This window comes from Lissotriton vulgaris, unplaced genomic scaffold (assembly GCF_964263255.1).
Source record: "Lissotriton vulgaris unplaced genomic scaffold, aLisVul1.2 SCAFFOLD_1285, whole genome shotgun sequence".
Lineage (NCBI taxonomy): Eukaryota > Metazoa > Chordata > Amphibia > Caudata > Salamandridae > Lissotriton > Lissotriton vulgaris.
This window is the reverse complement of record NW_028248729.1, coordinates 1,609-73,697: the sequence shown is the minus strand read 5'-3', so window position 1 is coordinate 73,697 and position 72,089 is coordinate 1,609. Positions and strand designations below refer to the sequence as shown.

Sequence of the window (72,089 nt, the reverse complement as noted above, 5' to 3'; positions counted from 1 at the left end):
AGGAGGAACAGCTGGATTACTGATAAAGAGCACATGCAGCAACATATAGACTTCTGAGATAGACCACACCAATAGAGATAATGTTCTCACAGATTCGAGTTCTCTTAAGAAGTTCAACATCACTTAAGACTTTGTGGCACTCATTTCACAGCGATAGCTATAAAAGTCAAGTGTGTACACTTAGATATGACTTTACAATATGGAGTTTGGCAGATTTCAGTTCTAGTAGTAAATCCTGCTGACACTGTCTCCTTTTCTAGAGTTGGAATAATGTCCCTGCAGTGACTTCGGGTCAAGAGCTGGTGTAAATAATGGCAGCAATGAAATATTTCCATTATTGTGTCATTTGAGGTGTTGAGACATTTGGTGAGAGTTGGAATACTGAGACTTCTGGAAATGATCAAAAAACCTGCGTGTTTGGAGAACAGTCGAACTCTGGACACCAACAGCCGCATGAAAAGTATAACGGAGCCAGTGAGCCTGGAGCCTTGAAAAGTTACAAACTACAAAAAAGGTCTGGTAAGGACAGTAGAAGAAGTGCGACGAGACAAGAGCTTATAGCATGGCAAGAAAGGCCGGTCCTGTGACCGGCTGGAATCAGAGAGCTCATCTTTGTGAAAATAAACTTGCAAAGGAACCAAGTGAAGTGCAATGAACAGGAATGGGAAGAAGTCCTGAGCAGGAAAACATACTGAGCAGAACAGCTGAACACACCCAGCAGACCACTCCACCTGAGTACTCTAAGGCAGGAGCTATCAGGTGCAGGAGATGGAGAAGCATTTTCTTGGGGTCTCGTGATCAGTCTGTGGTGCCGTGGCAGTATTTCAGGCAGGCACAGTGCTTTCAGGGACACCAAGGCTACAGCACTTCAACTAAATAAGCAGGTTACTTTCTGTGAGTAATTGAATCTCGAAGTAGTAAGGTCAAGCAGTCAAGGAATGCTCTGGCACAGGCTAGAAATCATACACTAAATACAACAAAAAGGGAGAGGAGAGATATAGTGGATTTGGTCTCCCCAGGTACAATTACTTAAACAAAGAAAATCCACACATGGATGTTGCTGGAGTGGTCCCTACAATGGTGGGGAGCACGCAGTGTTCTTTAAATACCCCTCACACACCGCAAGGACCCCTGGTGTCATGCTTCATCATTGGGGTCTTCGCACCCATATGTGGGATGCGGCGTGCTACTAACCGACGAAATACGTGGGAGCACTAAGGTTTTGACTATGTGTGGTGTGAGGAGGGGTTATGTCATTAAGGGAGTGGTGGGTTCAAAAAAGTAAAAATTAAAAAGGGCCTGGCACGTGAGGTCTAATAAATTTTAATGGCCTCCTTGCTGGCACTATTAAAAGGGGGATGTCGAGGTGTATTTGTATGTTAATGTACAAAACCTCATGAGTGCGTCGACATGTTTCGAAGCTAGGCTTCTTCTTCAGGACAGGGTTGCACAGATCCCCACCTTACTCACATCAAGATGTCCCTTAACATCACTGTTAAACTTAATTAAGTTTAATTCGGCTTTCCGAGGCTAATATGTGCCTAAATTTGTATTTCATAGATATATGCAATGTATACTTGCTGCCAAACAAATTGTTAGCACCATGAGCCTCCAAGACAGTAGGGGTGTGTGGTGCTTAAATAGCAACAAACAGCAGGAGAATCCCTGTCCTTGACTGCCGGAGCAGTCAAGGACAGTCAAGGACAGGGATTCTCCTGCTGTGTGGATTCTCTTTGTTTAAGTAATAGAAATCATACACGTAGGAGAGACACGAGTGAAGAGTAAGAACACTGAAGTACCATTAGATGCCAGAAATCCAAAACAAAGTTTACTACATACTACCTAGAGGAACACCACACAGTAAATGACCTATCCTGGACGGTTCAGGACTAACCCAGAATCAGACCACCTACAGGAGATAAATAGCGATGACTCCTGATGAGGGAACAGAAGTGGGTGTACAGACTAAAAAGCCATGTGGTGGGATTGAATGATGATATCCCATGGAACACCCTGAATATATAAAGTTGACCACTATATAGACTTCAGTTTTGATTAGTGGCCCACTTGTCCCTTGAGCATCTATCTGTGAATAAAACTAAATAAAATATGCGAAATACAAACAACTGAACATGCTAGGCGGCCATAGAAAAAACTTGATGAAGGAAAACATAGTAGAGATGCCTGTTAATGCGAACCTTTTTTTTTTTTAATTTTTTTTTTGGTGTAAGACATTTATTGTGAACAAATGAGATAGAAGATGCACACTGCGTCACGCCAACAACCCGGAGGCAGGCCGCTATCAGGTATGGAATGCACAAAGATCAGGAAAACAGAATAGGGGCCGTCATCCGGCCGGTTCCAACATTCCTAGGCAGACAGTTAACACAATAACATCTTAAACGTACGCAGTGCAACTTCAGCGAGTAAACGGTCTTACTTTTCTCTCAGTGCTTTTGACATTTAAAGGCATCAGGAATCAATTAAGCCGCCCCCGGGCAAACAGCGGTCAACAACCAGCTGCAGCGGCATGTGGAAAGGATGCGTCTAACAGCACCGTTTTTCTCCCAACATGTCCCACCAACAAACAAAAACCAAAAACATCAATCATAGGTGCAAGTACGTAGAAAAAACAGCCATATAACACCTCAGTCATCAATAAGGTCTCATGGACCCGCGCCGGATCGTCCCGAAGGAGGGCGAGCCACAGTTAGGGCGGGTGTGTGGCGACATCTGTTCTGTGCACGTATAGGCTAGGGGGCGGGGGGGGGAGGGGTGGTAGGGGCAGGAATGAGGCCGCGAGAGGGCCAGTGGGAGAGGGGGGCCAGTGTCATACCCGGGGGCTGTGGGGGCCGCAAGCGCAGAGCGTGTGTCAGTGCAGGGCCAGTCCGCGCCAGCGCAGGTCCATGGGACGACAATCACTCAGCCACGCAGTGTACACATTCAGCCCATATCATCTGAAACACTCGTATCAGGTGATGTACCCGGGGTGTCCGAGCTTGTGCGTTCTCTAGTCCACTGTATAAATGGGTCCCATATATCAGTAGGTCTGGAAGCGGTGGGCATAGTCTCCCAGTAGTGCGTCAGTTGAGTATGGCCGTATGTCACATCCCTAATCCAGCCCTCGAAAGAGGGGAGAGCCGACCTGCCCCAATGCAGTGCGATCTGTCGTTTGGCGTATAAAAGGGGTAATGCATGCAGTTTCCTGTCGCAGGGCTCAGTGTCTTTAACGTATCCTAGCAGACCTAGTAGTGGGGTCGGCGTGTCATTCCTATGTGGGATTTGATAGATGGCCGTGAAGACCTCCGACCAGTATGTCCCCAGCCTGGGGCAACTCCAAGCCACATGGATAAAGGACGCACCCTTCCCTCCACATTTCCAGCAAGATGCGTCCGCACGGACACCCATACAGTGTAATAGTGTCGGCGTGCGATAATACCGGTGCAGGAATTTGAAGTGGATGAGCCGCAGCCGATAGTTCGGAGATAGGGCCGTGAGTTGCTTACAGCAGTACTCCCATGTTTCGTCCGACAACTGGTCTCCCAGGTCCGCAGCCCAAGCCTGCTTGGCTGTGGCCACCGTCAGTGGGGCCTGTTCCTGTATGCAGTTATACAGTCTAGATACCCCAGGCTCTCATCCTCCTAGACCTCTCGGCCGCATTCGACACGGTTGACCACAACATCCTGCTTAACCGTGTCGAACAGGCTGGCATCCACGACTCTGCTCTCAGCTGGATCCGTTCCTTCTTGACTGACAGATCCCAAGCTGTCCGCCTGGGCCCCTATTCTGCACCTATGACCCCCACAACCTGTGGAGTCCCTCAGGGCTCCTCTCTATCACCCCTGCTGTTCAACTTATACCTCTGTCCCCTACTCCACTCACTTCGCAAGTGGGACATTACAGTTTTTAACTATGCAGATGATCTGCAGATCATCTTTCCACTCAACTCCCCCGATGCAATAGACAACTTCCACTCTGCTATGCGCCACATACTAGAGTGGATGAATTCCAACCAACTGAAGCTGAACCCCGGGAAAACTGAGCTCCTCCTCCCAGGCGCCAGTCTCTCTGCCTGGGGCACTCACTTCTGGCCGTCCGAATTGGGCCCCCCGCCCACCTCTGTCAAAAGCCTCGGCGTTATAATTGACGCCGAGCTCTCCCTCCGACCCCACATTAGTTCCGTGATCTCATCCTGTTCCTTTCAGCTTAGGAAGATCCGGAAGGTCTGCCATCTCCTTCCCACGCCGGCCCTGACACAGGTCATCATTTCTCTTGTGCTCTCCCGTTTGGACTTCTCCAATAGCATCTACCATGGACTCCCCAAAACTCTCCTCCACCGTCTCCAAGTGGTTCAAAATCAGGCAGCCCGGATCATCTTCAAACTTCCCAAATGGCAATCTGCCAGACCCATGATACACAAACTGCACTGGCTACCCATCGAACAAAGGGTGGCCTTTAAGCTGGGCTGTCTCACGTACAAAGCCCTCAATTGCCCCAGTCCTGCCTTCCTGGTTTCTCTGATCACCCCCTACTGTCCAAATCGCAACCTCTGCTCTACCCATCTCAAATCACTCAGTATACCTAAAACCAGAACCAATAAGTTCGGCGGACGAAGGTTCGCATTCTTGGCCCCAAAATTCTGGAACTCCCTTCCCCTGTGCATCAAATCTAGCAGCTCCCTCCTCCATTTTAGGAAGCTGCTAAAAACTTTTCTCTTCCCCCCACCCTGCTAACCCTGCACTAACCCTCAGTTCTGGAATTTGATGTCTCACAGCGCCAGGAAACCCACGGTGTCAGTGCGCTTTATAAATCCCATTTAATAATAATAATAATAATAGATACCAGCTTTTTGGGGGAAGGTCGTGAAAGCAAGTTTTGGAGGGCGGACAGTATGCACGGCTCCTCTGGGAATCGTGGACCTAACTTCTTGCAGGACTCCCTAAGGGAATGATACAGGAACATGTCTGCAAAAGAGTCGGGCTGGTCGTCCCCGCTTGCGGCCATCTCGAAAAAAGTGCCGTCAGGATATAGGTCAGCAAAGGTGAGAAGTCGGTTTCCACGGATCGTGAGGACGTCGCCTCTGGCTGTCAGACAAGGTAGCATCGGGTTACCCCTCAGGGGGATAGCTGGCGCGTAAAGTAAGGAGAGCCCGGCTCTTTTCTGAAGCTCGCGCCAGGCACAGCGGACCATTTCCACTGTGTCCACCTCTCGCGACGGGCATGTAACTTTCCCGTACAGTGCCACTCGTAGTGGCAAGGGGGTGACCACCGCTAGTTCCACCGCCGCATGCGGCTGGTAGGGAGTGGGGTAGGCCCAGAAATGTAGGAACTGAGCTTGCGCACAGAGGGAGTAGAGCTTCAAGTCAGGGGCACCCAGGCCCCCCTGTCGGAGCGGAAGTGTGAGTAGGTCCCAGGAGACTCTGGCTTGCCCACCGGCCCACACCAACTTCAGCAGCAGCGAGCGGACGCGAGCGTGGAAGTGTGTTGTCATTGGCAGTGGTATGTTTACGAACAAATACAAGAATTTGGGGAGAACCACCATTTTCGCCAGTGCAATCCTTGCAACCAGGGATAGAGGTAATTTGTTCCAGACCTCGATCTTCCCTTCCAGCCAGTCCACCGCCCTCCCGAAATTCAGCGACCACAACTCCTGCACATCCCGGCTGATCCAGACACCCAAATACTTGACCGCATCCGTCTCCCACCTAAGGGGGTAGTCCGGAGCGGGGCGAACAGTGCTCTCGGTCAGGGGGAAGGCTACCGACTTTGACCAGTTGATGGACACCCCCGCCAGGCCCTCAAATCTCACAAATTCTCGGAGTAGCGGCCTCATGTTGTCTTTGGGATTTATGACGTATAAGGCAACATCATCCGCGTATAGCAAAATTAGCAAGCTCCTAGCGCTGAATCCAATGCCCCTGGCAGTATGGTGTTGCCTTATTCGAGCCGCAAGCGGCTCCATCGCAATTGCAAAAAGGAGTGGGGACAGAGGACATCCCTGTCTGGTACCCCTTGAGACACTAAATGGCTTGGAAACGAGCCCGTTGACACTCACCCTGGCTCTAGGTTCCGTGTATAGGAGCTTGATCAGGGTCATGAAGTTTTGACTGAAGCCCATCCGCCCCAGAACACTAAAAAGGTAAGGCCACTCTAAGGAGTCGAAGGCCTTGGTGGCGTCCAGAAACACCACCGCCGCCTGTACTGATGGGTGCAAGTAGTGAAGGGCAGAAAAAATAGTTCTGAGATTATGTGATGTCGCGCGGCCAGGGATGAATCCCGATTGATCTGGGAGCGCAATCATAGGCAACATCGGTTGTAATCTATCTGCAATTACCTTCGCGTAAATTTTTGCATCCACGTTTATAAGTGAAAGGGGCCTGTAGGAGTCCAGTTGTTGTTCATCCTTATCCAGCTTGAGTGGTGTGATAATTAGGGCCTCACGCATGGAGTGCGGAAGGGAATTTAATTCAAGAGCCTCGACAAATACGGAGTGTAGTCTCGGCGCCAGTTCATCGACATAAGTTTTATAGAAGGACGTAGTTAGGCCATCAGGGCCAGGGGCTTTGTTGGCCGGCATGCTTTTAATCACCTGAGCGATATCTTGTATTGTGACAGTGAGGTCCATGTATTGTCTGTGGTTGTTGTTAAACCATATGAGGGCGATTGAGTCAAGAAAGTCCCGCAGTGATGCCGGTGTCGTGGGTTGTTTTGAGGTGTAAAGGGTGGCATAAAAATCCGCGAACGCACCTAACACAGCCTCTTGGCCCATCACTAGGTTTCCGGATCTATCATAAATGGTGTGGATATAGTTGGATTGTGCGCGAGGAGCTATCAGCCTAGCAAGGGTCCTGCTCGGCCTGTCCCCCTCCCCGTATCTGCGCGCCTCAGCCTGTTTCCCCAGATATCGCACCTCCCGCTCCGCTTCCTCATTAAAGGCCAGCAGCTTGGTTTTCAGATTACCAGCAATTTCCAACGACGGGTCAGAGCTAAAAGCGATATCAAGGTCTCTCAGTTCCCCCTCCAGTTTAGCTAACGTGTCCCTGATGGTGCGTAGGACCCCTGCTTTCCGTGCTATACATTGGCCTCTGATCACAGCTTTAAAGGCATCCCATACAATGGCCTCAGAGGAGACAGACCCAGCATTTTCAGTGAAGTATTTAATGATGTCTTCCCTAATCCCCTCTACAAACACCGGGTCTGTGAGCGCGTGTGGGGGAAGGCGCCACTGAAACGCCCTGTTTATAGTGTCGGGGGGGCCCAGCTCCAACAAACACGGAGCATGGTCCGACAGTGATCTAGCCAAGATATCAACATTCGACACCCATGTCGCCACTTCAGGAGACACCAGCCAGAAGTCTAATCTGGACCAGGCGGCTATATGACAAGTGTAGCAGGTTCCCACTTTGACCCCTGGATTCCTGGCTCTCCACACATCAGAAAGCATACCCTCACTCATGACATCCAAGATCGCCTGGCGCGCTTTAGCATGCTGTGGTCTGCTCACACCTCTACGATCCATGTCATCATTCAGTACAATGTTGAAATCACCCCCCATTACAACCGTCTGGCAGTCCAGCAGCGCAATCTCCGCCCAAACACTTCTGAAAAAGTCAGGATCGTCTACATTGGGACCATAGATTGCAGCCAGCACAATGGGTCGCCCTTGCAAAGAACCATGCAGCAAGACATACCTCCCTTCTGCATCACGCACTTGAGAGTGCTCTCGCCAATCCAACCCTCTGCGAATGAGTATGGCTACGCCTCTCGCATAGTTGGAGTAAATGGAAGAGTAAACGTGAGCCCATCGGGAATTCTTCAAACGGGGTGAGGGGGTCACGTGGAGATGTGTTTCTTGTAGGAAGCAAATGTCTACACTGTGTCTAGATAATATACCATGCATCAAACGGGCTTTCTTGAAGTCCCCAAGGCCTCTAATGTTCCAAGTCCAGAGCTTAATACCCCCCATCTAGAATGTTTGATAGTGTCGAAACCCTCCCCCGTACCCCCATCCCCAAAAGCCAGAAGGCCGCCCAGACGCCATGGCTACAAGCACAGTGCGTAAACAGATAGGCATGTGTAGCAGTACATTGCACCAGTTCAAAACTAAAACTCGCAACTTGTGAAACCCCCCCCACCACCCCCCTCCCTCAGCAACCCCCCAATCAGGTCGTGACATATCCCAGAAGCAGGCACGCATAGCGTGGAAAAACCCCAACATCAATAACAAAGGGAGGCACCCCATGAGGCGTGGTGTGCCCAGCAAACACCCCCGTATGCACGGGGTGGCTACAGTCAAACTTTAAAGTTCCTGGGCTCTAACAGTGCCCCCATCCCGAGGTCCACAAAGTCCGTAAGTAACCAAAGTCTCAAATAAAGCGCGGAGGCAGCAGCTACAGTTTGTCGCGCAAGAGCGCCTTAGCGACTTACCCTCAGTGAGTCAGTTCGGAAGTAACAGACCTGTGTCCAAGGCTGACTCGGGTTCCCAACTGTGAGTCAAAGAGGCAAATTTGCAGCCGTACAGGGTGAAAGCCGTAGTCTCCTCAGTCATTGTCGCTGAGGTTGTCCGAAGCTTCCTCGAGTCGTGGCGATTTCCTTCTGGCACCAGCACAGATGTGTTTAGCGAATTTGAGTGCAGACTTGGCGTCAGTGAAGAAATGTGAGGTGTTTTCGTGTTGAATCTTCAATTTCGCCGGGTAAAGGAGAGAATAGGGCACACCAGCCTGCAGCAAAATTCTCTTCGCCGGCAGGAATTCTTTACGGGCTGCTTGCACTAGTGGGGTGAAGTCCGGGTAAAAGGAGATGTGGTTTCCTTGGTGTGTGATCTTACCCTTCTCTCTCGCCAAACGCAGGATGATGTCTCTATCTTGGTAGTTGAGCAATTTAGCCAGGATGGGACGCGGAGGGGCGCCTGGCGGAGGTTTTTTCCCATGGGACCTGTGCGCTCTTTCCACCGTGAAAACCGGGGACAGATCTGGGTCGAACAGTTCATGTAGGAGGTCCGATACAAACGATTCCATCTTGCCTATGTTTGTAGTCTCCGGAATGCCTGTAATGCGGATGTTGGATCTCCTGGAACGTGCTTCTAAATCGTCCGACTTGGCGCGCGGATTGTCGATTTCCCGCTCCAGCGACGTGATATGTTGCTTGGCCTGCTGCTGGAACTCGCAACATTCAGTTTGCCTATTTTCAAGGCAATCCAGTCTCGTCTCGTGGGCGTCCACCTTAGTTTTCACGGATTCGAGTTGTGTGGCCTTTTCTATACGGGCACCTCAGATGTGGAATTCACTCCCCCTAGAGATCAAGTCCCTGCCTTCCCTCGACCTCTTTAGGAAGTCACTGAAAACTTGGCTTTTTATTAAAGCATACCAGTAAGCTCTGTTTCTGTCTGCTAACAGCCTGTTATTTGATTTAGGCGCCTTGACGCCCACTGGGCATAGTTGCGCAATACAAATGCCTTTTCATTCATTCATTCATTATCAAGCTTAGCGTCAATGCTCTTTAAGCTGGTCCTCACCTCCATAATGAGGGCCCCAAAGTCAATGTCCGGAGTTGTACCTTGCGACGACGATGCGCCACTATCCGACTCCGTCGCCGGGTTTTTCTGGGGTCTCCTGTTGTCAAAGCTTATCTTAGACTGCTTGGCTTCGTTCTTCCCATCTCTGCAGTCGGATGGATTCCGCGGATTGCGCAAAGGGGCAGCGCCTATCTAGCGCCTTGTTCAGCAAGTGCGCAGCCCACGTGCAACTGTCCAAGTGGCGCCAGGGCGCGCCAGGCGTAGCTATGAGACTTCGGTGCACAGTCCAGCCGTGTGTAAGATAGGCGCAGGTGCCCAGTGGCTCCCCTGAGCTGCAGCGCACAGAGCGAGTCTCGACAGGGTTCAAAATGGCGGGCGCCCGTATTGCAATGTCGAGCCCACTCTACAGGCGGGAAATCCGCAGCACCGGAGATCCCGGGGACCGGAGCCGCAAGGCGCGCAGTTATATGAGCGGAGGTCCGCTCCGCACAGTGAGTGGCAGACGGTAGGTCCAGGCGTGGTGGCGAAGCGGGTGGAACTCCAATCCGCCCCCGCCTCGCCGCAGCTTCACTGCACACCCTCTCCGGCCCCCGCAGCAATGCAGGCAGTGTTGGCGCGACCCCCCTGTCCGCCACCGGGGCTCCCCACAATCCAGCGCTACCTCGGGTGAACATCGGATCTCCTCGTGGCGTCCCAGTCAGCGCCGCTAAGCTGCGCCGGCCTCCGCAAGTGTCACACAGCTTCTCACCCGCTCAATCCCTCTTCGGCTGCCACCGGGACTCACCGGTATGACATATGCGGCAGCTCTCCGGTAGGCGATGTTCCTCCGCGAAGTCTGCCAGGTCAGCAGAGGCCTCCACAGCCGCGGCCCACAGTGCCTCGCGACGCCCAGTGAGAGGCACTTCCGGTGAGGGGCAGGGCGGACGCGCAGGTCGGTGAATGTTCAGGCCGTCGCCGCTTCTAAGGGGTGTCGCCTCCGCGCCCCAAACTCAGGTTGAAGGATCACCTGGGTGGTCTGAGCCGAACTCGGGAAGAACGGGGGTCTGCAGGCACCAGGAGCAGGATAAGTGGAGGATTAATTAGTGTAGCCGGCGGAGCTCACTCAGAGAGCGGCCATCTCGCTGCTCGGCTAGCCACGCCCCCTTAATGCGAACCTTAGGTGTAAGGTTCCCTACATGTAACATTATCTATATATTGTATTGGTTTAAACATGAATAGGAAATATCTCCTTGTTAGTTTGACTAATAGACTTAATTACACACCAGGTACTGTTCTTATAATTTATAACACTACGATGGGTCACCCCCAGCCAGAAACAACATTCCTCCCGAAGGGAATCTGTATATTACATGCACGCTTCCAGCTGATCATAATTTATGGACAATGAGCTGGGGTGCATATATGTTTATATATCGCCATGCAACCTTGAGGAATAGATAAGAATTCAATAAAGTTATCTTTCAAATAACCTGTAAAAAAAAATAATCACAGTATAGATCTGAAGATCGGATGCATGACGCCATATACGTTGAGATCATGTGACGCCTACGTCCCACACGTGACTGGAACTTCTCCCGTCTTAGGGTAGGAGGAGGACAGAAACTCGCCACCTACATGGCAAGAGTTGGAGAATTTCCTGGAAGTGTACCCACCTTGACGAAGTAAGGAGCTAGGGGTGGGGTTCTGTGGGATGGAACATCTACAGTATGTTCACAAATTAACGGTACTGGGTGTGCAGATACCCAGACAAAGTAAATACGTGATCGCTTACTTTAATTATGACTATATGTGGTGGTATACGCATGTATATCGTGAACTGGAGCATTTCCAATGTAATCTAGGTATTTTTTCAGCGTCATGACCCTTACGACTGTGTGAAATTACACTATGAGTTGCTTCCGAATTGATTTATTTTCCACATTTATACCGGGTGTGCAGTTATACCGACAAAGTTTACAAGTGATCGCTTACTTTTATTTTGACTATGTGTACATTTATATTGTAAACTGGAGCAGTTCCACTCTAATTTAGGCATTTTTTCCTGAGTCATGACCCTTAGAACTGTGTCAAATGGCACTACGAGTTGCTTCCAGATTTATTGATTTCCCCCATTTAAACATATCAAATAATCATGCCTATTTATAACACCATTATTTATATGTTTTATCTCCTTATAGAGTTTGACTATAGAGGGTCCCTCCCAACCCCTCGCTAATTCTAGCGATTCACTTGGTGAAACTCAGTGAGTGAGATTTCCTTGCTCAGCATTAGTGGGTGCATTTGATTGAAATGGATTTTGGTGATGGTAAAAGTGTTTCCTGAGTGTTATGTGGTGTGGACACTGTTCCATGATGAATGTTTAGACCGATTTGGACGCGATGCTTGAAATATTATTCCAGTAGGGTACTGTGAGCTTTGAGGTGGTGCGTGGATGTGGTGCAAAGAGGGAAGAAGCACCCGGGGGGTTGGATTTTCCACTCCCTGATACTTTGCGGAGGATCAAATGAAATCTAGTAATAATTCCCTCCCCTCCGTGTGCTTTTCCCACAGATTACGAAGTGTGTGTGAAATAGGGAACCCCATGTTGGAAGTAATGCATTGAATAGATACCTAAGCCTGGATCAGAGGGTACTACGTTTTGGGATCCGGAGAGTCCTGATGAATGCCGGGGTGACCTGACAGTGTGGGCACGATTTAAATGCCAGAACATGTTGATGCTTTGGCAGTAAGGAGGGGTGAAGGAATCTTAATCTTTTCCTGTCATCACCATATTTCATGTTTTAAAAACAAGCCAGACGACCCAGGAATACAGTTTCGAGTGTGTACACATCCAAGCTAGTTTTAACCTTCGCTAGCTGCTCTTTTCTTCAGTGTTCCCAAATTTGTATTGTTTGTTTTGTTTTCCTCTCCCCTTTGCTCTACCCCAGGCGTTGGTCTGCGCAGGGGTGTTAGTAAGCAAGCCCAATGATGAACCATGTCACAATTTTGTGAGTGAGGGCAGTTTTTTCTCACTGAGCACGTGCCACCTTTTATTATCCACTTTCCCTCTCCTTTGTGTGTGTTGCAGTCATAAATTGGGGAGGTCGGAGTAGGGATGTCACCTCTCCCCCTTCCGGTTGTGTTAAAGTGAGTGCTGTCACCATCAGGGTGTGTACAGTGGCTCATGACCATGAATCATGCAGGGTGGTGTTGGCTGCACCACAGGCCCGGGAGTCCACGGCGAGTTGTTGCAGGCTGGCCATGCATAGGGTCCGTCTGTTGCAGCAGCGCCAGTGTTTCGTTGTAGAAGTAAGTACCTGAGAGCCAGCATTCATCCGTCTTCATATAACCTTGTGCCATATCTGTTATTTACTTTTAAAAGACTATCCATACACATCTACCAAGGTTTCAGGTTGCTATGTGTGACATTTTCATAATATCAGTGTAATTATAAGAGACATTTCAATGACTACGAGTGACACTATCTCTTTCACCACTGACCAGAGTCACCCGACGTCACTGGCACGGCCAAAGACACTTCTGATGCAGACAGATAAAAAATTAGCATTTGAACGTGGCATTTCTTGAGACCAGTTGTGAATAGCCCCGTAGCTTGTCTGTAAAAATGTCGTAATCAAGGTGTGTGAATAAAAGTAGTCTTTATTGGATAACAAGCAGGTACATCTTCTCCATGTCAGAGACGTCACAGTTCGGAGATGGAGTTGGGTTCACGGCGTTCTCAGCGCGGAGCCCAGCAAGAGAACACTCGCTCCATTTAAAGAATGCACCAAGTAAACGAACACTGTACAGGTACAGTTGCAAATGACCCGTTGGATCCTTATCTCGATCACCAGGTTTTAATTAAAGCAGCATCCACTTCATTTACCATGCTCCAAGATTCATTCAAGGATGTTAAAAGTGACACTTTAAATTAAATACTGCACACTATTCCGGATATATCGGAAGAAATGAAAAGAACCACTTAATCCTTTTTCATATGGTTCGTAATGAAGCACCAACCAGCTCTTTTTGCTCTCCACGTTTCAGTCAGGAATGGTCAACAGATTATTGCTCAAATATCCGACTTATCCACAGAAATTTCCGTTTAAAAATCAAAAGCTACACGAGGTTCACTGTATATTATGTCAGATATATTCATTAAAAATCAGACGCAATCCAAATTCCATGCGCTTCTCATATTAAACGCTTCGCTTGTAAGTCTGTTATGTTTTAAGCACTCCCACGCACAATTTAAACGTTCCTACTTACTTGAGGAAATCAATGCTAGGAGTTCTGACTTCAACGCGGTTTAAAATTTGAAGAGAAGGTTTCTTAAATTCCTTGACTAGAGAAGACGAATGAACGAATGAAGGTAAATGTGTCCATGTAAAATAATTATGATTAAAAATTGCCAGTCCACGTGGGTTCTTAATTCATCTGCTTGTTATCTTCGTATCCCATCCTAAGTCGCCAAAATGTAAAGATGTCGTAATCAAGGTGTATGAATAAAAGTAGTCTTTATTGGATAACAAGCAGTTACATCTTCTCCATGTCAGTTTCTCCCTTCAACTAACTTCCAACCACCGATTCTAGAATCTCGCAGCATTGCATCATCCCGTACCATGGAACCAGGCAACTAGAAGGATGCATTACGCAAGACACCACATTGTCCCATTTATCCTCAGTGAAATGTTTGCTCTATGTTTCCTCCCATGTTCTACATTTGTATCACCTGGTATAATTCAGTCACAGCCTTCCATCCAGTGACGAACCTATAGGTGGGCTTACTGGTGGGCTTTTAGTAGGGTATTTGTGACACATAAAATAAAGGCATTTTTTACTTAGAAAAATCATGAGTATCCCACCAGAATCAGGTCTGTTGATATGTATGTTTCTGTTCATTGGTCAGCGCATTCTGTCATGTTGACTTCCGTTAATTTCGACCTTCCTTGAAGCATGCCATGGTACTTGTGTGTCCTTCCACTGTTTGGGTTGTGGGATCTACTTTTCCCTGCTACCTTGATGTCTGCTTATAAACACTTTTAGCCTCACAGGGATACTCGGTGTGAATGTATTTCGTTAGCAGAGGCTTTTTTTTCTCTTTTTAAAACTTCATTTAATAGTTTTCTTTTAATGACATTCACATATATATTTTAAACTTGCCTTGTAACTATGCCCTTAACAGATGCACATCCAGACCACATTCTTTAAATACTTTTCTCAACATGCTTTGTTTATTTCTTAATTTCAATCACACTTACACTATAAACTCTCCCTGTGACTGTATGTCACTAACAGATGCACATCCTGGACGCATACAGTTCTGTCAACCATTTAAAAACAATTTTCATATAATATATTTTTATAGACTTGAATTGCAACAGATTTTTACTTTTAAATATATATACATACACAGCTAACTAGACTTATAAAGATACATCTTACCCCCACACCCATACTACCAACCTGACGTAAGAAAATAAAGAGCTATAACGCAGCCAGTGCTTGACACGTCAGAGCTCTTTTTTCCTAACTGTACTATTTGGTTTAGTTTTTCGTGAAATCGGTTGATGTTTGCACACTTTCGAGACAACAGTGTTGCGTAACAAAAGTGGTTTTCATAAACTGATATATGGTTTCATTGTCTGCTATACGATAACTTACGTTTGTTTGACGGACTCAATATATTTTCAAAAGCTCACAAAGTATTGCAATATGTTCTTTCATTATCTTTTCCTTTCATCATTTTAAGTGACCTTACTGTTGCAAAGAACCTGAAATATAAGTAAAAGCATTAGTTAGAGGCTCCTACGGTGAGCGGGCCTGAGCCATCTTTATGAAACTGAAAAGAACTCAACTAGTTGTGGAGACAGTCCGTGACTGCTGCGCTCTGAGCTGTGTCACTTTCACAATTGCTTTAGGAGCTCCCAGCTGTGAAGTTACTTTGTGCAGCTGGGTGCATACAGGGAAATGCAGAGCAGCCTCTCAGCTAAACTAACAGTTACGGGCTGAATGAAGACGTGCGTTTGGCGTCCTGTGCTGCAGGAGCCAGTACTGGTTACATAGCACGTTGAAGATGCAGTCCCTCCTCCTCCCTCAGCAGACAACAGGTCTCCTGGGATTTGTAGTCCCTTTACCAGGCAGCTGCAGTGGTGTGGCGTCCAGGACTGCATTTGTAAGTCTTGCACTATATAGCGTGTAGAAGATGTGGCCCCTCCTCCTCCATCAGCAGACAAATAGTTCTCCTGGGACTAATAGTCCCTTTAGCAGGCAGTCTGTTGATTGACAATTAATGGTTGCCACAATGGGGTGCTCTCCAGACCAGGCCGAATGGGGCTTTACGGGTGGTCAGTCATAGCTCCGAACCTGTGCTTTCCTGTCTCCTCTGAGTCCGTACTCTTGCATGGAGACGTACTGACTGAGTTGTTACTACTTTGGCCTTTTACCATAGGAGAGCAGAGCCACAGAAAGCACAGTCCTTAGAGACTGCCCTTCCTTAGGGGCGAAAGCCAAGCTAAGGTGTCAAGCACAGGAAATACATGCCTACTAAGAAACACTTGGTTTCGGGTCCAAGAGTTCCTTTGCTATCAGTCCACTCTCTCAAACTCAGTTGCCTTTTGCAGCACCTTTAGTACTACAGCTGCTTCCAGGCCTCCTCCCTGTCACGCTGGTTTTCTCTCTTCCTACAATGTAGGATACAGAGTTGGTATACATAATACCCTACCAAGTGTCTTTTCAGACACTGAAAGCCTCAACCTTATTAAATACAGCATTACTCCTCCACCCCTGTCATTTATAGTCATAATGCGGTCCTTGTTGTTCAGAAATAAAGACTTGATAATAATTATGTGTTTGTCGGAAGACCGAGGACGTTATCCTGACAATATATGTGTACATTAATTAAAGGTATACTTATCTACACTAATCGTAGGTTGAGACATTTTGCAATGATTAATGATACACAATCTTACATTGATTCAGCACAAGTATTGTCAATTAAATTAACCTATAAGAAACAGGTATAGAAAATATCCCCTTGTTAGGATTTCTCTTTTAGCAGAGTTAATATTTTTTTACTAGAAGTTAGGAGAAGGAAACCATTTTTAAGATTCAAAGACCTCTTTTTTTAATGAGATAAATTAACAAAAGGAAACTGTTCCGTTTAATAGAACTAGTATCTCTATTCTAAAGAGTTAGTGGATGTTTAGGGATCGAGCAAAATATATTATTGTTTAAGTCAATTGCTTTATGGAGAAATATTAAATATGAATGGTTATTTATTTACCAGAGACAAATCCTGTGAAATAACCTTTAGTGTCATATTGTACTGAGAAAATAATTAAATAAAATGTGCACAGGTTTAAAAGAATATCATTTAAGTGATCAATATAATCGTGTGGAAATGTACTATGAATGTATACTATATATTTGCGATGTTATTCTCATTAACAATTGTTTTGATATCTTGAATGGTTTTCATGTTCTCTTTTTGAGTGATAATTGACATCTTAATTATAAAATGTTATGTGAAGCAAAGTAAAACATATGATAACTGTCCGTCTATCTGTCTTTTTTTGGATAGAAAATATTGTTTATGATAACCCAATAATCATGTAAATAATATTGTTGTGTTGCATAAACTAGGGCTCTGGCCAAGCTGAATAGGCTTTGGCTTTCCCACCCATGGGTGCCTGGCCGAAGTTCAGTGCTCCATTGCTTAAACTTAAACAGAATTTCAAGTTATTGAACCCCCATACAACCTCATTGGGCATACGTGCCGGTGTGGTGTCTGTGCTTTCTTGGTTACTAACAGTTCTGTGAAGAGTTCAGGGAGGCAGTGGTAATTCGAACCCAATTTTGTTCTTTAGCATAGCACTCACAAGTACTGTACTAAGAAAAGACACTATATATGTTTTAAAGTGTTTATTTCGACTGTCTAAGCCTGTTGCTTAGTACACGAGTAATAACCACACAGAATATAATTAGAACAGCACTCATGTATGTTACTAGCAGCATGAATAATATGAACATTTGTAACAAGAGTAGAATGTTCATAGGAGCTTAGCAACTGGAAGACTACTTCTATGTGCTACACTACGAGAGTTTGGCATAGCTAACTTGCCAGTAGAGTTTCTTGGGACTCAGCAAACTGCATACCTGCTCACATTGGAGAAGCTGTGACTATAAGACTGAAGTTGAGAAAGTGTTCCCTAGGAAGGAAAACACACATCAGCTGGGCTTAACTCTGCTCCTCTCTGATTGGCTCTCAGCATAGGACCGGAGGCTGCAGTCGTCTGGCAGGAGCTCTTGCCATAACCCGGGATGAAGATCTCTCTAATTCAGTGCTCAATTCATGAGTGTTAACCACTGAATTTTACTCTACATTGGGGGACTTCCCATTAATCCGAGACGTAACTGCTATGAACCAGCATGATAAAAATATGTAAAACAAGACAACATATATATTTTTCACATTCACTGTCAGACCTTGAAAGGCAGATATCATGGAGCTGGTAGCATACTTGTGTCGCCTTGTGTGGTAGCAAAGTTATTGTTTGGATACATTGAAACAGTCATGAGTTCCCCGAAAGATAATGACATGCCGCATACCGACCAAACACAGACAGGATAACGTGTTGGGAGTTTACAACAGTTGTGTGTCTAGTTATCTATTTGGAAAACTATTATTGTCTGTAATAACCATATAATCATGTAAACAATGTTTAGGTAATATATATATTTGTAGTTTTGTGATTGAAGATTGTTGTAATTAATATATATGTGCTTTCAGAATGTTATAGATTAAATGTTCTCTGAAAACTGGACCTTACATTGTGAAGCATGTAAATAAAACAAAATGCACTCCCGAAAAATACTTTATAACCTCTTTTAAGGCTCTAACAGTAGATGTATTACTGTTTGAAACAAGACGGTAGGGTCATACTGGCTGGGCTGGTTGAAGTACATGCAGGGTCACTGGCTCTCGCAGACTGTTTCTTTCATTTTCCTAAATAGCCTGTTTTAAGATTCAAATGTTAAAGACACAATACATTCGAGCAGCGGTTCTTAATCTTTTCAACTCTGAAGCCCCCCATGAATTCATTACTGTAATCCAGTAATTATTGGATGCCGGGACCTTCGGCCTAAGCTATTTTTTGACAATACTCAAAAATATAGACACAGGAATACATGAAACACGATCTCAAATATTGAAATCTTTTGTTTAATTCACAATCAAATATTGAAAAAGGTTCACAATTTTCAGTTTTGCTTCTTCATTCAAACCTACTTTATTAATTTGTATTCATTCATTTTAATAATATTTAATTTTGTAAAAACGTTTGCAGACCCACTGTGTAGGTCCCTAGGATCACAGGTTGTGAACCACTGCATCACAGAACTAATTAGTGAGGCACAATACATATAAAAGGGAGGCAAACCACTATCCACAAATTTAAAGATAGTCAACTGAGTGTATTTAGGGAATGTTACCATATCATAACATTTGATATTTCGGCAAAGGAGGTCTAATTTTTTAATAGGCAAATTACTAGATGCTCCTCCACAGTTTTCCCATCAACAAAGTGTGGTGTATACAATGGTTGATCTACGTGTGTTCACCATTCTGTACGACTTACAAGAAGACGCTAGGTAGCTTAATATATTTGCTACAATAGTGACAGCAGCCAGCAGAAAATAGATAGGATCCCAGGTGGCTCTGCAGTCGGCAGTAAACAGATAGGATCTCAGGTAGAAGGTGGACACTATAACACCGCAGCCAGCAGCAAACCAATAGGATCTCAGGTAGAAGGTGGTCACTATGATGCCGCAGTCGGCAGCAACCTTATAGTTTACATACGTCTTTATGCAGACGAAGAAGGCTGTACACTACTTCTACACATAATATGATTCAACAGCACAGCCACGGAGGATGGCACACTGCTTTTATACGCAAAAAACACAGTTGATGGACAGAATAAAGAACAATGTCATACATTCACCCCAGTACAAGGATCTAGGCATAAATCCATCGTTTTTTGCACTCCACACCACCCTGGGTTAGACACTGGCTATATGCCAATCAGCTCTGACCCTGTGCCTCATGGGAACAGTCCAGTCCGAACTACTAAGACATGTCTGCTTTTATACAACATTTAATGCAACAGTAGAGCCTTGGCGGACGGCACACTGGTTTTGCACATCGGACACAATGTTGCAAACTTCCAACAAAGTTGTCTAAGGAAGAATGAATTATAAAAATAAATTGGAGAATTTTGGAAGTTGGTTATTCCCCTCTGTTTGAATTGAGGTCAGAACCTCAGGAACCCTCACAACAATGACCGACATAGCTGGGGCCGTTGGTGTACGTACATTAGACCATTTGTCCTACTTATGGTAGACATTCTGACCTACTTGCTTCTCCTCAGGAACATTATGGCTGTCTGAAACAGAAAAAAAATAGGAAAAAATTACCCAGACTCCCTTGTAAAAGCTCTCAGTGTATCAAGTACAGAATTTATTGATTTTACAAAAAGCAAAAGCAAACTCTCACTTTAGGAGTAAAACAAAAACGTCTGCTGGGCACCCGTAATAAACATGGCAGTCACTCAGCAAACTTTAGGTGCTTTTATAATTTAGGGAATAAATCACATTTAAGATCTCCTATACAATCAGCAGGCTAATACCATGAATTCAAATACATTGTTGTTTTATTACATACATTTCATATTAATATGTAAAATCTAGTTATCATTGTGTACATTTCATAGCCTCATGATTGTTCTTGCTGTATCATAATTTCGTTCATGTTAATTTCAAAGTAAACTGAGTTTGATCCTGGTACACACGTCTGTAGTGTGGATTTTAAAGGCTTTTTGGATGTCCATACATAGGTGCTTTTTGAATGTTTGGTTATGTGTCATTAATACAGATTTCTAAAGTATTGGGTTTCAAATTTCTTATTCCACTAATGGCCATACAAACCACTTGTTCAGTTTAGAACGTGTTGCTGATAACGTGAAAGTAAAGTGTGTTTGGCCCTGGAGCAAACCCCTGTAGTGTGTTATGTATAAGGATGGGTGTGCTGAAGAGCAGTCTCGTTCCTGTTCCTGAGTGGCTGTGTGGTGATGATGATGATGGTCGGCAGCAGGAAGAGCATCCTAGACACTACCATTTGTTAAAATGAACTCAGTGGAAAGCACTTATTTCTACTATCTTTGGCTACTGGAGATGTATCCTCTCTTCTGATGTGCATATTATATCAGTGAACTCCTTCCTCTAAGCAAGGCTGGGCCATGAGAACACTGTTTATTTGGCAGCTCCAGCAACACAGAAGCACATTACAGATGATTCAGAACGCTACGGTCTATCTTATTTGTGGTCGGAGGACGTCCCAACTGCATCACAAAGTTTCACTGCTTGCGCACGAGGCACCACATACTTTTTATGTCCATTCATTCACTTGCAGTTTATATAACAAGAGTTTCTTTTTACTTGTAAAAACAAACCTGAATATCATTTGTGTCAAAAATCTGTATCTTTTGTGTTCCTTTACTTCTAAATCCATTTTTTGTTCCAGAGACAAGGTTCAAGAAATGTAAAGTAGGGAGTCGATAGTTCTGGACTGTAAGAGCTGGAATTCTTTACTGTTCAAGATTCTTTACTTAACTGTCAAGCTTTTAGAAACGTATTAAGAACTAAACTTTTCGTCAGCTCTCTCTGGGATCATTACTTTCGTCATCATGCACGGATTCTGTCCTTTGACCAGTTAGGAGTTGGTTGGTTGATTCTCTGTAAATATGAAAGGTCTAAAATATATTCATATCAAATGAATCTGGCCGTGAATCACTTACAGTCAGTGGTGAGCCAGCAAATTTCTCAAGGGTCCAGCTTGATTTTGGACATCTCTGGGGAAGTGCCACTATGGTGGGTGCATTAACAGATGCATGTGATGAGTGAAATTAGCATCATGTATCCCAACTCAGTGCTTCGGAGGTAAATGTTGTGCGCTGCAAGCATTAACTCTCAGAGTTACAGGTCACAATTTCCTACTTTGACTTCTTGTGCCCTTGGGCGTTGTTCTCTTGCACCTGTCATTGAACCAGTTATTGCACAAAATGTCCAAACACCAAAATCAGCTAGAAATATTCTCCAGTCTGTGCTTGGTAAACTTATTCATGTGTGTTGTGTTTATAGGTGTTATCACTAATCCCAGTAGTTAGCTGAAAACCCTTCCGTCAAACACTTCCACATCCACTACAATGGTATGGTTACTCTCCTGTTTGTGTTTGTGTAGTGCACTTGAATGGCATTTCCCCTAACTGGGTTCGCTGGAGATTTCCTAATGTTGAAGGGGCACTAAAACTACTTCCTCATTCACTGCAGTGGTAGAGTTTTCACCTGTGTGTGTATGCTGAGGGTTCCTTAATGCTGAGTAAAAACTAAAAATACTTCCACATTCACTGAAGTGGTAGGGGTTTATCACCTGTGTGTGTTTGTTGATGTCTTTGTATTTCTGATAATTGACTAAAGCACTTAACACACTCACTACACTTGAAAGTTTTTTCCCCAGTGAGTGTTCGCTGATTATTCTTAAATTTTGAGGAACGACTAAACTATTTCCACATTCATTACAATCAGATGGTTTATACCCTGTGTGTGTTCGCTGATGTCTCTGCAGAATTGATAACAGACTAATGCTCTTCATACATTCACGGCGCTGTAATGGCTTTTCCCCTGTCTGTGTTCGCTGATGACTTCTGAGATTTGAGGAATCACTAAAACTACTTCCACATTCATTGCAATGGTATGTTTTTTCCCCAGTGTGTGTTCGTTTATGTTTTTGTAGGCCAATAACTGACTGAAGCTCTTCACACATTTACTGCAATGCTATGTTACTTTTCCTGTGTGTTCGTTGATGTCTTCGAAGATTTGATACATCAATGAATCTCTTTACACATTTATTGCAATGGTATGGTTTTTCCCCAGTGTGTGTTCGCTGATGTGTTTGGAGTTCTGATAACCGACTGAAGCTCTTCACACATTCAGTGCAATGGTATGGTTTTTCCCCAGTATGTGTTCGCTGATGAATCCTGAGATTTGAGGAATCACTAAAACTACTTCCACATTCACTGCAATGGTATGGTTTTTCCCCAGTATGTGTTCGCTGATGTCTTTGTAGGTGTGATAACCGACAGAAGCTCTTCACACATTCAGTGCAATGGTATGGTTTTTCCCCAGTATGTGTTCGCTGATGGCTTTGTAGGTGTGATAACCGCCAGAAGCTCTTCACACATTCAGTGCAATGGTATGGTTTTTCCCCTGTGTGTGTTTGCTGATGACTTTGAAGAATTGATAACTGACTGAATATCTTCAGACATTCACAGCAATGGTATGGTTTTTCCCCAGTATGTGTTTGCTGATTGCTTTGTAGGTGTGATAACCGACAGAAGCTCTTCACACATTCATTGTAATGGTATGGTTTTTCCCCAGTGTGTGTTCGCTGATGAACTTGGAGTTGTGATAAATAACTGAAGCTCTTCACACATTCATTGCAATGGTATGGTTTTTCCCCAGTGTGTGTTCGCTGATGGCTTTGTAGGTGTGATAACCGACAGAAGTTCTTCACACATTCAGTACAATGGTATGGTTTTTCTCCTGAGTGTGTTTGCTGATGTCTTTGAAGATTTGATAACTGACTGAATGCCTTCCCACATTCATTGCAATGGTATGGTTTTTCCCCTGTGTGTGTTCGCTGATGAATCCTGAGATTTGAGGAATCACTAAAACTACTTCCACATTCATTGCAATGGTATGGTTTTTCCCCAGTGTGCGTTCGCTGATGTATGTTGAGGTGTGATAACCGACTGAAGCTCTTCACACATTCACTGCAATGGTATGATTTTTCCCCTGTGTGTGTTCGCTGATGAATCCTGAGATTTGAGGAATCACTAAAACTACTTCCACATTCATTGCAATGGTATGGTTTTTCCCCAGTGTGCGTTCGCTGATGTATGTTGAGGTGTGATAACCGACTGAAGCTCTTCACACATTCACTGCAATGGTATGGTTTTTCCCCTGTGTGAGTTCGCTGATTATCTTTTAGGAGTGTTAACTGATTAAAGTTCTTCACACATTCATTGCAATTGCACGTTGCTTTTCCTTTGTGAGTTTGCTGATGGTTCTTTAGTAGCGATGACAAACTAAAGCTCTTGCTGCTTTTGAATGATTTTTCTTTCTTGGTTAGTGTCTCTGGGTCAGGTTTATATTTGTCTGCATCCCATGACTGCGTTTCCTGAGGAGCTAACATGGCTGATAGAGCACTTGTGTTATTTTCACATTCCATGTATGTGTGTGGTATTTTGGATGGTTGATTTCAGATTTCACAATGAAATACAAGACTCTCTAACTATATATATTATAATTGTTGCAAGTAAAGCTTCTTTGTAGGTGGTTTATTTATTTCTTTATTTATCAAATGTCTTTAGATTGCGGAATGGTTTTGCATATTTATGAGTGAAGATCAGTCTTCCTTCTGGTCGAAGCAAATTGGGACAGTCTGTTGTAGATCAGAGAACCTCTCTTTCCTTTACCGTTCAGTTGTCAGGCTCCACTCCCTTGTGGTTTTCTCTTGTTCCAGTGGTTTGGCCAGAAAGAGTTTACAATACACCTAGCGTTCTGAATGGTGGTCTGCCATCATTACAGGAAGCAGAGCAATGCTGTATCTACCTCATACCGAACACCTATATCAAAGCTGGTGGTGGATGCTTGTTTATACAGGAATTGGTTTGTCATTGTTGTTGCCTTAATTTTCGAGAGGTCATTTCTTAGTCCTGTTGCGTGGAGGTGCACAGCTCAGACTCTTGCATCCACTGAACTGCTCTGGACAGCCTCTTCCAGGATATATCAGTTTATCTTCAGGTTCCTCAGTCTCTCTGCAGATCTTTTTCTAAATATTGGAGCTCATTATTTCTAACCATTTTTTTCAGATTTGAACGATTATTGACATTATTCACGATCATTTGTGCATTCAAGGCTGGTTTCCTGTTGGATGTAAAGAGATTTAAAATCACTAAATGGAAATGTCAGAGAATGTGAATACACAATATTTAACTAGTTGTAAAAGACATCTGGTCATTACCATTTATGAAAGTTACCAAGAGACATTTCACCATACACAGATATTTAACTAAATGTTCTATAGAACATGTCACATTTTACTTATTTCAGAAAAGGAGGTGATTTTCAGGTGTTCTCACAGTAACTTAGTACAGAAAGAGCACACAAGGAGTGCCCACTTACTAGAGGTACAGCTTTACAAGATGCACATGCTGATTTCATTTAAATAAGAAGGGATTGTGTAAGAAAAGATGGATCAGAATGTGTTGCTGTCACTTCAGTTTTAGAAATTGTATAACAGCAGCAACCCTTTCAAGACTATATGACAAAGAAAACTCTTCAGGAAGTATATAATGAAGGTAACGCTCCAGGAAGTATATATTAATGGCAAAGCTCCAGGAAGTATATAACAAATGTAGCTCCATTCACACTCTTCTTGACAGTACTCTCCAGTTCACACTGGAGCAGCTGAAGTTCTAACTCCTGTCTTTACTTTTCTGTTTGTTAAGTTATCTTTGCCACATTCCTAGGGATGGTTCAAGCATTTGTTGCAATATTGAAGCATTTATTGTAGAGATTCCATCACAACCAGTAATATACATGCAATATCTCTGCTGCCAATACGTGTCTGCTTTTTGTCTTTTTCTACCTTACCAGGGTATCGGAATTAATGTCTTCCGTTTGGTGCCAGCATGCTTCTCAGTCAGGGGATGGAGCATTGGCAGAGTGGGACAAGATGCCCATTGCTTTCAGGTGAGCGCAGCATTACACCGTTGGGAATTTCTTAAAATCAGCTTTACCATATCACTGTTCATCTCCTTCAATACTCCCTTATGTCTGTGTGCTCGCTCTGCAGGGTTCATTGACAGCTAAAGCAGGGGTGTGACTCGATAAACACATATGATAGACAAACCCCATAGTTGGCAGTAGAAGGATCAAAAGCGTCTTTAGAGAAGCTCGCCGGGACATAAAAACGGAGGAAGTGCACAGGTAGCTACAGAGGAGACAAACATGTAGATAGATGCTCCATTTCGGGTCTATTTCAGGCTTTTACTGGGCTGGGAATTGGTGTGCACTGTATCTTAATCCTGCAAAACACACAAGATGATGGACGGAATGTTGCAAAATGGCAAAACATTCACCCCCAGTCACAGATCTGGGTTTGATCCATCGTTATTTTGCTCACCAAGCCACCCCAGTACAGACATGGCCACATGCAAATCAGTCTTGACCCTGTGCCTCGTGGAAATAGTCCAGCCCGAACTACCAAGCCATGTCTTCCCTGGACCGGAATCAAGCATCCTAGGGCCGGTTTCTGGCTATCAGCAGTCTTCAGCCAGGATCGCTTGACTCCAGTGGCGTAGTGCGAATGGGACCCACGTCTGGGCATACCCTTCCCACATAGGGTTAACAGCAAAACACACAAGATGATGGACGGAATGTTGCACAATGGCAAAACATTCACCCCCTGTCACAGATCTGGGTTTAATCAATCGTTATTTTGCTCACCAAGCCACCCCAGTTCAGACATGGCCATCTGCAAATCAGTCTTGACCTTGTGCCTCATGGGAACAGTATGCTCAATAAGCCACTGGAGTCAAGCTATCCTGGCTGAAGACGGCTGATAGCCAGAAACTGGTCCTAGGATGCTTGATTCCATGTCTGAACTGGGGTGGCTTGGTGAGCAAAACAACAATGGATTAAACCCAGATCTGTGACTGGGGGTGAATGTTTTGCCATTGTGCAACATTCCGTCCATCACCTTGTGTGTTTTGCTGTTCACCCTATGTGGGAAGGGTATGTCCAGACGTGGGTTACATGCTCACTAAGCCACTGGAGTCAAGTTATCCTGGCTATAGACGGCTGATAGCCAGAAACCGGTCCTAGGATGCTTGATTCCGTCCAGGGAAGACTTGGCTCGGCAGTTCGGGCTGGACTGTTCCCGTGAGGCACAAGGTCAAGACTGATTTGCATATGGCCATGTCTGAACTGGGGTGGCTTGGTAAGCAAAATAACAATAGATTAAACCCAGATCTGTGAACGGTGGTGAATGTTTTGCCATTATGCAACATTCCGTCCATCATCTTGTGTGTTTTGCTGTATCTTAATCCTGCGGCTGATAAAGGCACTTGCTGCAAGGATGTTACCACTTTGACCCTTTACAAGAGGGAAGCAGAGCCTTAGAAAGCACAACACCTGAAGGCTGCCTGTCCTGAGGGGAAGGTGAGGGTCCAGATGTCAGACAATATCATCAAGGGACATAAAATGATCACTTGAAACACAGCGGCAGAGAGGCGAAATCGTCAACCCAGATGGAGAAGAGCCAGGTATTCCACTGTTTCTGGTTCAGTAAGTGGTATTGAACCTTTCTAAGGTTAGGAGGCATAGAATTCCATCGGGTCGGAGCTAAGACATGGAAGGAGAAACCTCCCGGTCTGGCTCTGCTGTGACATGGGATGTGGGCCAGGTTTAGATTGGTGGAGTGTAGTGTTCTGGAGGGCATGTAAAATCGCATCCCGGCAGCTAGGCTGAGACTGGGTACTCCTTGGATCTCTGTTTTTTATTAGTTAAGTCCTTAAACAGTTGTCGTGTATCCATTTGGCCAACGCCGATACACATTTTTTAGATTTGCCACAAAATCCAGTCGACTCTGCCGACAGGGAAATAATTAGCTGAGTGTCATCAGCATACAACACTATTGAGATATTCCAAAATGTTTCACTACCTCCGCCAGAGGTCTGATGTGAATATTAATAAGGGTAGAACTGAGCTCCGAACCCAGAGGGATGTCAGGAGTCAGTCCTCTTTGTGATGAGGCAAAAGGGGGGTATAACTTTACAAGACCACTCCTTTAAAAAGAAGGTAAACCAGGCCTGAACTTTGCCCTGTACCCCCAGGTCAGTGAAGCGAGTTAATATTATTGCATGAGAGACAGTGTCGAAGGCCGCACTTAAATCTAGGAGTATCAGAGCCTGGGATTTGCCAGCATCTGCAGTACTGCAAAGGGATTCAGTAACTGTTAAAAGAACAGTTTCGGTGCTGTATGATCTAAATCTATTTTGGGAATAATCTAATATTTTATATTGTTCAAATATTTTGGTTAGGAGGTTGTTCATATGTTTCTCCCCATCCTTGGACTGAAACGACAGAAGAGAAATGGGTTGATAGTTTTTGGCTAAGTGGCATTTAGCAAAGGCTTTTTTAGAAGACGGACAATTCTAGAAATATGGGTGTGACGCTCTCTTGAAATTCTAAAATATAATCAGGTTTAAATGGGTCATCCGGAGATCCAGATTTCACTTGAAGCATAAACGTGGAAATAGAATCTGTGTCAAGTAGAGCCAATTGGTCCAAGGGAGCCCATTGAGAGTGGTAGGTCCCTGTGTCAAGAGAGAAAAGTTTGACTGTTTTCTCACCCCTGTTAAAGTAAAGATAAAGATAACTGACCAATCTTGCTGCAGTGGCTGTTAGAAGCTTCCGCTAATCCAGGAGTTCACAATAGAGAAGATTTCCTTTGAAAGCTTGCTTCTGTTTTTGATTTGTCTGTAAATAATTCGACACAGGCTGTTTTATTCAGTGTCTGGTAGCATTTAATCGCTCTCAAGTATTGCATTCATACTGCAGCATCATAGGATTTGTGCCAAGCGCAATCTAGTTTTTTGAATTGTTTCTTTTATGAGCAATGCTTCATTGAACCAAACAACTGGGGGGCTGCTTCCTACTTTTATAGAGCTTGGCAGGAATAAAATGATCCAAGGCAGAACTGAGCCATGCTTTGGTGGAAGTCTCCGCCCGTTCTATATTGGAGTCTAATAAAGGGCACACTCCTTTCGATGAACCTTGAAAAGGTGAATGGTTCCAGTTTACGCCACTACTTTCTCATTGTGGGGTTACCAGTAATGTTTTTTTCAATGCTAGGTGTATCAATGGTCATTGCCACCAAATAATGGTTTGACCAGGCCACTGGAATCGGGGGAGCAGTTTGAAGGGTGGCCAGGTAGGAAAAAACAGGGTCCGGCAGATGGCCATCCTCACAGCTGAATGTTTTACTAACTGAGCTAATTGTAAAGTGGCCAGGTAATTAGTAAAGTCCTGCATTTCTTTATTGTTGATTAGATCAAGATGAAGATTCAAGTCTCCAATTATGCTCAAGTTGGACAATTGAAGTGAGTGCAAGGTAGAGCACTCTGTTAGAGATTCCCTGGGGAAGTATCGGAGAAGGGCCGGGGCACTGACTACAGTCCCCACGCTCCACAGTACATGCATCACTCTTCCCGCACCCTTTGAGGTACTTAAAGGCAGCAGTGAAGTCCCACTGTGGAGGACGCATCGGAGTAGAGCCTGGGCACTGACTACAGCCCCCAGGCTCCACTGCACAAAGCATCACTCTTCTGGCACCTGGAGATGCTTAAAGGCAGCAGCATGGTACCTCTGCACGAGACTCGCCCGGGCTAAGGGCGGGCTCAACCACGCCCGTCAGAGCCCAGAGGAGGCTGGGCCCTCACTCTTACTTCTATACTCCTGTGGAAAAAGGGTAGGGCTATGACTTTTTTCAAGATTTGCCCGGCGCTAACCGCCTTTGTACCATTCAAATTACCAAGCAATGAGGCAGGCGCCGGAGACCAGAAGGCAGGAAACAGAAGTTTTATTCCGACGGAGCAGAACACATCAAATCGGACAACAAGGTATCGTCTCGAGGTGCTCTAACAGCCTCTCGGAGGCCTGGCCTCTTATACACTGGTTTATGGCATGTGACCTTTCTTTATTACAATCAGAACATTGTGAAGTAAGGAAAAAGACATCCCCGTAATCCTCGTGTCAATCCCACCCCCATATACCTCCACAATAGAGGTCCTCAACCTGCTGATAAGAGGAGGGGGTCATCACGCAGCTGAGTATTCCGCCGAGTCTTAGGATGTGTGCGCCTGATCATATCCCAGGGGGTGGGGAGGTCTTGATCAATAGAGGGTCCTTTGAAGAAGATCGACTTCATACAATAAGGGGCAGTAAATGATATCTCCCGGCTTAGGCGATGACCTCGGACCTGTGTGGACAGCTGGACACGGGGGAAGGGGTCATCAAAGGAGTGGTATTCATGCCGCGTGGACAATCGGGCGCGGAGGGAAGGTTTATCAACAGAGGGGCATTCATGGGAGGAGAGGAGATGCTGGTCAGGCGCAGGCGTGACTCCCAAGGACAGGGTCATGCAGAAGGGTTATGCTCTTGAGGGGGAGGGAGGGGGAGCCAGGGTGCGCGGAGGATGCTTGCTGGGTGAGAGGGGCGCGCTGGCAATCGATCGTGGACAGGGAGACCATGATACCTAAAATGGTTATCGTGCACGTCGTACGTGGGTGACAAGCTGGCGCAGATGATGTTGAGCTCGCAAACTAAAATTCCACAGTCCTCCCTTTTAACATGTCTCGCCAACTTGTCAGTTCGGATTTATCCCCATAAGGCCACGTATTTCTACTTCGTAGAGGGGACTCATGTGCTCAGTTCGGAAGTCCAAAGTCTTTGGGCACATACAGTTAGAAACGAAGCTGCACAAGGAGGGTAGACATTGAATACCCAAGCAACACCCACATAATATCACAACAGGTATCAGTACGAAGGAAAACAACCTCCAACCCCAGTTTCTCAAAGTGTCCCAAAACCAGCTCCCAAGCGACCATCCTTCCTGCTCTTGGTGAACCTCTGAGGAAAGTCTGTGGAGGTCTTCAATGGCTTTGTAGACTGAAGGCGAGTTATCTGGCACGTAGGTGCAGCAGCTGGATCCGATGATGCGGCATGCTCCTCCTCGATCGGCTAGGACCACATCTAGAACAAGGCGGTTTTGAAGGGTCACAAGGCGGACCGCCTGAAGCTCCGCCGTGTTGTTAGCGAGGATGCCAGCCGTGATGTTGATCGTTGTTTCTACTGCCTGGGTCAGGTGTCGGATAGCGCGGCTGTTTGCCATTGGGCCCCACAGAGGAACAAGTCCCTTTGCTGCATCTAGAAACTGTGCTCCAGTGGAGTCGGCTTGTCCAATGTCATCTGCACGCCTCTGCCGGTGATGGTTGGCAGGGGCTACATACGTGGGGGGAAGAACGAAGGCAATGTAACAGATACCCTTCCAACCTTTCGGGAGCCAGGTGTAAGCTTTGGTGCCACACACGAAGTACATATTTGGAGAAGCAACAAAGGACGGGGGATCAACTGAGTCCAATGTTCTGGTGATTCGGCAGGAACTGTGACCCACCAGCTGCGTTCCCTGGCCTTCTAGACCAGTGACATTGATAACAGACAGAGCCACAGTCGGAGTGGCGGTGGTTTGTTTTTGCAGATGAGAGAAGGTGGATCTAGCTGGATTGTAGAGCACCTGTACTTCAACACGTTCTTTGGCTGGAATGTCTTTAAGGAAGGTGGCGCCTGTGAGCGCAGGACACAGGGGAGCAGAGGTCTTTCCGGTTTTGTTCAGCCAGAACCCAGAGTAGAAGTGCGACACTGTCTGGCTGGAAGTGGCGTTGTCCTTGTGGCTCTCTTGCATGAGGATCAACCAGGCGAGGCAGGAGCCGTGAACTGAGAAAGGAGAAGGGATGAAGGGGATGGAGTGTCCGGTGGCATGCGGGAGCAACCCGCAGATCCAGCAGTTCGTAGCATTTGCAGCAAGGTTGTGTTGGTGCAACAGTTGCACGAAGGAATTGTTCCAGAATTCCCTGCGCCTTTCTCGGAGCTGAGGCGACAGAGAGATTAGGTGATGCTCTTCCAGGGGTGTTGGTTGTGCAGTAGGTAGCAATGCCTCATGAGCCGGTGTGCTTTCCTCCAGAATCCAGAAGGAGGTCATGAGGAGGAGGCAGAAGAGGAAGACAATAAAGAGGGCGATTGTCTTTGATTTGTGCAAATTGTCAGTCTTTGGGTTTCTATAGTGGGTATTTCCTGTTGCTTCCATCATCTTCTTATCTGGCACTTCCATCATCTTCTTATCTGGCGCTTCCATCACCTTCAAGGGGCTCGGTAGCGGGCAGAACCACAGACTTCGTTAAACTTCTCTCCCGGCAACCCTTGGTTGTGATTAGGTCACCGTTCTGAGATTCAACTTAGTCCGTGGAAATTTCGTATTAGAACGAAATCTCCCGGTTGGATGTCGTGGCCGGGGCCCCTGGAAGCATCGGGGATGGCCTGCTGCACCTGTTGATGAATGACAGACAACGTTTTAGTTAACTTGCACAAATAATCAGATAGTAGGACGTCCGGGACGTCATGAATGGTGGTTGGCTTGGGAGCGGTCCAGAGGTTCATCGGTCGCCCGAATACAACCTCGTAGGGGGTCAAATGGTGTTTGGTGGGGGTAGAGCGCATCGATAGCAGGGCCAAAGGGAGAGCGTCTGGCCATTTAAGTCCGGTGGTTGCCACTATTTTTGACAATTTCAACTTCAGTGTGGCATTATGGCGTTCCACCAGGCCGGCGGATTGGGGGTGGAAGACTGCGTGAAATCTCTGTTTCACCCCCAATCCTTTTAGGATTAGTTGGATGACCTCAGCTATGAAGTGGGGGCCATTGTCGCTCCACAAAATTCGACAAAGGCCATAGCGAGGGAAGAATTCTTTCAGTAATACTTTGGCAGTTGTCATGGCAGTGTTGTCACGGGTTGGATAGGCCTCTACCCATTTGCTGAAGGCACATACGATGACTAGTACATACTTCAAGCTTCGGCATCTCTCTAGTTGGATGTAGTCCATCTGAAGGACCTCAAAGGGGTGATTGGGGGTCCCAAACCCTCCCCGGGGTACCACAGTTCCTTTCCCGGGGTTGTGTTGCAGACAGATAAGGCACTGCTGGACTAGGCGTCTGGCTGAGTCGGGGATTTTGTCGTTGTGCCAGACTTTGGAAATGAGTTCGATCATGGGTGCAGATCCTATGTGTGCGGGGGAATGTGCCATCGTCAGTATGGGGATCAGATATGAGTCAGGCAGCAACCATCTGTTGGCATCCTTCGTTCGCCAGCAGCCCTCATCATCCTTCAAACCCACCCCAGCCCATTTAATCAGTTCGTGAGGGGTGCTGGCCGACTGGATGTCTCTGATCATTTCCCTTGTGTCAGTCCATTTCTCTGCTTGTGACCTGGTCACATACATGCGTGTCACCGTCCTATTCTCAGCTGTGGATCGTGCAGTGATGTCGGCCAGTGCATTCCCTTGTCCGACTAAGTCTGTCACCCTTTTGTGTGCCTGACATTTGATCACCGCTAATCGTTTGGGGAGGAGAACTGCTTCAATCAGGGCGGAGACTAGATCTCCGTGGAGGATAGGGGTGCCGTGGGACGTCAGGAATCCCCTCTCCCTCCACAGGAGCCCAAAGTGGTGGACCACCCCGAAGGCATACTGGCTGTCTGTATATACGTTCGCGGTGGTCCCTGTGGCTATGATGCATGCTCGTGTGAGGGCTATCAGCTCCGCTGCCTGGGCAGATCGTTGTGTGATGCAGGCTGTTTCAACTACTGTTCGGGCTGTCGTTACTGCATAGGCAGCTGAAGTGGTGCCATCTGAGAGCTTGATGCATGAGCCGTCTACCCATAGCTCTCCATCGGGGTCAGTGAAAGCAGTGTCTCGGAGGTCAACTCTACTCCTAGTTTGTTCGTCCGTGAGGGTCACACAGTCGTGTATGGGAGGAACGTCGGGGTCATTTTCAGGCAGGGGCAGTAATGTGGCAGGGTTCAGAGTCGTGCATCGGTTTAGTGTGATGTGGGGTGCAAGTAGCGTCAATTCGTACCCTGTTAGTCGTGCGCTAGTCAAATGTAGAGTCTTGGTTTGGTTCAGAAGGGTGTCGACAGCATGGGGTACTAACACGGTGAGGGAGTTTGAAAGTACTATTCCTTCGCTCTGGCGGATAGAGACAGCAGCGGCAGCTACTGCTCGAAGGCAGGCAGGCAAAGCTCTGGCTACAGGATCAAGAGTGGCGGAGAAATAGGCACAAGGGCGCTGCTTAGGACCAATTGATTGACTTAGGACAGACAATGCACACCCCTCCCTTTCGTGGGTGAAGAGGGAGAAGGGTTTGGAGTAATCCGGGGTTCCTAGGACGGGTGCTGAACAGAGGGCATCTCGTAATTCCTTAAAGGATGCTTGACACTCAGGGGTCCAAGGGAGCGGGGAGGGGACATCTTTGGTCAACAGGGCAAGTAGGGGTTTCACAATGAGGCTGAAATTTGGTAACCACTGTCTGCAAAAAGAGGTTAGGCCAACCAAAGAGCGGACTTGCTTTTGTGTTTTTGGGACGGGGGTGTCTAGGATGGTTTGGATTCGGTCGGGTGTGAGTTTCCTCCCTTCTTTGGACAGGAGATGGCCTAGGTATGTCACTTGTGGCTGGCAGAACTGTAATTTCTTTTTGGAAACTTTATGGCCATTCTCTGCAAGAAAGTGTAGGAGTTGGACAGTGGCGGTGATTGCAAGTGGGGTGGTGTCGGCCGCCAAAAGGATATCATCGACATATTGGATCAACACCACTCCATCTGGTAGCTGGAAGGCATCCAGCTGTCTTTTGAGGGCCTGGCTGTAAATGCTGGGACTTTCAGTGTACCCCTGGGGAGCTCTACAAAATCGGTACGAGCGGGATTTTAAAGTGAAGCCGAAGAGATAACGGCTGTCTGGATGGATGGGGATAGAGAAAAACGCATTCTTAAGGTCGATAACAGTGAAGGTGGTGGCAGTGGACGGGATGAGGGTCAGAATGGTGGTGATATCGGAGACTACGGGGTATTGGGGTACCACCACTTTGTTAATTTCTCGCAGGTCGATGATGAAGCGGTATGCTTTCTCATCTCCTACGCCTTGCTTCTTAACAATAGGTAGGATTGGGCTGTTGCAGACGTTGCTAACCACTTCTTCAACCACTCCTGCATCTACCAGAGACTGAATGATCGCTACCAGTGCCTTCTCGCCCTCGGGGGATATCCGATATTGTGGGAGTTTCGGGAGCACAGCGTCCTGTCTTACAGTTATATGAATGGGGTCAATCATCATTCGTCCCACATCAGAGTCATTTTTGGCCCATAGGTACGGAGGCAGAGTATCAAGCAAGGACAGGTCAGCATCGGTTATGGGGCACATGTGTCGTGCAGGGCAAGATTTAGGCATGTCTGGGTTGTCGTACAGGATGACTCGGATCCCATCTGGGGAACACCTAATGGTAGCTCGGAAATGTTTCAGTAAGTCAATGCCCATGATGGCGTCAGGGGAGTTGGAGGAGAGCAGAAATGTCGCGTCAGTGGTCTTGTTTTCTAGGTCAAAGGTGATAGGTACGGACAGGGGGTTAGTGGAGGGCGTCCCATCGAAACCTATCGATGTAATGTGTGAGCCAGACAAGGGTTCCCTTGGAATCAGTCGTTTCGATAACACACTACGTGTTGCCCCAGTGTCTACCAAAAATGGAGACTCTGTAACCAGGACCTTAGCGGTGACATAAGGACCTTGCTGGTCAACACAGAGCTCGACTGGATCCCTCCCTTGCCCCTGGCAGTCCTATGCAAAATCAGGGGCATTCTCACCATCGGACAGTTGATATTGGTTCTGTCGGGGGCGGTCAAATGTGTTCAATCTCCCTGATCTGTCATTGTTGGTGTCGTTTGTGTGCCCTCGTCCTTGTACTCTATTTCTCGGACCACCTGCCACATCCCTGGGGTCCCTATTTCTATTCATCTCTAGCAGAACCGGACACTGGGATTTCCAATGGCCGAATCCTTTGCAGAAGGCGCATTGGTCATTGCTAATGTCTCTACGTCCAGTGTGGGGTGTTGGGGTGTGATCTTTAGGGGGTAGATTTCTGGGGGTGGTCGATTGGTAGTTCCCCCTTTGGTGTTCCCGTCCTACCGCTATACCTTGTATCTGGGCTATCATCACCCTTTCTTTTAAATCTTTCTTCTTTTTCTCGGACGCCCTATCATTCTCATTCTTTTGGTGCTCGTAATACTGAGCCATCTGAAGGATAGCTGCGGGTTTGGAGGCCCCCCAACTACTCTCACTCGTCTGCAGTTTTTGGGAGACTTCTTGTGATAGGCCCTTTACATAATTTTGTACGAACAGGTGCTGTCCGGTTGCGGTGGTCATGTCTTGGCCACTGTAGTCGGAGAACACTGTCTCGAATCGGGAGAAGTATTCTGACACATCTTCCTGGGGTTTCTGTCGACAGGCTGTGACTATCGACCAATCTACCTTTCTCTCTGGGATCAGTGTCTTTAACTTCTGAACTAGTTTGTCTGGGAGTTCTAGTATGTCCTTTACTGGTTTCCTTCCAGGCTCTCGCTGTTTATCTAGTTTACCGAGTTGGTCCCAGGTATGTCCAAACAGATCCGTGTGGTCAGCCTTCCGGATTTGCTTCCACACGTCAGCTGGCAGGCATAACCCGAAGAACAAGTCAATGTCCGCTAAAGTCATTATCGTCGAACCCAAGGCTGTGCCTAATTCGGTATAGAATGCTGTTGGGTTCTTTCTTAAATCGGGCAGAGTTTGTTTAAAGGTTAGGATATCTTGTCAGTCCCATGGTTGGTAAACCCAATTGTACACAACCCTCCCTTTTGCATCTGCATGATTAATATCATCGCTTGTTCCCTGGCCACGTGGCGGGATCCAGTAAGGGGCCGCCTCTCTGATGGGCATCATAGTATTGGCTACTTCTACTGAGGTCGTTTCAGGGACTGTAACCTTGGCTTCTGGTTTTTGTTCCGTGAGGTGGCGGAAGCCCTCAAGGATCTGCATGAAGAGCTCCGTCGCCTCACATTCAGTCCCATCTCCAACATCAATCTTCCTATACAGCATTGTTAGTTTAGCGGGGCCCTTACTTTGATACCTATCTTCATATGCGTTCAGGGTGTGGTAGCTGGATCGCAAAATGAAATGCCGTCTGTGGCTGTCGGCATGTGAATTATATATGTTCATTGTGTATTCTTCGCTCTCCCTTCGTTCGACTAATGTCTTTGCTATTTTGTCGATCCCATCCCGCTCATCTTTGCTCAACCTATTTGGTCTGGCTGGTGGTTGTTTGCTAGCCTCGGGGTCGTCTGACGATGTGGTTAATGTGGCTGGTGCGGAGGCCGTGAGGGCTGGTGCACTAGCACTAAGGTCACTTTCGCTCGCACTCGAGGCTTGCAAGCTTTGTTGGCAGGGGGCATATGGAGGGGGCATGTAGATGATCGGGGGACCTAGCAGTAACTCATCGTTCGCCCGTTGTTTGGAGGGCAATTCAGGGTAGAGCGCAGAGGGGGTCCTAACAGGACATTGACCTGTCGACCCTAATTCTTGGTTTCGTGCAGCTTCTTTTCTTTCTTCTATTTCTTCTTCTAGTTGCTTAGCGGCTAGGTGGGCTGCCTTTCGTAATTCTTTCCCTATTTTTGCTTCTTCCCTTTTCTTTCGTTGTTCCGTTTCTTTGCGCCACATGCCTATACTATCGAGCATAGTGGGCGTGGTCTTATTTTTCTGGAGCGCTATTTCCAATGTTTTTATTTTATTTTCATCAAAGGAACCTATCAGTGGCCACTGACTTTCAGGGTTCTTCTTTGTATATTAATGCCATAGCTTAGTATAAGCTATAGCGACTAGTCCATGCTTAGTGAACATGTCCTTATTAGGGGTGCCTTCCAGTGGAGCTGGATGGTTCATCTCTAATAAGCGGTCCGGGCTGTACAGGCTACCAATCAGTGGGGAGAAGATAGGCATGACGGGTTACAACGGGGACAAAGGTCTGCACTACCTATCTTATCACGGCGGACAAAGACTAGACAGAATATTTCTATTCTACGTTGTTTGTAGGCCGTGAATACCTCAAAGAACCAATACCGAACACTTAATGTGCGGTCAATCAAACAATCAATGGGGAGAATAAGTGGGTACAGCGTGTTAAAGTTTTGCGTTACCCACTCTTTCTCTACCTGCAAAGAGAGACCTTGTTCTTCCCTGTTTGCAGACAAAGAATCTCCAGACAACAATCCACGAACGACAGTTCGGGAAAACAGTGGGGGAGAAAGATAGGCACGACGGATTACAATGGGGACAAAAGTCTGCGTTACCTATCCTTCACTGCTTGACAAGAGAGAGCCTGTTGTTTTCTCCGTTTGCAGACGGTGAATCTCCAGAGGTATCAACAAAGCGTAATACTAGTATTATCCAAACCAAACAATCATTTCTCAGTTTGTCGTGTTTACACGACCTTACCCGGACCGCATGGACGGTTTCCTGTCTTCTGAATCCAGCGCCCGATCGTCCTCTCTTCTTCGTGATGTTCGTGGCACTCCTGATGGTTCCCAGTCAGGACCGTAGATCACTCGAGAGAGGTCTGTTCGGAACTAGTGAAGGTCGGTTGATCGGCTGTCAGACGAGGGTCTATCGGACACGAGCTCTCCCGATCGGTGCAGTCGTTCACTCTGTCGTCGGGACCTCTCCCACTGGATCCACGTGTCGCTGATGGGCCCCACGCTTTGGGACGCCAATTGTGGAAAAAGGGTAGGGCTATGACTTTTTTCAAGATTTGCCCGGCGCTAACCGCCTTTGTACCATTCAAATTACCAAGCAATGAGGCAGGCGCCGGAGACCAGAAGGCAGGAAACAGAAGTTTTATTCCGACAGAGCAGAACACATCAGATCGGACAACAAGGTATCGTCTCGAGGTGCTCTAACAGCCTCTCGGAGGCCTGGCCTCTTATACACTGGTTTATGGCATGTGACCTTTCTTTATTACAATCAGAACATTGTGAAGTAAGGAAAAAGACATCCCCGTAATCCTCGTGTCAATCCCACCCCCATATACCTCCACAATAGAGGTCCTCAACCTGCTGATAAGAGGAGGGGGTCATCACGCAGCTGAGTATTCCGCCGAGTCTTAGGATGTGTGCGCCTGATCATATCCCAGGGGGTGGGGAGGTCTTGATCAATAGAGGGTCCTTTGAAGAAGATCGACTTCATACAATAAGGGGCAGTAAATGATATCTCCCGGCTTAGGCGATGGCCTCGGACCTGTGTGGACAGCTGGACACGGGGGAAGGGGTCATCAAAGGAGTGGTATTCATGCCGCGTGGACAATCGGGCGCGGAGGGAAGGTTTATCAACAGAGGGGCATTCATGGGAGGAGAGGAGATGCTGGTCAGGCGCAGGCGTGACTCCCAAGGACAGGGTCATGCAGAAGGGTTATGCTCATGAGGGGGAGGGAGGGGGAGCCAGGGTGCGCGGAGGATGCTTGCTGGGTGAGAGGGGCGCGCTGGCGATCGATCGTGGACAGGGAGACCATGATACCTAAAATGGTTATCATGCACGTCGTACGTGGGTGACAAGCTGGCGCAGATGATGTTGAGCTCGCAAACTAAAATTCCACACTCCCCCGTTACATGCCCACCACGGGCAAGAAAAAGCTGAGAGCAACAGAGGAGGTTACTGTTACCTCTTTAGATACCTTTCTGGCCAAGGCAACGTCGGCATTAGAAAAATAAATCGCAGTTACAGAAAAAAGACTTTTGTAGGGGTCAGGGGCAGGGCAGTCATCTAATCTAGTTGTTTCTCCAAATAAGGGGGGTGTAACAAAACTATATGGGGCTTCTCTTCCAGAATTGCCGGCAGTCTCTGCACCAACCTCTGAACATTCACAGCCTGCCTCTGCATTTAGTGGGAAACCTACTGACGCTACATCTGTAAATGGTAAATGAAAAAGAGGTTATGAGATACTGCCCTCCAACTGACCTGCCAAGAAGATCAGAAAGGTCGCTATGCCAGCGAGTTCCACATGTATGAATGGCCACCAACATTCAGAGACTACATTTCCCTCATATTGGTATGATCTTCATGATAACTTTAAACAACTTTTGCAACCGATCTATGCCCGTTTAGATTCTTTAGATCGCACATAAGGTCACCCCCTCTGATGTCTGTAAAACTTTTAAAAACTATAACTGTGAAAGCCATAATTTGTGTTTTTATTGTGAAAACATGATCCTTGGTCATGAGTTAGTTAAATTGCCCTTAACTTCTATTGGTCATCCTTGTGTTGAAAACAGGGATCCTGTAGGTCCAGACCATGTAGATTTGGTCCCTAGGTGTTGCCCACCGCAGGTGCACATGCAAGATTCTATGGGTAAGGGGCAATCACGTGACTTATCAAGACCACAGGTTAAGGTAAATCCCTGTCTACTCGGGCCCACAGCAGACCAAATCAGCAATTCATGGACGTCCCTCCTGCAGCCTGTCACTATATTCAAATTTTAGTCAACGTGCCTTTATTAAATCTTATAAAATCTTCACTTCAGCTGATGGCCAAGGCTCGACACTAGATGACTCAAAACTCTAATAAAGGTCATCTCATCCAAAATCATTTGATAATGGCCAGAAGAATGCAGTGAATTGGGTCTGATGTAAAAACAACCAATAATGACTGGTTATTTTAAACTTTGATAATGAATGGCTAGTGAGAGACCTATCAGGGAGTTTACCTGTTGGCCCGTCACTCCATTCTCAGATTTATGGGCTTTTTTTTATAGGTCGCACCAGTATGTAGTTCCACCGTACTCACTCAGGTCCTTTCTTTAGTGAGAATTGGTCATAAGCCTGCCCAGGTGGATTTGATGCCCTTGCTCTATCAAATAGGTAGTCTTTGTTGGAAGATATGGAGGCATGTGATTGACTGATCACTCCACTAAATCATTTGCCTCCTCAGTCTGTTCTTTAAAATGATTATCAAATGGTTTCTGGTTTGGTACCCGTGGAGAGAGTTCAGTTGGTTGTTTTAAGTTCACTAAGCAGTATTACATCCTTACCAATTGACCCTACATCATCCTTCTCACCAGTACCGACAGCGATTCGGTCGCAGGAGTCGCTAAGTGATATAAAGTTTCTCTCTAGGACCATAGCGGATTATGAAAACAAAAAAGATAATCAAAATTAGCATAAAGAGTTTACGAATTCTGATATCTGCTTTCAGGAAAATTGGGCAGAGCAGTCTGTCTAAGTAAATGGCTACAGCTCCTTTGATACGCCAGCAGTTCCATCAGCAGCAGGTAGCTCTAAGGAGGGCGAACTCAGAATTATAGCAAACACGATCATCCTAGGTAAGGAGACCTTTATCAATTACTCGCCCCTTTTTCATGATGTCGTGGCTGAAGCTTCTGGGAAAATTGATGTGTTACAGATTAATTTTTATAATAAAAATTTTAAGAATCCTACACAGGTGACAGATGAGTTGGCGGGAATATTGGAATCTCTGTTAACATACCACACCCGTTACATTTTTTCTATTTGAGCTGGGGATTTTCATGTGTACTGTAGCCCAATTCGGGCCAATGTATTTGTGGGGTAACAGACACTAATGATTCATTGCTAGTCGATTTTATGCATCATAACTACGCAAACATTTCAAACAGTTTTTCATTAACTTAGGACCTAGTTGTAATAAACCTGTGTCACCCCATGACTGGTCAACCCCTCCCCACTTTTCAACATACTGGAGTTACCTCGACATCTGATTTTACAATTATTCAGACAAATTTGAAGAGATGTATTAAGTCCTCCATAGCCGAGTTGACAGAGTTCAGTGATCATACTTTCCTTCTTTTTTTGTTTGGTTTGGCCTCTTTCTGCTAAGTCAAGCTCTATATTTGCCCCAGAACCGATTAGGAGTAGGAAAAACGGATCTACTCTTAAATGGGAGAAAATTAAAACTATTTCCTTCCTCCCAAAGGTTGTAAAGGAGGTGTTACCAGACACTGAATCCTGCTTAGACACCAACACTGATAGCATTCAAGTAGTAATAGCATTTAGTAAAGTTTTAACATCAATAAATTCTAATCTTTTACATCCAACTACAAGAAACACTCCATTGACGATAAGGGGGTTTGAGACAAGTTGCTCAAAGGACTCCAAAGATCTTCACACTGCTCTTAAAAGAAGTTCCAGAAACAAAGATTTGATAAGGAAGCTACGAGCTGAATATAAGACAGCTAAGGCGGTGAGAAAAAAGGAGTTACGGAATGAAGCATGGCAGTGAGGCTTCGAAGGGTAAAGAATTTGCAAGGCATTTTGGAGGGTGGTAATTGCCCCTTTTCTGTAGGATCAGGGCGGCCCCTCTCTTGATATCTATATATAGATCAATCGACCTGGGTGTCTCACTTCCAGAGGATTTTGTATGTAGAGATGGATAGCGCTACAAAAAAAACTTAGGACTTGATGACTGCCCATCTGGGGATGGAATTCTCATTAGAGGAAATTGAGCTTGCACTCTCTCAATCGCCTGCCCTAAAGGCAGCAGGGTCAGATGGGGTTCCTCTGGATATCTCTTTGTACATAAAAATTCATGGGCCCCACTCTTGACCCAAGTTTTTGAATAATGTTTCCAAAGTGAGACCCCCGGTATATTGGAAACAATCCGTAATTATCCCCATATATAAGAAGGGGGATCCCTTGAATCCGGCAAATTACTGCCCAATCTCCCAGCTGAATAGCGCTGCCAAACTAATGGGGAGATTGCTCCCAAATAGACTGGAGGAGTGGGCATTTGTTAATAATATTTTAGCTGAGACACAACCACGGACCACGGACAAAATTCACCCTTACTTGCAGCAAAATATGTTTGTGCTAAAAAGGGCCAGTTTTATATGGCTTTTATGGACTTATCTGCGGCCTTCAACTGTGTAAACTACTCAAAATTGTGGGTTCTTTTGGAGTGGATGGGCGTGGACAACTCCATAATTCTTTTTATAAGGGAGACGTATAGAGAGGCAGGGGCAGCAGTCAGGTTTGGTAAACAGGGTGTGCCACAAGGGTGTGTCCTTGCCCTCTTTCTTTTTTCCTTGTACATCAATAAATGTAATGAAGTTTTGACCCCACAGTGCAGAGATGCTCAATCAGCAGGTGGCTTATCGCTGCTTGCTCTCTTCTATGCAGATGATAAAGTTTTGATGGCCAGGATACCCTGGCCCTACAGCTCTTGATTGGCTCTTATTCAACTTTCATAACTGAGCTGGGTCTGCTTGTTAACAAATCAAAAACCTTTGTTATGATAGTGGGACTGGGAAGGAAAAAGTATTTCTTTCTATCTAGATGGGTGTTCTCTGGAACGGCTAGAGTCCTTTATTAGGTCGATCCTGATCCAGCGTGCAGGCGCTGCTCTGCGGTGATCTGTGGTAGTTCCATACGGTTCGGAGAGAAGCTTCGCTCCCAACCCCGCCCTTATTTTTGATTGGCTTGTGTCTTTGTCCTTCGTAAATGCTGGCGTCTGATTCATTATGAGGCTTATTAGTCCCTCCTTAGTATGGGCATGTCGCCATTTGTATACTCCCATGGCTACTAGCACCTTTACTTGGTTGTTACATGGTGCTCTATTTTCTGTAATGAGTTTTTCTTAATGCAGGTAACATGACGTGCCCACCTGGGACAATGGCGCCGCCGATTTTCCAAGCACTGCACTTTAATTTTATTTGCAGCTTCAAAGCTGCATCTGCTCTCCTCCAGCCCCACCCACATCTTTATCAGCAACAAAAGCCTGTTCCGGCCATAGTGATCAGCCGCTGAGCTGGGCTCCGACTGACCCGCACCCCCTACTACCCTGCAACAGCTGACAAGCAGCCCATGTGACTGCCAGGAACCAGATGCCTGCGAGTACTGATTTTGTGAAATTTAAAATATCAGCTTGCTCACTTACTTACATAGACACGCAAATGGTACACTTATGCCGTCTACACTGCGTGTACATGTTAGTTCATCGAAATGCTCCCTACATGCTGAAGGTGTTACTATGGAACAGAGGATTAGGACATACGATTTTTTTTTTTACTAAAACGCTTTCAAGTTGGACATAAAAGCCTAATTAGAAGGCTACCGTTTTCAATAAAGGTTGTTGAAAACCAGCCACACCAGGGTCCGCTGTCAGCAGACTGGGGACAGCCACACCTCAGCCCTCTCTCAACACCTCGGGCTGTTACCTGCCTGTGTGCAGGTGGACACCTGGATTCTAGTATTTGTAGTTCCTTCAGATTGGACTAGTGATATGGGAGAAAAGGCGTAATATTTGTGGGTACATAGACGGGGTGCAAACAGAAGGGCATACAGAGAGGTCAGGGGAATAGAGAGACTGAAGAATAGATATAAAAGGGGTATGAAGCGCAATGAAGAAGGTGTACGGAAATCAAGACGGGAAGACGGACAAGTGCATGTATCTTCTATACTTTAACTGTATGATAATGCACACACCAGGACAGGTCTCATGGAATTTCTTTTTTTTTTTAAAGAGTTTTATATAGCGCAAACTTGATCCAAGGGTATCAGAGCTCTTAACACAAGCACAAGCAACGTTAAATGAGGTACATACATGTTTATTAGACACAGGGAGATTAAGCGATTTGCCCAAAATCACAGGATGTTGCGCGTCTTTGCAGAGATGTGTTAATTCCTGCTGTGTGTAATTCAGCGGGTGGTTACAATAATCAACATTCTGTAAACACGGCTCATTCTGTGAGCCTGAGGCTGCGGCAGAGCAGTCTGGATTTGTTGATTGCGCCAAGATGCACACATGAATGAACAGATGAGCCCATGGGTTGACAGTCACACTGCCGGCACAAGCTAGATCCTCAAAGAGATTAACACACACACAGATGAAGACAGGTAATCAGTGTGAAGGTGCGACTCACGAAAGCAGACACAATAAACAGACAATTTTCTAGACGTGAAAAGGAAATAAAGAGGCACATGGAGGCACGCACAACACATGGGCAAACAGCTATGTGTAAGTGTGAGTGACAGAGAAATGCCGCTGCAAATGGACCCAGAGACACAGAGATGTACATTGAGCACACAGCAGACAATACAAGTAAAAGCCAGTGCGCACTGACAGACAAATTTAAACAGACACAGTGACTAACAGCGATACGCACAGACACCAAGACTGGAGAAGCTTGACTACGGATGAGATTGTTTACGGGAGGTCTTTAATTAAAGTCGCTGTCCCTTGGGTTCGTTCTGCCTGTGATGCACACACACCACTTGTTACACACGAGGCGCAGCTTTACCAAGAGTGGAGGGTGAGGAGAAGGTGGTGTAATACAGCTGTAGCAGTGCCACATCAGCATGTACATGTGTGCAGAGAACCCCAAAGCTGTGTTTGTGCTTGGAGGGTGGGAGGAGGGCTCCTAACGTCAAGCGGAAAAGACAAAATTAAAAAGAAACAGCGACGGAAGGGAAATGTTGTGTTTGTACTATTTGTACTTGCAACTGTTATAAAAATTTTTTACATACGCTCCCTGATGCCCCTAGGCGATGTCTGTGCTGTAGGAGATTAGAGCCCACATCCACCAGTAAGCATCCCAGCGGGCGACTGAGCACCGTGAAAGTGATCTGAGGCGGCGTGGGTGCCCGGGCATTTTGCTGCCTAACTTGATGCACTCGGAAAGGATGGGGGGGCGTGGGGGTGGGGGTGGGGGGCGGGGGAGCGTTAGCCTTTGAAGTCAGAAGCATCAAAAACAGCGCTATGGGGGGGGACACATTGCAGTAAGCACGGAGAGACGGGGGAGCAAATGGGAGCGAGGCATTGCGCAGAGAGGCGGGGGAGAGCATTCCTTTGAAGTGTGAAGCTCTCGGCATTGCTGTGGCGGGTCTGATGCGATGATGCGAGGCGGCTCGGGGAGCAAATGGCAAGCACGTGCACGGGCACAGGCACTCTGCGTAATCCGCCTGCCAAAGCCTCTTGATCAGCTTTCCTGATCCACCTCTAAATGTCTCGACATCTGCAATGCGCAAGCTTTGTATTGGGACAAAGATAGTAATGACATTACGCAATACCACACTGCACACTCAAATCATGGAGAGGGCAAGAAATAGCCCCCTACTCTTCCTCCTGAGCCACAGAAGTGTAATCACAGAGCGAAAGGTGCTGGAGCGCCTTGTTAGTGTTTATAACTCGGATCATATGCAACTCTCACTTCACAATTCATGTCTGGGTAATTTACAATACTTACACATCTTCTTCACTGCACTATTTATCGCTACTTTGAAGATGTTGAAGGCCGGTCTCATCCTCCGATATTTACAATCTAACAAGCTGTTGAAAAGGCCCTATATTGCAATGCAATGGGTCTTGCATTTGGTAGAGCTTTAGCTATTTGTATTGTAAATGACAATGCCTTTTATTTCAGTTTTAAAATCCAAAACATAAATAAAAGGCATTGTCATTTTACAGTGCCAATAGCTCAGACTTGACTGAATGCAAAACCTTTTGCATTGCACATGCTTGTTTTTCTAGCCCTCTTTTTCGATTCTAAACTTAATCGGTCTGCTATGGTAGAAAACAGAATTAATTTGTTGCCAAGAAGCATAGCTGCTCTGTGGAAATTTGCCTCTGAACTGGGTAGAAAAACAATTAAAGAAATGGTAGAAGTTTAATTGGCAAAATCCATAGCTTCTTACGGAGCAGAAATATGGGGCACAGCTGAATTGGGTGCTCTGCAGAAAGTGGAGGATAAGTTCATTAAAAAACTGGCCCCACTCCTCTTATGGTTGTGTATTGGGAAAAGGGACTTGGGTATGTTGAATCAAGCAATAATAAAAGATATAATCAACCCAGACCAAGACATTAGTATTCCTTGACTAGCATTTGTTAAGAAGTCTTTCACAGATTTGGGCCTAGCTTTTCAGTACACATTACTCTCTAAATGCTTATCGTTCTCCAAAACTCATTTAAGAGAGGCTTTTGTTAATAATTGTGAGTTACAAAGATGGCAATGTAATCAAAATAAAGTCATGTTTATATTCTACCAGACACTGCCCAGGGTGCCCACACAACATGATTTATATCGCTCCTTTGTCTCTAACAACATGCATCAATATCTTTTAACAAGGATGAGATTGAATTTTAAGAACATTAACTCAATAATCTATTGCCATGTTCTTGTGATGGCTGGTCTACTCAAACAATGTCTCATATTTTATTCTTCTGTTGTTTTTTTATAAAAAAGGAAAGAAAATAAATCATTCTCGCAATGTTAACAAAACTGAGTCTATTTTCTTACTCTTCAGCCCTTACAGTAATTAATTCCCTGGAAAGCCCTTTCATCTGTTTTATGACTGCAAATTTGCTATACTCAGTCATTCGGACTAGGAGAAGTTCATTAGAGAGGGGGGTTGTTTTATTTGATCATTTTCATTAGCCTGTCGTCAATTGCCCAATTACTGATAATGAATTGTTGCATGGCTTTAAACATGTTAACTAGAATTCAACACAGGATTAGGAAGTGTTTACATACATGTGGCATCATTTTAAATTGCTTGTCGTAATAATGTGTTCTTCTTACTTGTATACATCCATAATGAATTGTTGTGAGTTTAAGTGGCGAGGATTCTTGTAAATATTTTTATTTTAAAAATAATTAATTAACTTCGGATTCTAAATGCTTTTCGATCAATTTGTATTGTGATATTTCTTTGTACTTTTATGCGTTCACCAAGTGCAAAAAAAGGTATTTGATTGATTGATTATTTGAGTACAATATAGGTTGCTCTATTAGAGATTCCCTGTACTGTTTAGAGGTGCCTGGTGGTCTATAAATGTGAAAGCCTGAACATGTAAACGTTTTGCTAAAATGCAGTTTAAATGGCATGTTTTCACCATCCTAAATATGGCCAAGGGACAGAATGCACTTAATATAGGTTCTGTGAATGATTGTGATACCAACTCCTCTGCCACAGGGTCTATCGCATCTTTGAATGAGATATCCTAGAGGGGGAGCCCCGACAGGCTCAACATATGTAGATTGAATGAGACATGTTTCGGTGAGGAATAAGATGCTGAGGTTGTGATCCAGGACATAGTCGTGGATATCAGAATAGTGGTGTGTCGGTGGCTGCAGATCATCAGGTGGGAACAGCTGAAAATGATGAACACCACTTAAACTTGCCTAAACGCAAAGAAGAAATGTGTACCATCTGCCTCATTGTGATGTAGCACCGGAATGTCTTGGACTTAATACCACAATGCAAGGGGGTGTATGCGCCAAGATAGGTACAGTGTGCTGCAACTTCATCCCCATGAAAGACCTGGACAATGACACACTGTCAATCCAGTGCTTAATTTGTAAAATATTAAGTGCCAGGGCTCTAACCTGAAGGCCACTGCAGCTTGGACCATCCATTGCCCTTGTCATCACTGCCTAAGCAACTACTAACCATCTCTCTCATATGTAAATGCCACAGCTCAGATTATTCCAGCTCCCCAAAGCTAAAGGAATTGTGGGAATGCAAGTATTAGCATTATTTTCATGTATATTGTATTCCCAAACAACTGTTGTTCTGTTCATCTCTAAATTTGATGAGCAATACCACCATGTGTTAGACAGTTCTAAGAATGGTGCTGACAATTAGGTGCCGGTGCCGAGCACCGGAAACCAATTAAGTGCCGGTGCTGAGCACCGGAAAGCACCGGCTCAAATTAAGCACTGTGTCAATCACCTTCCAACTACTGTACAACGTACAACAGATCATGATTAAAGAAGGTGCCCCAAACATAGCATGGTTTACAGGTTTGTTTACCTGGGTACCAAAGTAGATCGCAGGCCTATGCAAGGCCTTGTTACCAGTGGTTGCAATCTTGCTCTTGCTGTGCAGCACCATGCAACTAACATGAGCCTGCATGAAGAAGGCTACCCTGAAAATAGGGGGAATGCACCTGATTAGGACACACAATGCCAAAGGAAACACCACAAGCCAGAAACAGGAACCGTCCATGCTCAAGACACAGACACAAACAGCCAGGATAGTAGATAACTCAATTAGGGGGGGTGGGTGTTAGATTCGGATTAATTCATAGAAAGGGCCCACTCTTAGGAGTCCAGCACACCAGAGAACAACTGTTGTCTGCACTACCTAAATCACCATAAAACACTTGTTACGGTTACAGAGTGACCCTTTATCAAATCAACACAACACAGTTGTCCTTTGTTCATCCCTAGCACTTACCTGGATGGAAACACCAGACATGAAACAATCCTCAAACACACCAGGAAGATTGCTACAGAAAAATCACACGTGGTCCCAGGATCTAATACCTAAAGAAACAAGTCAGATGCATACACTCAAACTCAAATAAATGCACAGCTGAGAGCATGCACTCCGGCCAAGGACGATGTCAGAGCAGCCGGTCAGTTGCACTCATCAGATAAAGCCCAAACAATGCATAGCAGTAAGCGTTATCCTAGATAACACAGCTGGACCATCTCAGAATGTGACATCCAGTTGGTATTTATGGTCCTTTCTATAAGAGTGGGATAAAGTATCTAAACACAATATTTATGACCCACTGTACCAGAATTTCCTGCCCAAAGGGGGACAAGCTTCACCTTATTGCACCGGGCATACAGAGTAAAGCATGCCATGTACCGAATGCAAAGGGAATTCCAGGACGAAGCTGTAGGAGAAGTGGCTGCTATTCCAGGCCATTATTGTTTAATTAATTTAAACTGTTCCCGATTGCCAAGCCTCCCTGTTCTTCTTTTTGATACCCCACACCTGCTTCAACACAGCAACGGTTACAACATTCCACATTATCTGCAGTTAAGGAAAATATAATAGTTCCATTCTGATGACATGGATTTACAAGATTTCTTCTTGGGTCCTAGGTCAACACATTCTAACAGATTCATATACGCCACTTACAATGAACTGTGGAAAACTTCTCAGCAAGACGCTGCTGAACGCGTAAGACAAATTGATAGGATTCATTTGAAAATGCATTGGCTGTTGTGGACAATGGCATGACTGCATTGTCAAATCACATATATTCTTTGAAAAAGATTGTATCATATGCATTCTATGTTACACTTAATGACAAGTGTCTCAAAAGATGGATGCTAACCATTCTACACAGGCTGGCTTTGTGATACATGACAGTCAGGTATGGGAGTTTAGGCTATACCAAGGTATCTGGCAAAGGGTACTCTCACCATGCTCTCAATAGGATAGGTAGTGTTAGATATGAGTAGAATAATATAATCATATAACCACACAGTAATGTTATAATGGTTGAAGCTGTTGCACTGATTGCGCTGGTAAAGCAGAACTATGTGTTAGGATGATACAACGTCAGAGTGTAAGGACTGAACCTCTCTACAACGTCAGTACCTGTCGGCCCAATCCTGCTAGCTCACCTGAATGCCTAATCTTCCCAGAGTAATAGGTGATTTCAGTAACTTCAAACATGACCCTCTATCCCCAAGGGCACTGTGGAAACGGATCCCCCTTTTGTTATTCACTTACTCACTCATGCATGCCAATAGTGAACATAAGAAAGACACAAAGAAAGTTTACAATACATTTATTAAAACTATCGTAGTCTATTATGAAGCAAATGTGCTGCGATCATTAGGCAGATGCATCTAAACAAAGTAATTTGAATTTCTAACAGAATGCATAGGACAAACATCCCAACCATTGAAAATTATATATCTGTCTAGTTCTACCCTTATTTTGTGAGCACAGGGATATAATTGCGATTTCTGGAATTGGTCCAAGCCCCATTACGTGGTCGATGTAGTAAGGTGGTCGATATAATGAGTGTAAACTTAGTTAACACAGGGTTGCATGTAAGGCACTGCTGTCATTCCAGAACAGTCCTGTTTGCCGGAATTCTCCTCTCTGCATCCAACGGTACGGAACACCATTTTTAGGATAAAACTATTGTGCTGGATATGCCACCATGTTATGGCTAAATATTAGGTGCTGTTGCTAAACCAGCAAAAAAAACAGTATACCAAGTTATGTATTTTAGACGACCTTGAACAAAATGTGTAGATGTAATCCCACGAAGAGTCCCTGAATAACAAACATGTACAGCACATTCTCAAAATAATATCGCAAACGCAAATGTGTTTTTTGTGGCTATGCAGAGCGACCAGGGGCAGCCTAAAAAGTCTAAAACGCAAAACTAAGGGAGAGCCAAAGTGGGCACAAAAGGGAAATCACTACAAACTGTTTATTTTTATCACCATTCTTGTAATGCTGGTTACAGAGCTTTGGGTTTTTTGCTAAATAATTGCAGCACACTATTTCTATCCAAAATTACAATTGTTTCAATACATTTTTAAAAAGTCAATTTGTAACTTTCTTGTGTCTACCTTGGGCTTGCAAAAGTAAACAACAAAAGGTTGGTCTGTTTTCACAAGACTTATATAGTGTGCAGCTACTCCAGGGAGTGTCCCGGTGTGGCACAAGCTGAAGGCCAGAGAGAAAACAAGCTCAGTTTACCAAGAAGAACTAGCATTTAAGCTTCTTTTTAAACAGCCCCAGACTGACTTTAAAGTTTTAAGAGCGTTTAAAGAGATGCATTTGAAGGAGCTCAGTTTTGGGTTGCTTACAGATAACTTCATACTTGGAGTTTCTACATCAGTAGCCAGTATTCTGCCTACTACCAGGCTTGCCTGAATACTTTGAATGTGAAAAAACCTGCCCGTTCTTCACATCATTTACTCGAGGCCTCTTTGGAGTGAGTGCAGGCAGTCAGGGTCAAAAAACTCTTAACCATCTGGTATCCTAGTAAGTTTAGGGGGTTCAGATGGGGCACTGCGAGCTAGTTAGGAACCAGGCCAACAATTCCTGATGATGCATGTGAACCGAATTCCCATATTCTGACGTTTACGTTGTACAGAATACACAGTCCTACTTAATTCATAGAAACAGTAAAACATTCCCAGGGGTATGACACAGTCAAAGAAGGAACTGGATTTCAAGTCAGTACAAAAGGAAAGGAATATTCTTTCAAGCTAAAAGGGATAACTTGCCACAAGGCTCACACTGAGGGGGCATTCAGTAAAGAACTGTTAGGTGACAGACGTGTCTCAGCAGTACCCATTATAGTGAGTGTGTTGACTTGGGTAATGGGTCCCTGTTGGACTCAATATAGCAGCAATTCCCATTTTGGAAGGGGACACAGATGTCACTAGGTGCATCCATCCAAATTTCATGGGGTCTGTGTTGTGAGCTAGCCTCAAAGGGAGGAAATGTCCAAAATCTTGAAGTCGGAGTCCTGCAGCCACACCTTGTTAAGTTCTTTCACAAGTAGACTGGAAGATAAACATTCCGCTCACTGGTCTGGCTCCAAAGAGGAGATCAATCAAAGGGCTGTCCCTGGATAGATACAACAAAAATTATAATTGCAGCACGAGGGGGGTATTATAACCTCATCCATGACTCCCTCAAGGACCTACTGGTCGCTATGCTGCGGTGTAAGAATAAACTACCATCAAAGACCCACCCATAAACTAAAAAAAGTGTGGGAAGGAAAGAAAGCACCTCACGGTTGCAACACCAAGGGGGATGCTGACTGGTACTCGCCAGCAAACCCACTTATCATCATAGGTTGCTTTCTTTCCAGAGAAGAAATTTGTGAGCTCTTGAGAAATAGACCAAAACCCAATTAAAACAAACAGAATGGAAGAAACCTAAATGTGAATGTACTTCCAATACATGCTATAAAAATGCTAAAATTATGGACCCTGTGAGAATACACACAGATCATCCTCAACGTTAAAAAATTGGTAAAGATTACTTGCTTATGATAACTTTTATTCAGTGCTGTAAGCTTGGTTTGGTGGTTTTGTCGCTGGTGTAGCTGCAGGTGCGCGGGATGGCAAGAGAGGAAGCGGGGACTGCACGACTTCATATGATAGTTTCATTTACCTCTTGACCCGAAGGCTCATGGGGCATTGACTCCTTACGTTTCTAGCTTATTCTCAGAAAAACTGGCAGAGCTAAAACATATACTCGTACCACATAGGTATTGTATTTGAAATCACTTGTATATATTTCTCTTCACATATTGATAGCAAAATAGTGAGTGACAGAGGGATCTTACTCCGTCCTGACGAAGAAGCTCTTACAGCTTCGAAACATGTTGACACCCCCAGGAGAACCAGCACATTACTAGCATGGTCCCTCCGACACACCCCTTTTAACAGTACCAGCCTATGACCAATAACGTTTTTTGAATCCATAAGGCCAGGTATTTTTTAATATCACCTTTTCATTCACCCGTGACGCTACTTCACTCACAACAAATACACCTCACATAGCACTTACAAATTTAAAGTGCTCCAGCGTAGTCGCCAGTCGCAGCACGCCCCGTTCCGCAGCGGGGCGGGAAGACCGCGATGATGAAGCATGACACCAAGGGCCCTTTTGGTGTGTGAGGGGTATTTTAACAAATACTGTGTATGCCTTACACCTCTAGACATACAAAAAAAACTCTTACAGGTGAATCTTTTTGTTTTCTAAACACAAGTAGCTGTAGGTGCGGCAGGAGAAGGGTCCGTGGGTCGGTTTCGGGGCGGCCTGGAGGCAGGGAAGTACCGGGTTTTTAAGAACCCGGCGGTGCCAGGGAACAACACCCGAAGACTTCGAGTCCTTCCTGTTTCAGACTACAGAAACACAGAGTCTTCTAGGTGAAGTCAAAGATCGTATTTATTGGCTGCAGCCAGTAACAGGTATCCTAGAAGTACAACAGCATGTATGTTCTCAGGAGACTGCTCAATCTTACAAAACCAGTCTTCTCCTTTTATACAAAATATTATGCTTTAGGCAAACATTCCTTATTTTACAGTTTGACCATTCACATATTTTCACTACAAAGAAAAAGCAGAGTCATGATGACAAGCCCACATTTCAGTTTGTCCAACCCATAATCAATTACCCGGCAAGGCCCAGTATTTTCATCAGACATCGACGGACCCCTAATAAAATCGGGCACCTCCTCCTCGTAAAGCAAGCCATAAAGCAAGGAACAGGGACAGGTGTGTGTAAGATTAGGCATGGTTTGTGTGCGATGAAAGGTTTATGATATGTTGTGTCTTGATACTAATCTCGCTCGGCCACTGGGAAAGGACCTGGCCGAACAGGTTTGGCTTCAGGCAGTGTAGTCAGCTTGCCCGGGTCACAAAGGAGTCAGCGAAGGTGTACGTGTCTTTCAGAGTCGACTTCGGCCTTAGTCATTTAGCTATGTGAGGGCAATCACAAAATGGCTGCCGTTCACAAAATGGAACCCGAGGGTTCAGGACGGGAACTCCGATTTCAGGGTGATTTCGTCACTCGATTGTGACGAAAATGCTTACGCGCAGTATTCAAATCATTACCGGTTTGCCGATACCAAAATCGTCATGGTACGACGATGTTTATTAGCACGGGTCCAGATTTTTCAGTCCCACAGCAGGTGTGGTTTCGGGCGGCATTAAGTGAGTGGAGGCTGCTGGCGTTGTAGTGGAGTCTGGTGTTGTGGCGTTCGTGGGTTCCAGGAATTCTGGCGCTGGGCGCGGTCCAGGCACGGACAGGCGCAGACGGGCTTGCCTTAGGCACGCCTGCTGCAAGCATCCACTGTGCGGTCGTGCAGCTGCCTCCATTTGAAGGGTAACTGGGATGGCGGAGTAGCTGAGAGGCTGGAGGCAGGGGTTAAGCGAATGGGCTCGGGGGGTGGGGTCGGAGGGGCAGCAGCGGCGGAAAAGGGGGCTGTGGGCAGGGGGGGTGAGGAAAAATAAGGCACCTAGGAATGGACAGCAGGAATGTCTGAGGCAGGAGCGAGGGTCAGGCACAAAGGCTTGTGAAGCCTCAGCTGGGGTGGGGGTGGCGACCTACCAGGCAAGGTCGGGGGTCGCTCTCCTCACTGCGCGATGTCTCCAGATTAAAGGGAGCAGGAGGGGAGGAGTAGCTGGGAGGCGGTAGGCAGGTTTAAGTGAATGGGCGCGGGGGCGGGGCCGCTGGGGCAGCAGCCACGGGAAAGCAGACTGCGGGCAGGGGGCGGCGAGGGAAAAAACAGCGCCCAGGAATGGGCAGCAGAAATGTCTGAGGCAGGAACTAGGGTCAGGCACAAGGGCTGGTGCAGCTGCATCGGGGGGGTGACCTACAAGGCAAGGTCAGGGGTCGCTGCTTTAAGAAATCATCTATATCAAACACTATACTGCCAGTCTTCGGCATGCAGGAAATCCAGCTCAATAGCCTTTCCACTGGTCCCTCACGCCAATCCATTACGAGAAGCAGGACCTACCGTACCAAACACACCACTCGGTTCCATTCACTACCAGTGTATGTGGCGAAGACACGTACATGCCCTACCTCTTCCCGACACCGACCCCTGTCCCCAGGGAGTACTCAGATATAGTAAGAGAAATGCGCAACATTGGCAAGAAGCTTCCCTCCGTGGGTGGCACAACCAGTTCTGCAGGCCCACGAAGAAGGTGTTGAGTTACATGCCCTAGGTATATGTCTGACTTCTAGAAATGGACTTACAGAAAATTCAATTCAGCCAATCATCTCTACACTAATCACCAGTATGTATATGACAAGCACAGCATATTGGCACTCAATGGCAGTGTAAAAAGAGATCAAAGTCTTTTAGGCTAGCACATAGATCAGCGGAAAACCAGGAGGGGAAAAAAGCAGAAATGTTGTTGATTGAAAGAACACTAGAAAGGGACATTCCCAACAGCACTTACTGGGATTAATATGTATGCTACATAGGTAACACAGATCTGTGCCGTATGTGTATAAACCCACTTATCAAGGAGGGAAGTTGGAACCTGGGACCTCTTAACTATCTCACTAGAGCTGAAAGTGGTAACCCATAGGAAAATACATTGATCCCTCCATTTAGTTCAGATCCATAGCTCTAACGTTGGCTCAAATATTGGTACCACTAAACAGCACTTTACACCTATAACTCTTCAAGACTCACATTCACATCACACTTAAAACACATTTTTAGCTCAGAAAATAGAATTAAACTTTTGGCAAGTTATATATAATGTTCATTTCTTTTCCTGGCCATCTTTTAGAACTCTCGCTCCCTCCCCTACAAATTTCTTTCTTTCATATGTTTGACTAATCAGGTGGTGCCAGCTCCTGTTTCCCACCGGGGGTACTGCGACAGCCAGGGGCAGCATTTACAGCATTTACAGCATTTGCATTTTAAACCTTGATGACATTTGGTGCTGGAATCACGCTGACTGCTCTTGCATGATTTAGATGCAGGCGCTGAATATTTTTTAACCACTGTTACTTTGCACTTTGAAGCTTTGTTTTTTTTAAATCTATTCGGCTGTTGGTGCCGATTGTGTGGAGGGCGGGCGCCATTTTGGGTGTGTCCTGAAGCGCGGTTGGACCGAAGTTAGCGGTCCAGCTGCTCGGGGGTGCACACCATAAAATGTGCATGTGTCCTCGTGCGCGCAGCGGACGAGCGCAGCGGGCGCGCCTAGAGCGCGCAAATGTGCGCCTAGGTAAGCCTGTCTGCGCCCGTCCGCGACACGGCAGTGCACAGGGCCAGGAACGCTGGCCGTGACACGGCCAGGGGTGCGCCAGAAAGGATCTCCTATGACCGGGAGACATTACTAAGGCTAGACAATGTTTCCTGTTGCACTGCCAGTGAGTGGGAAGTCCTTAATGATAGGTCGAGGACCTGCCCCTCATGCCACTTTCACTTTCTCATGAACCAGCCTGATCGCCCCCCCACCACAGTATGGAAATCTAATATTCGTGCAGCTCTCATCAATGCACGGTCGATGACGGAACACGCCGCGGACGCGCATGAGCTGATTGTGGACGAACAATTGGATCTCCTTTTTATCACTGAGACCTGGTTGAATGATTCTTGCTCCCCAGTGATTGAATTAGCTATCCCTCGGGGGTATAAGATAGTAAGGGTTGACCATCAGTCAGGTAGAGGGGGTGGTGTTGTATTAGTGTTCAGAGAAACGTGGACGCTCAACAAAGAACTCACGGGGGAGATTATGGAGGGCGAAGCGCTGGAGTTCTCATTGAAGATAACTCCACACTTTACTTTGGGTGGTTTACTGGCCTACCGCCCCCCGGGCCCGCCGAGCACCTTTCTTAAATCTCTCAACGAGGTTATTGCCTCGCGAGTGCTCCGGTTCTCCAGGTTTCTATTGTTAGGAGACTTTAATATTCATCTGGAGAACCCGCTGGCCCGAGGGACGAGGGACCTGTGGGATCTATGTAATTTGACCCATATGACCCAGCGGGTCCTGGCTGCCACTCATAAATGCGGTCACTTATTAGATCCAGTATGCTCCAACTTCGAGCTTAATGTGTCAGCGCCCAGGCCCGTCACCTGGGCGGATCACTTTTTGGTTAGCTTTTCATGGAACATTGGCAGTTCTCATTTGCCGGCTGGCATGGCTTCTGGACAGTATCCTAAGAAGATTAACATCCCGGCCCTGTACAGAGCACTTTCCCTCACGTGCCTGGACGATGCTTCTAATCTTGATGGAGCGGTGGAAGGGTTTTTGAACTGGATTAGCCAGGCCATCAACTCTCTCCCTCGGTCCTCCTCGAGATGCCTTCCACAGAGCTCTCCCTCTGAGCCATGGTTCACCGATTCCCTTAAATCACTGAAACTAGGATGTAAAAAATTAGAGCAGGGATGGCGCCAGGAGTACTGCCCCCGTGCTAAGATGGCACTCCGTGCCGCCCAGAGGGAGTATTACGCTGCCATGATAGAAGCCTAAGGCAATTTTTTTGCTGATAGAATTTCTAAAGCCAAGAATAACAGCAAGGACATTTTTTCCATTGTTCACAGCTTCCTGTCACCTGCTGCTGAACTCGCCACCCCTCCTATCTCATCCAAATGGTGCGACGATCTATCTACTTTTTTTATTGCTAAGATACAGAAAATACAAGATAGCCTACGGACCACCCCCTTAGCGCAATACTCACCATCCATAACACTCGCCCCTTGCTCCTCCGCACCCAACCAGCTCTTCTCGCATTTTATCTCTGCAGATCAGAGACGTCTTTGCCATCCTAAAATCATTAAAATCTGGTTCTCCTGCAGACCCCTGCCCGGCTAGGGTCCTGAGTGGGGTGGCGGAGATAGTCTCTCCGTAGGTCATGCTGCTGGTTAATAACTCACTGCAATCTGAAAGAGTGCCCCTGCAATGGAAACATGCCAAACTCCTCCCTCTCCTTAAGAAACCGTCAGCTGATTCCACACTTCTCGCCAACTATCGACCCATCTCCCTTCTTCCAGCCTTAGCTAAGGTGTGTGAAAAAGTGGCCTTTAAACAACCTGAGAGATTTGTGGAATCCTCTGGAGCTCTCCACCCGGCGCAATCGGGGTTTAGGACATAATTTAGCACCGAGACAGCTCTAGTGGCGATTTCGGCGGCCATCAGGGAGTGCCTGGAGGCGGGCGGCAGGGGGGCTCTGATTTTACTCGACCTCTCTGCCGCCTTCGATACAGAACCCCACCTCCAGCTCCTTTCCATCTTGTCTGACATCGGCATTACAGGCATGGCTTGTGAATGGGTCAAGTCCTTCTTGGACAACCGCTCCCAACAGGTGTGGATGCCCCCCTTCTCCTCATCGGATAGTAGAGTGGACACCGGTGTTCCTCAGGGGTGCACATTGAGCCCTCTTTTGTTCAATGTTTACCTTACACCCCTGATCTACTTGGCGGAGAAGTTGGGTGCCAAAATTATGGCTTACGCCGATGACACCCAGCTTCTCTTCACGTGGAAGGGTGATGATCTTCATACTGAGGTGGCTCATCAGTGTTTGTCATCAGTATTTTCATGGTTAGCCCAGGCTAGCTTGAAGTGCAATGAAGAGAAATCTGAGGTGCTCTTCTATGGCCATTCCCCCCCCTGCTTTTAGAGAGTCTCTCTGGCCTCCTGGGTTTCCATGCCCTTTGGGAGACTGTGGAGTTGCCAAGAATGTGGGAATTTGGTTTGGGGGCGATCTAGGCTTTCATGAGCAGATCAAGAGACTGTCAGGGGTTTGCTTTGGCACACTCAAAGCCCTGAGAAGGTTTTTTCCGCTGCTACCCCGCTCTGCCAGGGAGGCGGTGGCCAGGGCGCTCATCTTGTCTCGCCTAGACTATCCCAATGCCCTCTACCTCGGCATCCCAGGGTATCTCCTGGGAAAGCTGCAGGTTATTCAGAATGCTACAGTTAGGCTGTTATTCAACATCCCGAGGTGCCTAAGCGTTCGCAAGCAGCTAAGCAACCTACACTGGCTGCCCGTTGCTCAGCGTGTGCAGTTTAAAGCTCTTACCATGACTCACAAGGCACTACACAGCTCAGGCACTACACAGCTCGGGCCCTGCTTATATAAGTGCCAGGTTTGCCTTCTATTTACCCAGCCGGCCCCTTCGCTCGGCCCTGCAAAGACGGCTGGTGATCCCCAGATTTCAGAGAGCATGTCTTGGGGGGCAGTCCTTTGCAGTTAAGGCTGCCACTCTGTGGAATGCTCTACCAGATGACCTTCGGCACACTAAGGAACTGCCCATCTTCAAAAAACGCCTAAAAACTCATCTGTTTAAACAATCCATCTAGCCCTTGCCGCCTACCATGTTACTGTTTCCCCACGCGCCAGGACACTCTTGAGTAGCAGTGGGGGATATAAATCCCTTAATAACATATAACAAAACATATTTTGGCTGATATCTATTAATTACTTTACTCCACCCTTTGTGTTTTTTTCTCTCTGTATCCCTCTTATTTCTCTTCTCTGGCCTCTTCTTGCTTTTTCTGCTCGCTCATCTTGTTCTTCCCTTCCTGCTGAAGTGACAACTAGAGCAGAATGACTTCAAAAGTCTCTTGGAATCCTTCATGTAGGCTTCACATCATAGCACAATCCTCATCAACACACCGTTGATGAGAGAGTGCAACAACCCCTTGAAGCATTGACATACAAGTAGCCCTAGGTGCTTGCGGCACTCACATATTTGGAAGTCATGCTCAAACTTGCCAAATTCTTCCAAACTGTCTGGAAGAAGTAGAACTTCACACGTGACTTTGCTCAGACATCTGCCGTGTGCCGAGTAGCACCTAACTATTGGGCACAGGGCAGACCCTGTTACAGCAAGTGATCCTAAAGATTCCTGTACAGAGAGGAGAGGCCAAGAAGAGTGACTGACAGTCCCGCCACCATCTGCTAAGACAAACACACTTGAAAAAGACACACTGTAGATGTGCCTCATACACACTCACACACACACGTACATACATACATACAGACACAGCCTGCGAAGACAACTCTACCCTGTTCAGATACACATACATCCAACTTGCAGAGGTACATCAAAAACACAGGCATGTACGTTCCACTGCTTGAAAGGCCTCCTACCTGGCAGACCCAAGGTAAGTGCACACCCACAATCCCTGCAGCAGACACACAACCTCTGCAGCAGATACTGCTATAACCCAACCTATGCGGCTGGAAACTATTGCAAAGACTGAGGTTTTACCTAGACTGAGATATGGAAACAGGGGCAAAGGGGCACGGGCAGCAGGGAAAGCTTGATGTTCAATTGCCTGAGGGACATGCTTCTGACAGAGGGGTAGAGGTGGGCAAGTCAACAAACTAACAGCAAGAGCCGAGCAAAGAGTGTGCACAGATATCTCATAGTGTAGGATATCCTTCAAGCTCCTGATCCACGCACACAAGGCACTCCACAAGACCGGCCCAGCCTACCTCAACAGACGGCTCTCCTTCTACAGCCCCAACCTCCAGCTACGCTCCGCCGACCTCTCACTCGCCACCGTCCCGTGCATCTGAAGAACAACCACCGGCGGGAGATCCTTTTCCCACCTCGCCAGGAGCGGTGAGGCCATTCCCCAAGCAATTTTGGGAAAGAAATCTACTCCTAGAGATTACTCTCCTTCCACCAGGAATTCATTACATGGTAGGATTGATTGAGTTTTTGTTAATACTTTCACGTACTTTGCAGTAGTGTTATCTATTTGATCCTGAAGAAAGCCATAGGTATAAATTTCCACCACATATGGCTGAAACATGTCGACAACTTTTTCAATGATAGTTAATATTTCTCATAATCTTGACATTATGATGAGCCCCCCCATAATACATTGTGTATTTGGCATCATAATAGTCAATTTTAGTTTCACATTTATGATTTAATATCACCACTTTAGTACTGCAAATATATCTTACAGCACCACCATATCACACTTTTTGGCTTTTCATCACTGGTGGATCTAGCACTAGGTTTTCTCTCACAATAACAACAAGTGAGATACCTAGTAGATACCAGTTTTGTCACACAAAATCCCAGATGATGATGCTCCACCATTAGGTGGGATGATGGGTTTTCTTTTCTTTCCTTTTGCGAAACAACACTTCAACTTTTTTGACATACGTTGCACTTTTGCTTTTTCATTTCTAGCCACTTGTCAATAGACCAGTAGTATCCTTGTATGTGTTGAGATAGTTGGACTGCGGGATAGGATACCACCAGGTCTCTAAATAATTTTTCCCCTTCTTGACCCTCTGTTAAGTTTAGTTTTTTGTATACTCAAGACCTGCCTGTTCGATCAGTAGCGCCCCCCTCCCCCAGCGCCTTGAGACCCTCGCGGGTTTGTAGTGCGCTTTACAAATGATTGATTGATTGATAGTGCAGCAAGATGCAGTGCAGTAGTACAGATTCTTCACAGTGTAATATGATACAGGGCAGTGTGCACAGATCCCATCTTTAACACAAATGATGACCATAAAACACCTTCAGGGCCAGGCGGAAAGTCCCCCAGAGGTCCCTGGATAGAAGAGCCCGGCTGCTGGCAGAGATTTACTCCAAGACTATTCAGTCCATTTCTCCAAACATAGCACAAGGTGCTGACAATCTCCTACCTGAGCAGAAACCTGTGCAGACATTTCCAGGCTCTCTCCTCCTCCTATGGCTGGGGTGGGGCAGGTGCAGATTTGGGGTCTGGGGAGTGGGATGTCTGTGAGAGGATGAAGATAACTGCACAGACACAGCATCCTTCCTCTTCTTCAGGCTGGACACAGATTGAGAACCAGGAAGTAATATCAGCATCCAATGCTGACGCTGTCTCTGCCACAGTTGACCTGGAACAGGAAACCCTTCTCCCTTTCATACAATGTGCTCAGAGAATTTCATCGGCAGGCGAAGCCCGCCCTCTGCTGGGCACTTAAAGAACCATCACAACCAGGCTCGAGTGAATATACACCAACAAGCATTTTGTGGCAGGTTCTGGGTTTTTAGATGTCACATAGGTGGATGTTTTTAATATACACACAGTCCACACACAAGGTCTCACCCTTGGTTGCTGATGTAAAAAAGTATTTACAGCTTCACTGCACATGAGCATCTTCAAAAGAATGATGCAGAGGACTAAAGAGTATTTACAGGAAGTTGCCAACTGGAAGTGACAGTTTATATTTCATTCAATATATGAGAATATGTGTTAGTGGTGCAATTAAACTGGGCAGCTTATTTATGTTTTCATTTTATTTTTTGAAAGGCTTTATTTATCGGGTTTTTCAAATGCCATTCACGGTACATAGCAAAGTAACTAGAGAAAAATACCATACAATTTTATTCACCAGATCATATAGTGTGGCATAAGTCATATGTCAAAGCGAAAATTAAAAGAACAGATTTTTTAAAATCTTCCTGTGTTTTTGGGTTATTCGTTATATTTAATAAAGTTTTATATCCTCAACCAACTCTGAATTTAGGCCCAAATTAGGCATAGCTGCCAAGGTTTCAGATTGCTATGTGTGACATTTTCATATTTTCAGGGTAATTATGACTGACATTTCAACGAGTAGGTGTGACACTAGCGCCACCACCACTGACGAGTCACCTGACCGTCACCAGCGTAGCCCAAGATACTTCTATCAATCAATCAGTCAATCAATCAATCAATCAATCAAAGCATTTGTATAGCGCGCTACTCACCCGGAGGGTCTCAAGGCGCTTGGGGAAGGGGGGGTCCGCTACTGCTCGAACAGCCAGGTCTTCAGTTGCTTCCTGAAGGAGAGGTGGTCTTGGGTCAGGCGGAGGTGGATGGGGAGGGAGTTCCACGTCTTGGCAGCCAGGTAGGAGAAGGATCCTCCTCCCGTTGTGGCTCTTCGGATGCGGGGGACGGCTGCGAGGGCGTGGCTGGTCGATCGTAGCTGGCGGGTGGGAGTGTAGAAGGTCAGGCGGTCGTTGAGGTATCTTGGGCCTTGGTTGTGGAGGGCTTTGTGTGCGTGGGTGAGGAGTCATAACGTGATTCTTTTGCTGACGGGGAGCCAGTGTAGGTTTCTCAGGTGTGTGGAGATGTGGCTGTGTCGGGTAATGTCCAGGATGAGGCGTGCTGAGGCGTTCTGAATGCGCTGGAGTCTTTACTGGAGTTTGGCTGTGGTTCCGGCGTAGAGGGAGTTGCCGTAGTCCAGCCGGCTGGAGACGAGGGCCTGGGTGACCGTCTTCCTGGTTTCGGTGGGGATCCACCGGAAGATCTGTAGCATGCGTAGGATGTTGAAGCATGACGAGGAGACGGCGTTGACTTGTCTGGTCATGGAGAGGGAGGAGTCCAGGATGAAGCCCAGGTTGCGTGCATGGTCTGTTGGTTTGGGTGCGTTGCCCAGGGCAGGGGGCCACCAGGAGTCGTCCCAGGCGGAGGGCGAAGATCCCAGGATGAGGACTTCCGTCTTATCTGAGTTCAGTTTCAGGCGGCTGGTTATCATCCACTCGGCGACGTCTTTCATCCCTTCGTGTAGGTTGGTCCTGGCGGTGGCGGGGTCGTTGGTGAGGGCGAGGATCAGCTGGGTGTCGTCGGCGTAGGAGATGATGTTGAGGTTGTGTTGGCGTGCGATGGCCGCAAGGGGGCTCATTTAGATGTTGAACAGCGTGGGGCTGAGTGATGATCCTTGTGGTACGCCGCAGATGACTTCGGTGGCCTCGGATCTGAACAGGGGGAGGCGGACTCTCTGTGTTCTCCCGGCGAGGAAGGAGATGATCCATTCCAGTGCCTTCTCTTGGATTCCGATGTTGTTGAGGCGCTGCACTAGGGTGCGGTGGCAGACCGTGTCGAACGCCGCTGAGAGGTCCAGGAGGATGAGGGCCGCTGTTTCCACATTGTCGAGCAGGGTTCGGATGTCGTCGGTGGCTGCGATGAGGGCGGTCTCGGTGCTGTGGTTGGCCCGGAAGCCGGACTGCGAGTGGTCGAGGGATCCATTCGTCTCGAGGAAGGCGGCCAACTGTCTGTTGACGGTCTTCTCGATGACTTTGGCAGGAAAAGGAAGGAGCGAGATGGGTCGGTAGTTTTTGAGGTCGGTGGGGTCCGCTGATGGTTTCTTCAGTAGGGTGCTGAGTTCAGCGTGCTTCCAGCTCTCTGGGAAGGTGGCGGTAGCGAAGGAGGCGTTGATGATGTCCCGTAGGTGGGGTGCGATGACGGAGTCGGCCTTGTTGAAGATTTGGTGAGGGCAGGGGTCGGTTGGGGAGCTGGAGTGGATGGAGTTCATCGTGCGGATGGTGTCTTTTGTGTTGAACGGGGTCCAGGCATGGAGGGTGGTGGTGGGGGGCGTTGGTGCGGTCGTAGGGCGCGTCGGCTGGGTGCTGAAACTGTTGTGTATGTCAGCGATCTTGTTGTGGAAGTACGAGGTGAGCGAGTTGCAGAGGTCTTGCAAGGGAGTGATGTCGTTGTTTCCGGCGCTATGGTTCGAGAGCTCTTTGACGATGTTGAAGAGTTCCTTGCTGTTGTGGGCTTTGTTGTCCAGTCGTTCCTTGAATGCGGTTCTCTTGGTGGCGTGGATCAGCTGGTGATGCTTTCGAGTGGCAAGCTTGAGGGTGGTCATGTTGTCTGTAGTAAGGTCTTTGCGCCAGGCTTTCTCGAGGGCTCGGCAGTTCCTCTTGGAGCTCTTGAGTTCGTCGGTGAACCAGGATGCTTTCTTGGAGCCATGGTCTGGTGGGGGGGGGGGGGCTTCAGTGAAGCGAGGTCGTCTGCGCTGTTGCTGATCCACCTCGTGAGGTCGTTGGCGGCTTGGTTGGGGTTCGCTGAGCTGGCGGGAGGGTTCTGGCTCAGGGATGTGGCGAGATGGTCAGCTTTGATCTTGTTCCAGCTCCTGCGGGGAACCTGTTGCGGGTGGTGGTGGGTCGTGGTCCTTTTGAAGCTGAAGTGGACGCAGCTGTGGTCTGTCCAGTGCAGTCCGGTGGCGTGGCTGAAGGAGATGTCCTTGCTGGAGGAGAAGACGGGGTCAAGCGTGTGGCCGGCGAAGTGGGTCGGGGTGGTCACCAGTTGCTTGAGTCCGAGGTTGGCGAGGTTGTTCAGCAGGGTGGTGGTGTTGCGGTCGTTGTTGTTCTCCAGGTGGAAGTTGAGGTCACCGAGGAGGATGTAGTCTGTGGATGGGAGGGCGTGCGGGCTGATGAAGTCGGTGATGTCTTCGCTGAATTGTGTGCATGGTCCTGGGGGTCTGTAGATGATGGTGCCTCTGAGGGTGGTCTTGGGGTCGGTGTGGATCTGGAAGTGCAGGTGTTCGGCGGCTTTGAGGGTGTCGTCGGAGTTGGTTGTGATGCGGATGGTGTTCTTGTGGACGATGGCGATGTCGGGAGCTGAGGAGGCGTTCATCCAGGTTACCGTGAGGAAGGCGACGTCTGGAGATGTGGTGTCGAGGAGGTTCCAGAGTTCTACGGCGTGCCTGTGGACGGAGCGAGTGTTGAGCAGGATGCACTTCAGGTGGTTGCTGCTGGGGGTCGGCTTGGCGGGTGCGGTGCAGGTCCGGATGCAGGAGAACTTGCAGGATTGGCAGGTGAAGGGTCCGTGGGTGCGTCCAGGGGTGGCTCGGTGGCAGCCGGGGATTCGGCCGGTGTTGAGTGCGTTGAGGGAGGCGGCGTCGTAGGTCCGGCGGGTGGGCTGGCATCTGCGGGGGCCAGGGGGTCTGGCACTGGGCGCGGTCCAGGCGCAAACGGGTTTGCCTTTGGCGCGCCTTCGGCGCACAATCGGCGCGCCCGCTGCGCATCAACGCTGCGCGTATGCATGCACTCTGCCATATATGGAGAGTGGGGGGAGGCGGAGCGAGGGAGGAGCAGCTGAGAGGTGGGAGCGGGGTGGCGAAAGGGAGAGGGTCGAGGCTAGAAGCAGGAGTGGGGGCGGGCCGCGGGGGAGCAGCGGCAGGGAGCGGGGTGGACAGCGGGTCCATAGCGCTAGGGCGACAGGGGGCAGGGCAACAGGCAACAGGGGGCAGAGCAAACAAACAATGGGGCAACAATCAGGTGAGGAAAAACGGCAGCAACAGCAGAAACAATCCAAATGGGGCAAGCAGCGACAGTACAAGGCACAAATGCAGGTGGGACACAACGGCAACAGGGGGCAGCACTAGATGGGAAAAATGGCAGCGACAGTACAAGGCACAAATGCAGGTGGGACACAACGGCAACAGGGGGTAGCACTAAAATGGTGGCAGAGCAGAGGCTGTACTAACGTGCAGCGGGTCACAGTCAGGGCGGCGGGTCGAGCAGTGGTGGCAGCATGGGACCGGGTGACTTCCTGGAAGGGGCCACGCGGCGGGTAGAGAGATCCCGCACTGACGAGGTCAGGCCAGGAAGTTTAAAGCGCGCTTCCCACGCTTCAGGATCTCAAGGCTCTGGGGAAGAAAGGGAGCAGCTCCGGTCAGTCAAAGAGGCAGATCTTGAGGGTCTTCCTGAAGATGTGCAGGGTGGGGGTGCATCTGATGTTAATCGGCAGCTCGTTCTAAGTCTTGGCCGTGATGTAGGAGAAGGTTCTTCACCCGTTCTTGCTATGCGGATGCACGGGGGTTCGGTGAGGGCGAGGTCGGCGGATCGGAGGTTCCTTTTGGGTACGCGGAAGTAGATTATGTCATTGAGATATCGGGGACAGTGTTGTGGCGGCATTTGTAGGTGTGGGTGAGTATCTTGAAAGTTACTCTTTTCTTGATGTGGGAGCCAGTGGAGGTTACGCAGGTGCTGCGTGATGTGTTTGTGTCGAGGGATGCCGAGGACGAGTCTGGGTGCGGTGTTATGTATGGTTTGGAGTTTGAGGAGCAGAGACTTGTTGATTCCGGCGTAGATGGCGTTTCCTTAGTCCAGTCTGCTGGTTATGAGTCCATGGGTGACAATCTTCCTTGATTGGGTGGGGATCCATTTGAAGGTCTTTCAGAGGATGCAGAGGTTATTGAAGAAGATGGATGCGTTAGCGTTGGCCTGGCAGGTCACAGCGAGGGAAGAGTCGAGTTTGATGCAGAGGTTTGGGGCATGGTCTGTGGGGGTAGGGGGGCTGCATGTCCCAACACCAGGTGTTGTCCCATGCAGAGGGGGAGGGGTCGAGGACCTCTGTCTTCTCGGAGTTGAGCTTCAGGCAGCTGCTGCTCATCCAGGATGCAACATCCTTTATTCCTTACTGGAAGTTGAGTCTGGTGTTGATTGGTTCCTTGGTGAGGGAGAGGATGAGCTCGGTGTTATCTGATGATGGCAGCGAGCGTGGCTAAGAAGATGTTAAAGGGTGGGGCTGAGCGATGATCCTTGGGGTACTCCGCAGTTGATTTCCATGGGTTGGGAGAAGAAGGGTGGAAGTCTGATTCTTTGGCGTCTGCCTGTGAGTAAGGAGCAGAGCCTGTCGAGAGTGGTTCCCTGTATGCCATCTTTGCGGAGTCTGGCGGTGAGTGTGCGGGGGGAGATGGTATTGAAGGCTTCAAAGAGGTCGAGTACGATCAGGGCTGCAGTATGTCCTTGGTCGAGCAGGGTGCCGATGTCTTCTGTGGTGGTGAGTAGAGCGGTCTCAGTGCTGTGGTTGCTGTGGAATCCGGATTGGGAAGGGTCTAGGATGGAGTTTTCTTCTATGAATTTCGTTAGTTGGAGGTTGACTATCTTTTCTGTGACCTTTGCTGCAAAGGGGAGGAGGTAGATGGGTTGCTGTTCTTGGGGTCTGATGGATCTGCTGAGGTCTTCTTGAGTAGGTGTCTAACTTCTGCGCGTTTCCAGTCATCCCGAAAGATGAAAGTGGCGTTGATTGTGCGTCATAGTTCCTTAGCGATGGTGGTGGCGGTTCTGTGGAAAATGTGCGTGGACAGGAGTCAGTGGGGACTCCCGAGTGGATGCTTTCATGGTCGATGCGGTCTTCGGTGGTGACTGGGGTCCAGGAGGAGATGGTGGTCTGGCTGGCATTGCTGGAAGGGGGAGTGGTTTTGGAGTAGGGTGTCTGGTCACTGAAGTTGTCGTAGAGGCCCTTGATTTTCTGATGGAAGTAGGAGCCGAGCTTGTTGCAGAGGTCCTAGGAGGGGGTGATATCTGTGGTTTTGTTGGGGGGTTTGGTGAATTCCTGGATGATGCTGAAGAGTTCCTTTGAGCTGCTGGAGTTGGCAAGGATCTTGTTCTGGATGAACGTCCATTTTGTGGATCTGGAAGTGTTGGTGGTATCCTGTCATGGTAATCTTGTAGGTGATGCAGTCCTCTGAGGATTTGCTGTTTCTCCTGTTCTTCTTGAGACATCTGCAGGGGCGTCTGAATTCTTAGAGAAGCCCCTGCAGATTCTTGGACAGCAGGAATGTCTGAGGCAGGAGCGAGGGTCAGGCACAAGGGCTGGTGAAGCTGCAGCTGGGGTGGGTGGTAGCGACCTACCAGGCAAGGTCGGGGGTCGCTCTCCTCACCGCGAAATGTGTCCAGATTAAAGGGAGCAGGGGGGGCGGAGTAGCTGGGAGGCGGGAGGCAGGTTTAAGCGAATGGGCGTGGGGCGGGGCCGCAGGGGCAGCAGCAGCTGGAAAGCAGACTGCGGGCAGGGCGGGAGGGAAATAACAGCACCCAGGAATGGGCAGCAGGAATGTCTGAACCAGGAACTAGGGTCAGGCACAAGGGCTGGTGCAGCTGCAGCGGGGGGTGGGCAACCCACCAGGCAAGGACAGGGATCGCTGCTTTAAGAAATCATCTATATCCAACACTATACTGCCAGTCTTCGGCATGCAGGAAATCCAGCTCAATAGCCTTTTCACTGGTCCCTCATGCCAATCCAATACAAGAAGCAGGACCTACCGTACCAAACACACCACTCGGTTCCATTCACTACCAGTGTATGTGGCGAAGACAAGTACATGCCCTACCTCTTCCCGACACCGACCCCTGTCCCCAGGGAGTACTCAGATATAGCAAGAGACATGCAAAACATTGGCAAGAAGCTTCTGAAATACCAAATCGAGTAACAGTAACCTGCACATACAGGCCCTGTCATGGCAAATCTGTGCACATTTAAACAACTACCTCCGTGGGTGGCACTACCAGTTCTGCAGACCCATGAAGAAGGTGTTGAGTTACATGCCCTAGGTATATGTCTGACTTCTAGAAATGGACTTACAGCAAATTCAATTTAGCCAATCATGTATTCACTAATCACCAGTATGTATATGACAAGCACAGCATATTGGCACTCAATGCAGTGTAAAAAGAGATTAAAGTTTTTAGGGTAGCACATAGATCAGCGGAAAACCAGGAGGGGAAAAAAGCAGATAAATTGTTGAGGGAAGCACACTAGAAAGGGCCATTCCCAACAGCACTTACTGGGATTAATATGTATGCTACATAGGTAACACAGATCTGTGCCGTATGTGTATAAACCCACTTATCAAGGAGGGAAGTTGGAACCTGGGACCTCTTAACTATCTCACTAGAGCTGAAAGTGGTAACCCATAGGAAAATACATTGATCCCTCCATTTAGTTCAGATCCATAGCTCTAACGGTGGCTCAAATATTGGTACCACTAAACAGCACCTTACACCTATAACTCTTCAAGACTCACATTCACATCACACTTAAAACACATTTTTAGCTCAGAAAATAGAATTAAACTTTTGGCAAGTTATAATTAATGCTCATTTCTTTTCCTGGCCATCTTTTAGAACTCGCGCTCCCTCCCCTACAAATTTCTTTCTTTCATATTATGGCTGATATCTATTAATTACTTTACTCCACCCTTCTTGTGTTTTCTCTCTGTATCCCTCTTATTTCTCTTCTCTGGCCCCTTCTTGCTTTTTATGCTCGCTCCTCTTGTTTTCCCCTTCCTGCTGAAGTGACAAGCAGAGCAGAATGACTTCAAGAGTCTCTTGGAATCCTTCATGTAGGCTTCACATCATAGCACAATCCTCATCAACACACTGTTGATGAGAGAGTGCAGCAACCCCTTGTAGCATTGTCATACAAGTAGCCCTAGGTGCTTGTGGGCACTCACATATTTGGAAGTCCTGCTCAAACTTGCCAAATTCTTCCAAACTGTCTGGAAGAAGTAGAACTTCTCACGCGACTTTGCTCAGACATCTGCTTTGTGCCGAGTAGCACCTGACTATTCTGCACAGAGCAGACCCTGTTACAGCAAATGATCCTAAAGATTCCTGTACAGAGAGGAAAGGCCAAGAAGAGTGACTGACAGTCCCGCCAACATCTGCTAAGACAAACACACTTGAAAAAGACACACTGTAGATGTGCCTCATACACACTCACACACGCACACACACACACACACACGTACATACATACAGACACAGCCTGCAAAGACAACTCTACCCTGTTCAGATACACATACATCCAACTTGCAGAGGTACATCAAAAACACAGACATGTACATTCCACTGCTTGAAAGGCCTCCTACCCGACAGACCCAAGGTTAGTGCACACACACAATCCCTGCAGCAGACGCACAACCTCTGCAGCAGATAATGCTATAACCCAACCTATGCGGCTGGAAACTATTGCAATGACTGAGGTTTTACCTAGACTGAGATATGGAAACAGGGGCAAAGGGGCACGGGGCAGCAGGGAAAGATTGATGTTCAATTGCGTGAGGGACATGCTTCTGACAGAGGGGTAGAGGTGGGCAAGTCAACAAACTAACAGCGAGAGCCGAGCAAAGAGTGTGCACAGATTTCTCATAGTGGAGGATATCCTTCGAGCTCCTCATCCACGCACACAAGGCACTCCACAAGACCGGCCCAGCCTACCTCAACAGACGGCTCTCAGTCTACATCCCCTACCGCCAGCTACGCTCCGCCGACCTCTCACTCGCCACTGTCCCGTGCATCTGAAGAACAACCACCGAGATCCTTCTCCCACCTCGCCACCAAGACATGGAACACCCTCCCACTGAGCTTATGACAGACCCAAGACCTGCTGACCTTCAGGAGGATGCTCAAGACCTGCCTGTTCGATCAGCAGCACCCCCCTCCCCATAGCTGCCAAGGTTTGAGATTGCTATGTGTGACATTTTCATAATTTCTGTGTAAATATGAGTGACATTTCAACGACTAGGAGTGACACTTTCTCCCGAGTAAAATCAAGCAATGAAGACGAGGGGTACATATAGGTTACAGCCAGCCAGGTTGCTGTTGTGTGTAAAACAGTATCGGCCACATGCATCATTGTTGCCATTTGCGATTTCTTAATTGCGAAAATTAAGGAATCGCAATTAAGAAATCGCAAACGGCTATGCATTAAGAAATCGCAATTTTGTTTTGCGATTTCTTAAATTTCCCTAATTGCGATTCACAATTTGCGAATCGCAATTAAGGAATCCCTTCCCATTGATTCCTATGGGCCTGGAGGCCCATAGGAATCAATGGGAAGTCATTCTCAATTTGCGATTAGCAATTTGCGAATCGCAAATTAAGAATGCAATTTCAAGAGTGCAGGGGGGTCCAAAGGACCCCCCCCTGCACCCCTGAAATATAACTTTAAGTGCATTTTTCACACACACATGCCCCAAGGGCATGTGTGTGTGTAAAATTAAACTTTCAAAAAAATGCACTTTTGTGCATTTTTGTAACTTTTCGCAAATTACCATGAAGGTCAACTTCATGGTAATTTACCTCTCCCTATTTGCGAATTCGCAAATTGAAAATGTTCATGCATTGCATTTAAGAAATCTAAAATTGCGATTTCTTAAATGCAATCGCAATTTTAGAAATCGCAACATGATTGCGATTCCTAAAATTGCGAAAAACATGATGCATCCCAATTTCGTAAATTGCATTCGCAAACGGCAAAAATTGCGATTCGCACCGTTTGCGAATGCAATTGACAATGATGCATGTGGGCTTAAGTCCCCTTACGGGAAAATCCAAATATATGGCAGACGATGACACACACCAAAAGAGAAACGGTTAATGTTTGACATAGGCAACAAAAGGGGTGTGCAGTTGTATTTGTTTTATTAACACGCCATACATTTTGGGAGAAGGGGCACTTATTTATCAGTTTCCCAGCTCAGGATGATGTCCCAATAATCCTAAACACAAAAGCCTGGAAGGAGCATTACAGTCAAAAAGAGTAATGGTAGCAATATAGAAAGTGTCATGGCCATTCCTGAATGACATTCCCTATTAGTAACCACGTTGAAGAGTAGTCGTAAGCATGAAGTAAACTTTATATATGCACTGTAGCAGCATATAAACAGGTAAGAGCTGTCAGCGAGACTATCAAAGACAGAGAGAGAATAAAAGAGAGCTGCACTCGAAAGACAGTGAGTTCTGTGGACTGGTGCCGGGCTACAGCTGTTGCCTGGGCGATAAAAATATAACGTGCACGGTTTAAAATAGTTTATTGCGCACGTATTTAGCAACAATTACTCTTCTAATTATATTGCTCAGTGACACTAATGCAGGTTGCGATTTTTATTGCTACAGTGCTTCAGGATTGTGAATGCAAAAGCAGAAGAGCTCTGTTGTGCTCTCTACCCTGCAAAGTGAATTAATTCTTTAT

General features: G+C 46.8%; 1 protein-coding gene across 1 annotated transcript; it reads right to left on the bottom strand.

The window, feature by feature from the left end:
* Positions 1-19,978: 19,978 nt before the first annotated feature.
* LOC147663842 (uncharacterized) lies at positions 19,979-61,431 on the bottom strand. The gene is made up of 2 exons (XM_086950162.1): positions 61,240-61,431; positions 19,979-24,534 (listed from the first exon to the last, which is right to left on the bottom strand). Exon 2 carries the CDS (start codon positions 23,834-23,836, stop codon positions 22,370-22,372), a length of 1,467 nt encoding a protein of 488 aa, XP_086806288.1. The 5' UTR covers positions 23,837-24,534; positions 61,240-61,431; the 3' UTR covers positions 19,979-22,369.
* Positions 61,432-72,089: the final 10,658 nt, after the last annotated feature.

Bases quoted from the DNA above. Each gene is read 5' to 3' on its own strand.
- LOC147663842 (XM_086950162.1), bottom strand. From the start codon at position 23,836: ATGGAATGTGAAAATAACACAAGTGCTCTATCAGCCATGTTAGCTCCT.